Source organism: Benincasa hispida, chromosome 6 (assembly GCF_027475165.1).
Source record: "Benincasa hispida cultivar pf3 chromosome 6, pf3_genome.v1.1, whole genome shotgun sequence".
Classification (NCBI taxonomy): domain Eukaryota; kingdom Viridiplantae; phylum Streptophyta; class Magnoliopsida; order Cucurbitales; family Cucurbitaceae; genus Benincasa; species Benincasa hispida.
The window spans coordinates 7,316,747-7,387,697 of NC_143483.1; the positions used below are offsets into that span (position 1 = coordinate 7,316,747).

A 70,951-nucleotide genomic window follows, 5' to 3' on the forward strand; every position below is an offset into this window, starting at 1 on the left:
TTCATTCGATAAAGATGGTATATCAAAATTGAGCACGTAAACATGCACCACAGGGGAAAAGGAAAGGTATATCAAATAGAAGGTTCATTCAGATAAAGAAGTGTGGGACAGTCTCCCATGATCTGAAGGTTTCATATCAGATGAGTCAGTCACAGGTACCACAATTAATCAAACTCGAGAAGTAACAAACCCTAATTGATACCATCTAAAATTATAATCCATATACTTTATTTCAGTTTCTGAATGGTCGGAAGATTTCCAGGATTGGAATAAATCAATAAAAGCACCTATCTTGGTATTCAAAGAATCAAACATAGATCTCATTTCCTTTCTTGGTCTGAAACCATGAGACACATCTAGGTTACAATAATCGATAAAATTAATTCTCTTCCTTAACAAAAACAATGTTTTTTTTTATCCAAACAGTTTCAGGAGTGGCAACTGAACTGTCAAGGTTATCCCCTAAAACAATTTTTTACTTACCAAACCCATTTCAACAAAAAATAAAATAAAATTAAAATAAAATAAAATAAAAAAATCCAAAAATATGGAAAAGAAGCCTGATGTTGAGTTCTAAAAGAAGAAAAAACTCGTTTCTAAACATCTCAAAAGAACAAAAATACGGGTTATCAGTAACAAAGAGCAGGAATAAGGTCAAACCCCAGGTAAAAAGTGACCCATCCGAAGCCACAGCCGCCGTATGTTCGCGACCACAAGCAATATCCAGCCAGCGAGAATTAATTTCACCTGGGCATCCAAAAAGATCAGGATGAAGCTGCCTAGGAACCCTTAACTGATGATCCTTCCCCTTTCGACCCGTTTGGCCCGATTGATTATAACCCCAAACATAAATTGCACTCTTTCTTGGCAGGCTTACATTCTTGTTCGTCCCAAAGACCTCGTCAATGTCCATTTCTTGCCTCCAAAAATTTCTACCAAATGAAAGAAGAATTACAGAATAATATAACTATTCTCTTGTAATTTCTAAAACTCCAATCCAATCGATTGAGCAAAAATGAAAAATCAGATTCAGAAATTCTCGTTGCAATGAAAAAGGCAGAATCAATTCCGTATGATTGGATTCAGACAGTGAAAAGACGATATGAAAATTTAAAGAAAAGGAGAGAGAAAGAAGAGTACCTGAGGAAAAGGATCGGTAAAGAAAATTCGAAATGGAAAGGAAGTTCGAAGAAAGGAAATAAAATGCTTGAAAGACAACAATCGCCGTTTTCCATTGTTCCGCGAAAGTTGGAGATGTGCCGAGCTGCTGATGGGCCTGGCCCATTTCTTTGCCCTCATTTCGGGCCTCTTGATAATGAATTTTATGACCTTTTTTGGAAATATTTATTAAAATATATCAAAATTTGAGAATATTTACAATTTATCATGATCTAGTCTTTACAAATGTTAAATATCAAGTCTTCTTTAAAAATTTCGATGTCTCATTCTTACAAAAATGTGCATGAAAATATCTATAAAATATTGATGATACTTTTTAGAAAAAAAATATAATGATAAAAAATAAAATTAATAAATATTTGTCACTTTTTAATTAAAATTAAAAAGTCTATATATATATATATATATATATATATATATATATATATATATATATATATATATATTATCAATCTCTTGCAATATAATAAAAATATTGATTTACATTTATGTCGATGTGGAACCTATCAACATATGAAAATATTGATAGAAATGTCTATGTCAACACAAACCTAGTAACAAGTGTATAACTCAAAAAAGAAGGCATCTCTACTAAAAACACGATTCTTCTACTATTTGCCAAGTTGAGCTATGTTCAAGATGGAACCAAACTCATGTAGTTATAAGTAACATTGTTGCGTATAATGTTGCTCTTGATATTATATCTGAAAATAAAGATTCTGAACCAAAATCTGTCAAAAAATGATGACATAGAAAATATTGGCTTCACGTTCAAAACATCAAATTTTTGGACTAATAGTCTGAACACCAGAAGATGTTAAACTTGTGGAATACAAATGAGTATTTGTGAGAAAAATAAATGAAAATAATGAGGTCACAATATATAAAGAAAGACTAGTTGCACGATGTTTTTCACAAAGACCCTGTATTGATTATGAGGAGACATATTATTTAGTGGTGGATGTAATTAAACTAAGATATTTAATTGGCCTGAATGTGTATGAAAGTATGGATATGCATCTTATGGATGTAATCACAACATATTTATATGGGCCTTCTGATAATGATATCTATATGATAATTCCATAAGGATTTAAGGTACCTGAAACATATAAATCAAATTCTTGGTAATTGTATTTAGTAAAGTTACATAGATTACTATATGGATTGAAACTATCAGGACGAATGTGGTACAATCGCCTAAGTGGATATTTGTTGAAAGAAGAACATCAAAACAATCCAATATGTCCATGTGTTTTTGTAAAGAAATCACAACCAGTATTTGCTATTATAACTGTATATGTTGATGACATAAATATAATTGGGACTCCAAAAGAGCTTTCAAAGGCAATAGAATATCTTAAGAAAGAAATTGAGATGACAAATCCCGGAAAAATAAAACTTTACCTTGGCTTGCAATTTGAGAATTCAGCAGATGAGATATTTGTTCATCAGTCAACTTATTCAAGAAAAGTTTTGAAAATATTTTATATGGACAAAGCATATCCATTAAACATTCCAATGGAAGTTCGTTCACTAGATGTGAAGAAAGATATATTTCGACCTCAAGATGATAATGAAGAACTTATTGGTCCTAAAATATCATATCTTAGTTCAATTGGTGCGCTTATGTATCTTGTTAGTGATGCAATACCAGATATTGCATTTTCAGTAAATTTATTAGCAAGACATAATTCTTCTCCAACAAAAAGATATTGGAACCAAATTAAGCATATACTCCATTATCTCCGATGAACGATCGACATGGGTTTGTTTTATTCAAGTAAATCAATTTTTGATTTAGTTGGTTACACAGATTCTTGATATTTATCTGATATGCATAAAGCAAAATCTCAAATAGGTTATTGTTGGGAATGGTGTCTTAAATCTCCTTGTAATCTCGTAGTTTGTAAACTCTGTATAAACATATTGTTATTAATAAAATAAGTGTTATTTTATAAGTATTTACTCAATCCAATAAACTAAGATCCGATGTTATTTTATGTAAATTTAAACAAGTATGTAGAGACATACAGGTGGATCTTGTTTAAATAATAACCTAAATGGTCTGTAGTACATGGATAAGATTAGGTACCTTATCCTGGTGATATTACAGATACGACCCACTTTGTAGGTGTTACAAGTGTCGTTAAGTGCTACAAATGATATGATCCTGATCATTCATGTGGAGACATGCGAGGGGAGGTATCCTATACAAAGAGTTTCCATAAGACCGGAGCATGAAATGATTAGTCTCTTTATATAACACCACTGATAATAGAGACTTACATTTCACTAGAATGACCATAGGTGTCATGACCTGAATCCTGAGTGAGTCGTGAACTCCTACTCATGAAGGCGGTCCTTTGATTTGTATGGGTGAGAGTGGCCAGATTGCCAACTCAACAAGCCTATCACTTTAGGGATTCGTCTGATTGAAGAGCTGGGAACTTAGCTTCATAAGAAGAAATTCACTCCTTCCTCGATGCAAGAGTAAGTAGATAAATTGCTCCTTTAAAGGCTGATTCTAGGTCTTGAACATAGTGGTCACACCCTATCTTGGGAAGAGACGACTCAGCATGGTGGGACTATGACTTATTATTCATTAGAGGAATCAGTGGTACTTAATGAGTTAGATGTAACTATAAGGGAAAAATGATAATTTGGCCTAACTATACTTACGAGCAGTTTGTGAAGGGTCATCACACTATTGATTGGTTATATGAACACAAAAATATATATGTAGTGCGAAGAGTGCAACTGTCGGTCTTTAATGGAGTGTTTGGCAGTTAACGGATGGTGGATATCGTGATTAAAGAGTTTAGTCAGTTATTCACATATCATTGGAGCTTTAAGCTACAGGTCTATAAGGTTCCTTTGGTAGCTTAATGGATTCAAGTTGAGAATAAGTTTTTGGGCTAGTTTGAAATGTTCAAATTAATAAAAGAGAATTTGATTATATATGATATAATTAAATTAATTAAATTATATATAATATAATTGATATAATGTATTTTATACATTATTAGATTGGAGGAATTAATATAAATATGATTTATATTAAATGCCATAAAATAGGAAAAGAACTATGGTTTATATGTTGCATATGATGCAATATTAAAACTATAGGTTATAAATATAATATGATAAGTTAGTTATTGTATTTATTTATACTTTATTAATTATATGATAACAATATTTCTTTTTCTAAATAACTGACCTTAGTGCGTGGTTATATGCGGTTTTATGGTAAGTGTGAGATAAAAAGAAAAAATAGTTTTTCAAATCATTCAATTGTTAAATCGTCTCACATAATTCACGATCGAGTAAAAGGAGTTTTACTACACGATAGTAAGAGACTAAATGATCGAGCGTCGAGTTTACTATACAATAGTACACTTTACTAAGCGATCGAGTATCAAGTCTATACGATAGACCTTCTTCTTCTATACAATTGTTCATCACATACTCGATCCTTTACTTCGTTATTCCTTCTATCCATATTTATAAAAAGCCCACAACTCCTGGATTCTCACATCGAGAATACCAAGGTAATCTCGTGGTTGTGTCAAGTTCTGTTTGAGGATCAAGGATCGAGTTTTACTCGCTGGTGATCGAGGATCTTCCAGTTAATCGTTACGTTCGTGTTGTTTGGATGCGTTGGTGACTAATCGAGGGAAATATATGAAGAAAGAGTTCTTCAAATGTATTGTCACTCAATCCTTTGTATTTGATTTAAGAAGCATGTTGTAATTTAGTCTTTAATGCATAATCTGTTTCTGTATGATTGTAAATGTTTATGTTCTTTCACAATGGAGTTTGGAACGATCAGTTTTTGCTCACTGGTTTTCTAGTTTTAGAGTTCCTTCAATTAGTATCAGAGCCAGGTTATTCTAATTTCCAAATTTGATTATTATATTGAATAACATTTACAATATTGGTGGGTTTTAAGTATTCTACAATGCGTTTAAATGTTAAATGTGGTTGTGGATGTTGTTGTTAAAGGATGTTTACGGGATGATAATCTCTGTTTAAAGTTTTCTTTACAATTCTAAAAGTTAATTTGTAAAGGCTCCTATGTTTTTTGGAATAATTAACAAGTAATCGAGTCTGTGTTCAAGTTTTTGCTTTGTTTGAGTCGTTCGTGATGAAGCTTCAGAAGCATGAAGTTGTTGCTCGCTTCGAGGGAGAAGACGAATCATTGGTCGCATCGTGTAGATTAAGCTAAATGATCGTTTAGATTTGGCTATACGATCGTGTAGAAAAGTTATACTTGATTGTGTAATATTTACTAAACGATCACATAGCTAATGCTATATGATCGAGTAAAGAGTTTACTCGATCGTGTTGCGTTAACTACTTGATCGAGTAGATGCTCGGGGTAAACGATCGCAGAGTATATGATACTTGATGCAGGCGCGCGCGCTAAACGTTCGTGTAGGCCAACATGCTCATCGCATAGTCACTGGCTACATGATCAGTGGTATACAATACTGATGCTTGCTCCTCGATCGTTTAGATGCATAATCGTTGTCTAAATGATCGCATGACATGCGTTACTCGATATGCGTTGCACGATCGTATAGACTTTCATGCTCATCACATAGTCCTTAGCCACGCGATCAACGCTACACGATTGTTTATACTTGATAAGCATTACTCGACGATCTGGAGAAGATGCTACATGATCAAGTGATGAGGCTTCTCCAGGGCAGTTCAAGACCTGATTTGCCTGTTTGAACCGGTTGACTTGATCCTTTTGTAATAGTTAGCTTTTCTTTCCCATTTTTTTAGGCATATTATCTCGGTCCATCAATTTTTATTTAATGTACATGTGATGTATGTTTGTTTATATGTCATAATGTATGACATATAATTTTAAAATCCACCATAGGTTATGCATTTTTTCATGCGTCATCTTTATATTATAAGTGTTATAATATAGTAGTTTACATGATTAAATTACTTAAAGCATGCTCATGCATCATATTTTATAAGAGTTACAATATATGCATGCATCAAAGCATATCCATGCATCATCTTTATATTATAAGTGTTATAGTATAAGGGTGTATGTTAGCATGTATACTTAGTTCATTACTTGTTATATAAAAGTTATATATTAGTAATGAATGAATATTGAGAATGCCACTTAGGTTTATTTATAAAAGTTATAAATGCCTTGTGGATGTCTAGCTTAGCAATGTGGTTGATTTTGATTGTTTCATTCTTTATAAGAGTTATAATTAATGAAATTAGAATTAAAATCAATAACCAAGAGTTGCATGCAAACTTAGGTAAAATCATTTTCTAAAATAGTTTTATAATTTGATTGAGATAGACCTAAGCTCACAAATTGCTAATGAGATTAGAAATTAGATTAATCTTTTAAATCAGTTTAATAGGATTAAATTGATTTCAATAAAAGATTGAATTTGTAACAAATCTATCTATAAGGGACCTTTTGTCTAAGGTAGGTTTTGGCTAGGCTGGGGTATTTAAGCTGATGGAAATGGAACACTCCTACCTAAGAACCTATCTGGAAAGGTGAATTAGATAGATTTGCTACAAGCATGCAATTGTTGATTAATATTTGTTAAAATGTTTAATGAATGTTAATTAAAATTGTTTAACTTTCCAAAGTAAGTGTTACTTTTGGGCAAACTTAAACAGACAATTAATAAAAATAATTTGTCGTATTTTTTAAGTAAATTAAACCTAGGTTGTTAAAATACTCGGTGGGAGGAAAAGATATATATGATATGTCATTTCCACTCACGTTTCTCTCTTAATGTTCACACCGTGAGATTCATGCTTGGCCTCGTGGCGCCCTGGGAGTGTCCCCCTTCGGATGGTGTTTGTATGGGTCAATATCAAGGTGAATGGAGAGAGTATTTATAGTAAGTGGGAGAAAGATATGTGTCAACATGTCCTGCGGTCTCTTTCATTGGTTTGCACCGTGAAACCTTCTTGCATGGCCTCGTGGGAGAATCCCTCTTCGGATGGTTTGTGCAGTTGGTCAATATAAAGACAAACTCCATAAATGGATAGGGTCGCTTTAGTTTTTGCTCCAATCGATTTTTTCCTTCGATTGGCTGCTTGGGACGGAACTCTAGGATCTAAAATGAAGGGTCACACTTATGAAAAATTGTTAAGAAAATTAATGATTTCTTGACCAAATCAATAATGGTTGGTCGTTATAGCAATAAAAGTAGTGTAATGATTAGTTGAGAGTGTCTTAATCCAGTGAAAAGAGAAATTAACTGCCCTTTGGTGGCTTTTGTCCTAAATCACTGAAGTGTCATTGCAAAACTAGATGTTATATGGGGTTCATTTAGATTTTGCTAAACTTATTTGGATTTGTTTTAAAAGAGTTATGCTAAAATCTAACATAGATCAACATGTTTGTTTTTTCAATAAAATGTCAATGTTTGATTTTCCGTTAGTTGCCTTTTCTACTTTGACCGGTTTTAATAATTGAAAGAAATCAGACATGGGGATTTCCATGAGCAGCGAAATGATCGTTCCGAATTTCATTCGTATATGAACATTAACAATTACAATTAAGAAACGGAAACAAAGCGGTCATGCACAATACGAAATTACAGCATGCTTTTATGAAAATCAAGGGAAGAATTCACATACCTTTGAAGACTCATCTTCAAACTTTCTCGATTACCAACGCTCGTTCGGACTCCAAGTCAGCAACATAGCGAACGACCTCCAAAACCCTCGACTATATCGAATTGAGTATGACACCACCACAATGGCTACATTGGTATTCTCGGTGTGAGAATCCAGAAGTGTGGGCTATGTGTGGACTTGGTTAGAGGAAGAGACTGAGGGAACAATCGTGTAAACGATTGAGCAAATGGGAGATGACAAAGGTCTATCGTATAGACGATGCCCAATCGTTTAGAAGAAGCTCCGCGATCGTTTAGCAAAAGCTGCACGATCATTTAGCTATCGGCCAACTGAGTGATCTATCGTGTAGAGACACTCCACGATCGTCTAGTCTCTCTTCAACTGTCGTTTAGTAAATCATATTCACTTGACAGCTACCGTAAGAACTTGCCGAGAATAGAAAATCTCAATCTTACCAAATTTAGGAAAACATTTTTCCTTTTATCTTATGGTTACCATGAAACTACCAATAACCTCCCACTCAATTGGTTATTAGAGAAAAATAGATAATTATCCAATAATTAATATTATCATAAATATATATGATAACCAACTTACCATATTTTATTCATAACCTATAGTTTTAATATTTCATCTCATGAAACATATAAACCATAACTCTTTTTCTATTTCATGGTTCTTAAGGTAAATTTCACTTACATTAATCTTCCACTTGATGTATCTCATACACCACACCGATCATATCATATATAATCGAATTACCTCTTTTCAATTTGAACATTTCAAATCAACACCAAGAACTGATTCTCAACTTGAATCCATTGAGCTAACCAAGGGGACCTTATGGACCTATAGCTCGAAGCTCCCACGGTATGTGAATAACTGACTAAATACTTTAGTCACAGGATCCACCATCCGTTAACAGTCAGACACTCCAATAAAGAATAACAGTTGAACTCTCCTTACTACAGATATATCATGTGTCCATATCAACCAATCAACAGTGTGATAACCTTTCACGTATCGCTCGTAAGTACAACTGGGCCAATAACCGTTATGCCCCTATTATTACATCTAACTTTTTAAGTACCATTGATCTCTCTAATGAACATAAGTCATAATCCTACTATGATTGAGTCCTCTCTTCCAAAGAGAAGTTGTGGCCACTATGTTCAAGCCCTAGAATCAGCCCTTAAGGAAGCAATTTATCTACTTACCCCTGCTTCAGGGAAGGAGTGAATTCCATCTTGTGTAACTGAGTTCTTAGCTCCCAAATCAGACAAGTCCCCAAAAAGGTAGGCATGTTCAGTTGGCAATCTGGCCACTCTCACCCATACTAATCAAAGGACAACCCTCAAAGGCATGAGTTCCCAAAACACTCAGGATCGAGGTCATGTCACCTATGGTCGTTTAGGTGAGATGTAAGTCTCCAGTATCAATGGCATTATATATAGGGACGAATCATCTAGTGGTCCAGTCTTATACAAACTCTTCGTATAGGATACCCCTGCTCGTATGTCTCCAAATGAATGGTCAGGATCTACCAACTATAATAGTTTACAACACTTGCAAACCTCTACAACGTGGGTCGTATCCATAGTGTCACCAGGATCAAGTATCCCTCCTTAATCCTTATACTACAGACCTTTTTAGGTTATCACTTAAGGCATGATCCACTTGTATATCTCATGTACATGCTTAAGTTTACACACAATAACCATGGAGCTTTGTTTATTGGATATGAGTAAATGCCAAATAAAATAACTCTTATATTATTCATAACAATGTGTATAGATTACAAACTACGAGACTCTGGGAGAATTAGGACACCAAACCCAACAATCTCCCACTTGTTCTAATGCCTTGGGAGACTAATGTACAATATAAGATAAATACATGTACAATATATAATAAACTAGGGCATACCCAAGTATCATCTCCCACTTACCCTAGACAAGATGTCGCATGTCCTGCAGACTCAGACTCTCCAGGTGACCCTCGAACACTTAGCCATAGAGCCTTTGTAAATGGATCAGCAACGTTGTGCTCTGACACAATCTTTGTGACTATTACATCACCGTAATGCACAATCTCCCTGATCAAGTGGTATTTTCATTCGATATGCTTGCTTCGACGATGACTCTGAGGCTCCTTCGAATTTTCCACAACCCAGTTGTTATCACAATAAAGAGTGATTGGCAAATCCATATTTGGAACAACTTTCAAATCTGTAAGAAATTTCCTCAGCCAAACAGCCTCCTTAGCTGCTTCACAAGCGGCTCCGTATTTGAATTTCATATTGGAGTCTTCGATGCATCCTTGCTTGATGCTTTGCCACACTACAGCCCCTCCATTCAGAGTGAACACTGACCCTGATGTCTTACGATAATCTCTATCGATCAAAAAATCAGAGTCTGTGTATTATGTAAGGATCAGATTCTTATCTCTATATACGAGCATGTAGTCCCTCGTTCTCCGAAGATACTTGAGGATCTTCTTGACTTCCGTTCAGTGAAAAAATCCTGGATTGGACTGATACTGACTGACAATCCCTACTGTATAGCAAATGTCGGGTCTAGTACACAACATTGCATACATTAAGCTTCCTACAGCTGAAGCATAGGGAATCCGTCTCATCTTCTCAACCTCATAAGGTGTCTTAGGACATTGATCCTTAGACAAAACGATTCCATGCCTGAAGGGTAACAAACCCCTCTTGGAATCCTGTATCCTGTACCTGATCAACATTTCATCGACGTACGATGCCTGAGACAAGGCTAACCTCTTGTTCTTATGATCCCGAATGATCTGGATCCCCAAAACATATTGTGCCTCACCCAAATCTTTCATTTGGAACTGGGCAGCTAGCCACTTCTTAATGTAGTTAGAAACCCTACATCATTCCCAATGAATAAGACATCATCCACATACAGTACTAGGAAAGCTACTGAATTGTTGATGATCTTCTTGTAAACACAAGGCGCATCAACATTCTGATCAAGGCCAAAAGATTTGACCGCAGTGTCGAATCTAATGTTCCATGATATAGATGCTTGTTTCAGTCCATAAATGGACCTATTAAGCTTGCAAACTCTTTGCTCTTGATCTGGAACTACGAACCCCTCTGGTTGATTCATGTAAATGGTCTCCTCGAGATTACCATTAAGAAAGTCAGTCTTGACGTCCATTTTCCATATATCATAATCATAAAATGTGGCTATGGACAGGAGTATCCTGATACACTTGAGCATGACAACAGGTGAGAAAGCTTCCTCATTGTCCACTCCTTCGACATGGGTATAACCCTTTGCCACGAGCCTAGCCTTAAATGTTTGCATATTTTCATCTACACCTCCATTTCGCTTATAGATCCACTTACACCCTATAGGTCTTACCCCATCAAGTGGATCCACGAGCTTCTAGACGTTATTGAAGTACTTTGACTCCATCTCCTGGTTCATGGCTTTAATCTATTCATCCTTGTCAACATCTTCCATTGCTTTCTTAAAAGACAATGGATCCTCGACTTCATCATTAGAAATGACGTTCTAGGCTTCAGTTAAACCTATGTAGCGATCCGGTGGGTTCATAACCCTTCCATTACGTCGAGACAGTATCAACTTTTGAGCAGGTTGACTAGATGCATTGACCTCAACAACTTTTGTTGATATGTCAGTTTGTTCAAAAACTCTTGTTGAACGCTCAATAGTCTCAGTCTTACTAGAAATCTCATGTAAAACAAGCTTATTTCATGGCTTATGATCCCTTATGTGGTCTTCTTCCAAGAAGGTAGCATTTGTAGAAACAAACACTTTGTTCTCACTCAGATCATAGAAGTATCCACTTCTCGTTTCCTTGAGGTAGCCTACAAAGAGGCAAACTTTCGAACGCGGTTCCAACTTCTTCGAGTTAGTCACAAACTCTTGTGTCGGACACTCCCAAATTTTAAAGTGATGTAAACTACCTTTACGGCCTCTTCAAAACTCAAAAGGTGTTTCAGAAACACTTTTTGAGGGAATGTTGTTAAGAATGTAGCATGCAGTCTCCACTGCAAAACCCCAAAACAAGTCTGAAAGATGAGCATAACTCATCATAGATCGAACCATGTTCAACAAGGTTCTGTTTCTCCTTTCTGATACACCATTCTGCTGAGGTGTACCTGGGGTCGAGAGTTGGGATGCAATCCCATGTTTTGTCATATAGTTCTTGAATTGGAGGTCCATATACTCTCCACCACGGTCAAATCGTAGTGTTTTGATATTTTTATCTAACAAGTTTTCAACTTCGGCCTTATACTCCTTGAACTTGTCAAGGCTTTAAACTTATGTTGCAATAGGTAAAGATACCAGTATCTTGAATAATCCTCTATGAAAGAGATGAAATATTCATGCCCACCTCGAGCCCTAACACTCGGACCATAGAGGCTAAATATACAAGCTCCAAGACTTCCTTAGCTCTGTAACTTTTTCCAGTAAAAAGTCGTTTGGTCATCTTGCCTTCCAGGTATGAGTCACACACCGAGAAGGAGTTTTCTTCTAAACTTTTTAGAAGTCCACTTTTCACCAACTGCTCAATACTATTGAGGTTGATGTGACCTAACCTTAGATGCCAAAGATGGGCATTTTCCTTAGGAGAAACCTTTGGTCTTTTAGTTGTTGTCGTTGTAACAAATATTTCAGTATGACACAAGGCTTTTATGACTAATGGCTTTAGTACATATAAGTTACTTTCCATCAAACTAAAACTAATCTCCATTACATTCTTGAAAATAAACACTTATTTTCAGAAAAGAAAACGGTATAACCTTTTTCAATGAGACAAGAAACCAAGATTAAGTTCCTCTTGATATGAGGAACTACGAAAACATTATTCAGTAACAGATAACAATTCTTGTCCAAAAATAACTTTAGCCTGCCTACAGCAACAGCTGAAACAACCTCACCAATACTGACTCGAAGAGTCATCTCTCATTCTAGAAACGTTTGTCAGGAACTAAATCCTTGGTAAGAGGAACTGACGTGATTAGTAGCACCAGAATCTAGAATCCATGCAGAATTATCATTCTCTACAAACACGTCTCCAAGACCAATAAATCAGAATTACTGTCTTTAGATATCCTCTTCTTTTGGAGAGTAGTGGGATCAGTATCAGAACCTAAATAAGCTCCAAGTTTCATGTCAGAGAACACTTCTCTTCCATGAACTTTAACAGAGTCAGCAACATTTGCCTGCCTACAGCAACAACTGAAACAACCTCACCAGTACTGACTCGAAGAGTCATCTCTCCTTCTAGAAACATTTTTCAGGAACTAAATCCTTGGTAAGAGGAACTGACGTGATTAGTAGCACTCGAATCTATAATCCATGCAGAATTATCATTCTCTACCAAACACGTCTCCAAGACCAATAAATCAAAATTACTGTCTTTAGATATTCTCCTCTTTTGGAGAGTAGTGGGATCAGTATCAGAACCTAAATAAGCTCCAAGTTCCATATCAAAGAACACTTCTCTTCCATGAACTTTAACAGAGTCAGCAACATTTGCTTTCTCTTCCTAGAGTTTAACTTAGGAACTAACACTACTGGGTTTGTCATCCATCCCTATCCATCCCTTTGTGCTTGAAAAATAAGAACTGAAGTTCAAACAAATCTTGCAACGAGTCCATGATCTCGAGTGCAATGACCATGTTCTCAACCTTTTTGGCCAAAACATCAGGTATGCTAGCCAAAATGTGAAGTTGGGCCAATGAATTAGCCTTCATCTACACCTCACATGCATTACGAACACTTCGTAGTGCATCAAGGGTTAAGACTTGAGGATATTCCTCAACCATGAAAAATTCGAGGTCGTTTACCACGAAATACGTTTTACAAGACTCTTTCCGCTGTATTTAATTGGTCAAATTAAAGGCTTTAAACGAAAATATAAACACATTGCTGAAAACAGAAAACATTGATCTACGTTAGGTTTTAAGCAAATACTCGTTGAAAAAAACATACAACATCCAATAAGGTTTAGCAAAACTAACAATAACCCCATGTGACATCTAGTTTTGCAATGACGCTTCAAAGGTTTAGGACAAAAACCACCGAAAGGAGGTCAATCATCCCTCCTCTGAATTGAGAAATTCTCAACCAGTCATTAATACCAGAACAACTCTTGCTCCTATAACGACTAGCCATCATTGATTTGGTCAAGAGATCATTAACTTACTTAACAATCTCCCGTAAGTGTGACTCGCCATTTTAGGCCCTAGAGATCCACCCCAAGCAGCCAATCTGAAGGGAAAAAATCCAATTGGGGCAAAACTTAAAGCGACCCTATCCTTTTCTGGAGTTCACCTTGATCTTGACCAACTGTACAAAACCCATCTGAAGGGGGACACTTCCAGGGCATCATGAGCGAGTACAAGATGATCTCACGGATTAAACCAATGATAGAGACCGTAGAACATGTTGACACACACCCTTCACTCACTTACTATAAACACTCTCTCTATCCACCTTGATATTGACTCATGTAAACACCATCCGAAGAGGGATGCTCCCAAGGCACCACAAGGCCAAGCATGAATCTCACGTGAACATTCAGGGAGAAACATGAGTGGAATCATTGACATATCAAATACATATCCTCCTCCCACTGAGTATTTTATAACCTGGGGTTTAGTTTACTTAGAAAAAACAAAGCCAAGAATTTTAACTAAGTGACTTTTTAGGTTTTCCCAAGAGTAACCTTTACCTTGGATAGTTAAACAACTTTTGATCATCATCTATTAAACTCTTTAACGGAGTCTTTGACCATCTGTCGCATGCTTGCAGAAAATCTATCTAATTCACCTTTCCAGGTAGGTTCCCAGGTAGGGGCGTTTCGTTTCCGTCAATTTAAGAACCCTAGCCTAGACAGAACTCGCCTTAGACAAAAGGTCTCTTATAGATAGATTTAATACAATTTTAATCTTTTATGTCAATCAATTTAATCCTATTAAACCAATTTAAAAAGGTTAAACTTAGGTTTCTAATCCCATTAGAACCTTAAACTTAGGTTTATCTCATTCCAATTTTAAAACCCTTTTAAAACATGAGTTCACCTTAAGTTCGCATGCAACTCTTTCTTATCGATTTTAGTTCTAATTTCTATTATAACGCTTATAAAAGAAACAACCAAAACCAATCATAACACAAAGTTACCACATACAGGGCATTCATAATAATTATAAACAACCTAAGTGTCATGCTTCATGCATTGTTCATTCATTGCTACCTTTTTATATAACACTTATACAAAACAGCAATGAACCAAGCAAAACATACTTCCATACACCCTAATACTATAATGCTTATAATATAAAGATGATGCATGAATATGCTTACTACATGCACAAATATAACTCTTATATTTTCATGATGCATGAGCATGTTTTCTTGTAATTTCATCATGCCATATTATAACACTTATAATACATGATGCATGAATAATTGCACAACCTAAGGTGGGTTTCAAAACTATATATCAAACACTTTGCCATATAAACACCATACATCTCATGTATAATAAACAAATGTTGATGAACCGGGAAAAATTGCCTCAAATCCTAAAAAACAAAAGCTAACTATTACAAATGCAAGGAGTTTCTGGTTCAAATAGGCAAACCGGGTCTTGAACCGTCCGGGAGAAGCAACGCGTCTCCACTGATCGTGTACTAAACTTTCAACACGATCGTCTACATGAAAGAGTAAACGTTTTCCTCAATCATTTACCTACACTTCCAGAGCTAAACGATCGTGTACCTTTTACTATGCGATGAAGTATGAGGTATGTGATGGTGCAGCGCGCTTCGTAATGCAAGCCTTATATGATTGTCTAAACGACAACGATGTGGTGAAGCACCATCGTCTAAACGATCGCTGAGCGAGTGCCTTTGTATCGTATACGGGGTGATCTTGTAGTCAGTAACTATGTGATGAGCATGCTAACTACACGATCATTTAGTACACGTCTTTTTCTAAACGATGAGCATCAAATGCTCCCATTCGATCGTCTACCTCCAGCATCTACGTAATCGGGCAACCAACGCTATTCGATAGAGTAAACGATTTACCCCATTATTTAGCATTAGCTAAACGATCGTTTAGTAAATACTACATCATTGTATAGAAAAATCTACACAATCGCTTAGTTAAATCCCAACGATCGTTTACCTGAGGCTATACAACACGACAAACTATTGGTCTTCTTCTTCACTGAGAACCACAACTCTATGCTTCAAAACTTCATCACGAATGACTCGAAAAACTCAAACACTTTGAATTACGTACTCGATTACATGTTAATTATGCCCAAAAACACAGGGGCTCTTACAAATTAACACTTTTGTAATTTAAAGAAAACTTTAAACAAAGGCAATTAACCCGTAAACATTCATCAACTCCATCCACAAACGCATTTAACAATTAAACGTAATGCAGAAAATCCACCATGACTGTAAAAGAAGTTCAAAACATAAGTGAAATTTGGAATATCAGAACAACCTGACTCTGATACCAATTGAAGAAAATTTGACATGAGGAGTAGCGGAATGATCGTTCCAACTTTCATTCTTATATGAACATTAATAATTGCAATCAAGAAACAAAAACAAAGCAGTCATGCACAATATGAAACACAACATGCTTTTAAGAAGATCAAGGGAAGAATTCACATACCTTTGAAGACCCATCTTCAAACTCCCTCGATCATGAATGCTCATTCGGACTCCAAGTCAGCAACACAACAAACGACCTCCAAAAACCTCAACTATGTCGAGTTGAGTATGACACCACCACAATGGCTACCTTGGTATTCTCAGTGTGAGAATCCAGAAGTGTGGGCTCTGTGTGGTCTTAGTTAGAGGAAGCGATCGGAGGAACAATCGTGTAAACGATTGAGCAAGTGGGAGATGACAAAGGTCTATCGTATAGACGATGCCCAATCATTTAGAAGAAGCTTTGCGATCGTTTAGCTATCGACCACCTAAGTGATCTATCATGTAGAGTCACTCCACGATCGTCTAGTCTCTTTTCAACTATCGTTTAGTAAATCATATTCACTTGACAGGTACCGTGAGAACTTGCCGAGAATAGAAAATCTCAATCTTACCAAATTTAGGAAAATATTTTTCCTTTTATCTCACGGTTACCATGAAACTACCAATAACCTTCCACTCGATTGGTCATTAGAGAAAAAGAGATAATTATCCAATAATTAATATCATTATAAATATACATGATAACCAACTTACCATATTATATTTATAACCTATAGTTTTAATATTTCATCTCATGAAACATATAAACCATAACTCTTTTTCTATTTCATGGTTCTTAATGTAAATCTGATTTACATTAATCCTCCACTTGATGTATCTCATACACCATACCGATCATATCATATATAATTGAATTACCTCTTGTCAATTTGAACATTTCAAATCAACACCAATAACTAATTCTCAACTTGAATCCATTGAGCTACCAAGGGGACCTTATGGACTTGTAGCTCGAAGCTCTAACGATACGTGAATAATTGACTAAACTCTTTAATCACGGGATCCACCATCTATTAACTGTCAGGCACTCCACTAAAAACCGACAACTAAACTCTCCTTACTACATATATATTATGTGTCCATATAAACCAATCAACAATGCGATAACCCTTCAGGGAGCACTACGTTCAAGCCTCGGAATCAGCCTTTAAGGGAGCAATCTATCTACTTACTTCTGCTTCGGGGAATGAGTGAATTCTATCTTGTGTAACTGAGTTCCTAGCTCCCAAATCAGACAAGTTCTTAAAAAGATAGGCATGTTGAGTTGGCAATTTGGTCACTCTCACCCATACTAATCAAATGACCGCCGCCCTCAAAGGCATGAGTTCCCAAAACACTCAGGATTGAGGTCATGTCACTTATGGTCGTTTAGGTGAGATGTAAGTCTCTAGTATCAATGACGTTATATACAGAAATGAATCATCTCATGGTCCAATATTATACAAACTCTTTGTATAGGACACCTTCACTCACATGTCTCCACATGAATGGTCAGGATCTACCATCTGTAGTAGTTCACAATACTTGCAAACCTCTACAAAGTGGGTCGTATCCGTAGTTTCACCAAGATCAGGTATCCCTTCTTAATCTTTATACTACAGACCTATTTAGGTTATCACTTAAGGCATGATCCACTTGTATATCTCATATACATGCTTAAGTTTACATACAACAACCATGGAGCTTTGTTTATTGAATATGAGTAAATGTCAGATAAAATAACTCTTATTTTATTCATAACAATGTGTATAAATTACAAACAACGAGACTCCGGGAGAATTAGGACACCATTCCTAACAATTACATGACGTGGAAAGAGTCTATTAAAATATTTTTCGTGGTAAACAGCCTCGAAATAGTCATGTTTGAGGATTGTCCTCAAGTCCCAAACCCTGATGCATCACAAATTTTTCGTAATGCATATGAGGTGTGGATGAAGGCTAATTCAAAGGCTCAACTTCACATTTTGGCTAGCATACCTGATGCATTGGCCAAAAGTTTTTAGAACATGGTCATTGCACGTGAGATCATGGAATCGTTACAAGAATTGTTTGAACGTAAGTTCTCACTTTTTAAGCAAAATGGGATTGATGACAATGAAACCAGTAGTGTCAGTTCCCAAGATAATCTCCAGTTCCTTATTAAATGTCAAGGGACATATAGAGAAAACAATTGTTGCTGACTCTGATGAATTTCATTGACGAGGATTGTCTTCTAAAATGATACTTGGGGTTTATAATATAGGTTTTGATATTGATTCCACTACTCTCCAGAAAAGAAAGAATTCCAAAGACGATAAGTGTGATTTATTTGTCTTGGAGACGTGCTTAGTGGAGAATGATGATTCTGCCTGGATAATTGATTCAGAGGCTACTAACCACATGTATTTTTCTTATCAAGAATTTAGTTCCTAAAAACAATTGGAAGCTGGAGAGTTGACTCTTAGAGTCAGTACTAGTGAGGCCATTTCAGTTGTTGCTGTAGGCAAGCTTAAGTTATTTTTGGACAATAACTTGTAGTTCCTCATATCAAGAGGAACTTAATTTCAGTTTCTTGTTTGATTGAACAAAATTATTCCATCTTCTTCTCTGAGAATAAAGTGTTTATTTTTAAAAGTGCTATGGAGATAGGTTTTGGTTCAATGGAAAATAACTTGTATACACTAAGGTCGTTAGTCATAAAAGCCTTGCTTAATACTGAATTGTTAAAAACAACAACAATTGTAAAAAGATCAAAAGTTTCTCCTAAAGAAAATGTTCATCTTTGGCATCTAAGATTAGATCACATCAATCTCAATAGGATTGGGAAGTTGGTGAAAAGTGGACTTCTAAGTGGTTTAGAAGAAAACTCTTTACCAGTATCTAAATCTTGCCTTGAAGACAAAATGACCAAACGACCTTTTACTGGAAAAGGTTATATAGCCAAGGAAACATTGGAGCTTATACATTCAGACCTCTGTGGTTCGATGAAAGTAAGAGCACGAAGTGGGTGTGAATATTTCATCTCTTTCATAGTTGATTCTAGATTTGGATATCTATACCTAATGCAACATAAGTATGAAGCTCTTAAAAAGTTCTAGGAGTATAAGACTGAAGTTGAAAACTTGTTAGGTAAAAAGATAAAAACACTACGATCTGATCGTGGTGGAAAGTATATGGACTTAGAATTCCCGAACTATATGATAGAACATGAAATCACGTCTCAACTCTTAGCCACAGGTACACCTCAACAGAATGGTGTATTAGAAAGGAGAAACAGAACTCTGTTGGACATCGTTCGGTTTATGATGAGTTATGCTCATCTTCCAACCTTGTTTTGGGGATATACAGTAGAGACTGCAATTTACAACAATGTTCCCTCAAAGAGTATATTTGAAACACCTTTTGAATTATGGAGAGGTCATAAAAGTAGTTTACGCCACTTCAGGATTTGGGGATGTCCAACCTACATGCTTGTGGCTAACCCTAAAAAGTTGGAACCTCATTCGAAAGTATGCCTATTTATAGGTTACCCCGAAGAAACGAAAGGTGGATACTTCTATGATCCAAGTGAAAATAAAGTGTTTATATCGACAAATACTACCTTCTTGGAAGAAGACCACATAAGGGATCATAAGTCACAAAGTAAACTTATTTTAAATGAGATTTCTAATGAGACTATTGAGACTTCAACAAGAGTTGTTGAACAGGCCGATAGATCAACAAGAGTTATTGATGTCAGTTTATCTAGTCAACCATCTCAAGAGTTGAGATTGCCTCGACGTAGTAGGAGGGTTGCGAACCCACCTATACGCTACATGGGTTTAATAGAAGCCCAAAACATCATATCTGATGATGGAGTTGAGGATCCATTGTCTTATAAGCAAGCGATGGAAGATGTTGACAAAGATGAATGGATTAAAGCCATGAATCAAGAAACAGAGTCTATGAACTTCAATTCTGTCTGGGAGCTTGTAGATCAACCTGATGGGGTAAAACCTATAGGTTGTTAATGGATCTACAAGTGGAAAAGAAGTGTAGATAGAAAGGTACAAATCTTTAAGGTTAGACTTGTGGCAAAGGGTTATACCCAAGTTGAAGGAGTGGACTATGAAGAAACTTTCTCACCTGTTGTCATGTTAAAGTCTATCAGGATTCTCCTATCCATAGCCACATATTATGACTATGAAACATGGCAAATAGACGTCAAGACTATCTTTTTAAATGGTAATCTTGAAGAGACCATTTACATGGTTCAACCAGAAGAGTTCATTGAACAATATCAAGGGCAAAAAGTTTGCAAGCTTAATCGGTCCATTTATGAACTGAAACAAGCATCTAGATCTTGGACTATAAGATTTGATACTACAATCAAATCTTATGGCTTTGATCAGAATGTTGATGAGCTTTATGTTTACAAGAAAATCATCAACAGCTCAGTAGCTTTCCTTGTGTTGTATGTGGATGATATCCTACTCATTGGGAATGATGTAGGTTTTCTGACTAACGTTAAGAATTGACTAGCCGCCCAATTCCAAATGAAATATTTAGGAGAGGCGCAATTTGTTTTAGGGATCCAGATCATAAGGGATCGTAAGAACAAAAGGTTGGTCTGTCTCAGGCATCATACATTGACAAGATGCTTGTCAAATATTCAATGCAGAATTCCAAGAAGAGTTTATTACCTTTCAGGCATGGAATTGTTTTCTCTAAGGAACTGTGTCCTAATACATCTCAAGAGGTTGAGGAAATTAGACGAATTCCCTATGCATCGACTGTTGGTATCCTTATGTATGCAATGTTATGTACCAGACCTGACATTTACTATGCAGTCGGGATTGTCAGTTGATATCAGTCCAATCCAGGATTAGATCACTAGACGACGGTCAAAATGATCCTCGAGTATTTTCAAAGAACAAAGGACTATATGCTCGTGTATGGAGATAAGGATATGTTCCTTACAGGATACACAAATTCTGACTTTCAGACTGATAGAGATTCTCTGAAATCCACATCAGGGTCAGTTCACTCTAAATGGAGAAGTTATAGTATGGCAAAACATCAAGCAAGGATACATTGCGGACTCCACTATGGAAGCCGAATACCACAAGCAGCATAAAAGGTTGTTTGGCTTAAGAAGTTCCTTACTGATTTAGAAGTTATTCCAAATATGTCTTTTCTGATTACTCTTTATTGTGATAACAGTGATGCTGTGGCAAATTCTAAGGAACCTCGGAGTCACTGAAGAGGCAAGCACATAGAACAGAAATATCAATTGATCCAGTAGATTGTGCATCGCATTGATGTGATTGTCACAAAGATCGCATTGGAGTACAATGTTACTGATCCGTTTACAAAGGCTCTCACGGCTAAAGTGTTCGAGGGTCATCTAGAAAGTCTGGGCCCATGGGATATGCGGCACCTTGTCTAAGGAAAGTGAGAGATGTTACTGGGGTATAGTGTATACCCTAGTTTACTGGATTTTCTATTGTCTTTTTATTGTACATTAGTCTCCCTAGGCTTTAGAACAAGTAGGAGATTGTTGGGAATGGTGTCCTAAATCTCCTTGTAATCTCGTAGTTTGTAAACTCTGTATAAACGTATTGTTATAAATAAAATAAGTATTATTTTATAAGCATTTACTCAATCCAATAAACTAATATCCAAAGTTATTTTATGTAAATTTAGACAAGTATGTAGAGACATACAAATGGAACTTGTTTAAATAATAATCTAAATGGTCTGTAATAGATTGATAAGGTTGGGTACCTTATCCTAGTGACACAACGGATACAACTCGTTTTGTAGGTGTTACAAGTGTTGTAAATGTTGGAGTTTGTGCCCTAAAGTCTCGTGTCCAATAGTTTGTCTTGTGATGTATAATATAAATGATATTTACTTCACTAGTTGACTTTGCACATTTAGATGTTTTTTATTTTACCACAAACCAATAAACTTAATATCCCTAGTTATCTGTATGTAACTAAAGCATGTATGTGGTGACATATAATGGATCATGTCTTGAGTGATAACCAAAATGGTCTGTAGTATATGGATATAGGAGGGAAACCTTATCCTGGTAACGCTACGGATGCGACACGCTTTGTGGAATGGCCACAAGTGTTGTGACTTGTCACAGATAGTATGATCCTAATCATTCGTGTAGGGGACATACGAGTGGGGGCGTCCTGTACAAAAAGTTTGTATAAGACCTGACCACGAAGTGTTAACGTCTCGTTATATAACACCGCTCATGACTAAGACTTCACTTCACTAGGATGACCATAGGTAACATGACCTCAATCTTGAGTGAGTTGAGAACTCTTGCCATTGAAGGCGATCCTTTGATCTACATGGGTGCGAGTGGCCAGAATGCCGACTCAAACCTATCATTTTAGAATTTGTCTGATTTGGGAGTTGGGAACTCAGCTTCACAAGATGGAGTTCACTCCTTCCCCAGAGTAGGGGTAAGTAGATAGATTGCTCTCTTGAGGGCTGATCCCGGGACTTGAACGATGTGGCGCCACACATCTTCTCATGGCCCGAGAGGTGTTCACACATAGTAGAACTATGTTGTATTGTCATTAGATGGATCAATGGTACTAGAAGAGGAAGATGTAATTACAGGGGCAAAATGGTAAATTGGCCTGCTGTAATTACGAGCATCTGTGAAGGGTCATCGTACTGATGATTGGTTATATCCAATGGACATAGAAATATATCTATGGCAAGAAGAGTTTAACTGTCGGTCTTTAGTGGAATGTCTAACAGTTAACGGATGGTGGATATCGTGACTAAAGAGTTTAATCAGTTATTCATGTACCGTTGGAGCTTCGAGCCATAGGTTCATAAGGTCCTCTTGGTAGCTTGGATACAAGTTGAGAGTCAGTTTTTGGGTCAATTTGAAATATTCAAATTAACAAGAGGGAGTTCGATTATATATGATATAATTGAACGAGTTAATTAAATATGATATAATTAACTTTATGTATGAGATGCATTAATTTGGAGGAAATTGGATATAAATATGATTTATATCTAGTAGAGAAAAATATTATAATTAATATATGATATTAATTTATATGTTATGAATATGATAAGATCACATTCATTAGATGGTTATAAAGGAAATGGGAAGGTGCCTCTTCTGTTCTAAATAACGGATGAGTGCATTATAAATAGCAGATGGTGTGTTGATCTTGGAGTGCGCGGACATTGTGAAAAGATAGTGTCACCGTTTAGAAAATCAGTGTCTATACGATAGTGACTGCACGATCGCTTACATATATGATATTGCTAAGCGATTGCATACCGATTACACCGTCGCGCGCTATTATCTAAACGACCGTTTACCTTTTTCCTAAGCGATCGTTTAGCTCCTGGTATTTACTAGATGATCGCTTAGTTTTTCCTACGCGATCGTTCAGACGATTGCTCACCCTTTTCCTACACGATCGTTTACCTTTTCCTACATGATCGTTTAGACGATCGCTTACTTTTCCTACACGATCGTATACTTCATCTAAATGATCAAGCATCTTATCTATGCGATAGACGACCACATCTCCCACTTGCTTGATCGTTGTGTACGATCTCTCTTCCTTCTTCCCTCTACCAATCCGAACAAATCCCACACTTTGGATTCTCACTCCAAGAATACTGAGGGCTCTGAGTGGTGTTGTCTTCTTTGTTTCCTTCTGACCGAGTGGTGATTGTTTGAGGTAGAAGGTTGGGCTTCAGACTCGCTGTGAAGAAGAAATCTTCATCTGGTATGATTTCTTGATCTCTTTAGCATCATGAAAGTATATTTGAATGTATATGCGGTAATTCTGTCAAATGAATTGGAAAGATCTACTTTCGCTCGTAGGTACTCTTGAATAAGAGTTCCTTCAGTAAAATGCTACAAATAATTTAATCCTGATCATTCATATGGAGATATGCGAGTGGGGGTATCCTATAAAAGAGTTTGTATAAGACTTGACCACAAAATAATTAGTCTCTTTGTATGACATCATTGATAATAGAGACTTACATTTCACTAGAATGACCATAGGTGACATGACCTGAATCCTGAGTGAGTTGTGAACTCCTATTCATAAAGACGATCCTTTGATTTGTATGGGTGAGAGTGGCCAGATTTCCAACTCAACAAGCCTACCATTTTGAGGATTCGTCTGATTGGGGAGCTGGAAACTCAGCTTCATAAGACGAAATTCACTCCTTCCCCGATGTAGGGGTAAGTAGATAAATTGCTTCCTTAAGGGCTGATTCTAGGTCTTGAACATAGTGGCTACACCCTCTCTTGGGAAGAGAGGATTCATTCATAGTGGGACTATGACTTATTGTTCATTAGAGGAATTAGTGGTACTTAAGGAATTAGATGTAACTATAGGGAAAAACGGTAATTTGACCCAACTGTACTTACAAGCAGTTTGTGAAGAGTCGTCGTACTGTTGATTGGTTATATGGACACAAAAATATGTCTATAGTGCGAAGAGTGCAACTATCGTTCTTTAGTGGAGTGCCCGGTAGTTAACTAATGGTGAATATCGTGATTAAAGAGTTTATTCAATTATTCACGTACCGTTGGAACTTCAAGCTATAGGTTCATAAGGTCCTCTTGGTAGCTCAATGGATTCAAGTTGAAAATCAGTTTTTGGGTTAGTTTGAAATGATCAAATTAATAAGAGTGAATTTGATTATATATGGTATAATTAAATTAATTCAATTATATATGATATAATTGATATAATGTATTTTATCCATGATTAGATTGGAGAAATTAATATAAATATGATTTATATTAAATGCCATAAAATAAGAAAAGAACTATGGTTTATATGATGCATATAATGCAATATTAAAACTATAAGTTGTAAATATAATATGATAAGTTAGTTATTGTATTTATTTATAATTTATTAATTATATGATAATTAATATTTCTTTTTCTAAATAACCGACCTTAGTGGGTGGTTATACATGGTTTATAGTAACTGTGAGATAAAAAGAAAAGAAAAAATAGTTTTTCAAATCATTCAGTTGTTGAATCGTCTCACATAATTCATGATCGAGTAAAAGGAGTTTTACTATATGATAGTTTTACAAAGACTAAACGATCGAACGTCAAGTTTACTATACGATAATACACTTTACTAAACGATCGAGTATCAAGTTTATACGATAGACCTTCTTCTTCTATACGATTGTTCATCGCATACTCGATCGTCTACTTGATCGTTTACTTCTTCCTTCCCTTCATTCATACAGAGGCCACAACTCATGGATTCTCACACCGAGAATACCAAGGTAATCTTGTGGTTATGTCAAGTTTTGTTCGAGGATCGAGGATCGAGTTTTACTCGCTGGTGATCAAGGATTTTCCAGTTGATCGTTGCGTTCGTGCTGTTTGGACGCATTGGTGACTGATCGAGGGAAATACGTGAAGAAAGAGTTCTTCAAAGGTGTTGTCACTCGATCCTTCGTATTTGATTTAAGAAGCATACTGTAATTTAGTCTTTAATGCATAATCTATTTATGTATGATTGTAAATGTTTACGTTCTTTCACAATGGAGCTTGGAACGATCCATTTTCGCTCATTGGTCCTCTAGTTTTAGAGTTTCTTCAGTTATCTGTTCACATGCGGAGGAACTGTTATATCATGATAATCGATGAAACAAACCATATCGACCATTTACTCAGATCTTGCTAAAATTGTTGTCATTCATAAGACTAGTCGAGGATGTATATAGCTAAGATCAATAACTCAACATATTCGTGAAATATGTGGCTTGTCTTCTAATAAAAATCTTCCAACAATATTATATGAAGACAACACAACATGCATATCCCAAATCCAATGAGGATATATTAAAGGAGATGGAACAAAACATATTTTACTAAAGCTTTTCTATACTCGTGATCTTGAAGTGTAACGACTCGACCCCCTAGGACTTAAGTTAGACTGTTACTAAATACATGCATGCATGGAACTCAAAACGACACTCGGTTATGATGAAGCAAATGCTAATTAAATAAGGTAAGTTCAAAAGACTTTCATTAAATTCAAATACTAAATCAATTGTAGGGTACCCATAAATCATAAAAGATAATAAATAAGTCTAAAAAACGATTCTTAAAAGTAAGTTTTAAACATCAAAACTAAAAATTAAGAGAAACATGAAAAGAACTCTAAATCTCATGATACAGAAGTATAAAAACTAGTCCCAGTAGCTCGATCACGAATTTTGTTTGTCCATCGCCAGTGCATCTCTACCCTTACCTGAAACAACAACATGAGAAAGAATGAATATAAAATACTCAGTAAGTAACCCCACTATTGGAGTCAGATTGGGCATCTATGTCCTCTAGATGCCCATCTCTGGTGAAACATATAAACTGCTCTAGTCCTCATGGGACACATATGCAAATAAAACAAGAAGGAGACTGAGTCCTATCCTACTGTAATTAAGTATGCCCACTACCTCTGATGAAACCCGAAGGAGACACAAACTGGTGAATCCCGAAGGAGACACAAATTGGTGAATCCCGAAGGAAACACAAACTGGTGAATCCTGAAGGAAACACAAAATCTAATGGGCATTTAACTAATCGGTAAGGACATTTGCATAGTCTCAACATCATAATCATCGTTGTCGAATCTATGACATACATATAAACCTCGACATCATGGCTCTACAACATACACATATACCTCAACATCATGGTTCTACAACATACATGTGTACCTCAACATCATCGATCAAATACAACCATATGGAAGCACATACTATCTCATACTAGCATTCAAGTGTCTATGTGCATAAATAAATAATTCAGATCTCGTAACAGAACATATTTTAATCATGTTATACTATCAATCTTTCATGCTGTTATTCTGCCATAACCTTCATTTAACATGCTAGTATACATCTAATGTCTAGCCCGTGGGCAGTTCCAGTAGTAAGATTACTTACCTTAATATTAGATTGAATAAAAAAACAATTGAATCTTTGTGAAATTCTTGAATTCTTAATCAAGTCTAAACATAAACCAAGCTTTAAAATCGATAGTTAAAGCCAAAATCCAAACACCTAAATATTACAAAATATTTCCAGATAACCTTACTTAAGGTGTGGTCCAATTCGAATTCACCTTCCAAACCTCCAATTTTAAGCCCAAATAATTAGCAAACCAAACTCTTCTTCATCTTGAATGAAATTCTTGAATCAACCCCCTAATCATAATTTGAAATTAGGCTTACATGATTAAAACTTGAATCAAATACATACTTCACTACCAATGTCTCAAATAAATTATCCATATGTAACTTCTTCAAAAAAAATCACTTCCAAATGACTTTACCAAAATTTCTCAACAACCAAAATTAATCCACAAGAGGGTCATCAAAGCATAAAATTTACCAAAACTCGCTAAAACAAACTCCAACTTCACTGAACAACACCTCAATACCTTCACAAACTTGAATCCAAAGTTGAAACACAATGGGTATCAACCAATTGATGCCAAAAGTAAACGAGTATTTAAGAATCAACCGAAAACAAACCCAAACGGCAAAAATATTACCCAAATCAATAGATCCAGTGATGGCAAAAGCGAACGACGCTTGAGCAATGGTGGACGGAGGTCATGAAGAAGAAACTGACGCGGCGGCTTTAGGCGGCGTCAGACGGGCTCACGAACGTGAGGAAGAAAAGGGGGGTGGGGTTTGACTTTTTATAAAATAATAATAATAAAACAAAAGAAGGAAATAAATATAATTATATTTAATTCCTTTCCGTTTTATACTATTAAGTTCCTTTCCGTTTCAAAAGGAAATTAATTTCTGCCATTAATTTTCAATTTGAATAATTTCACGTCAACAATTAAATTCCCGCACTTACACTTGAAGTCCAAAATTTAAAAAATTCCCTCCAACTAATAACAATTACTGAATTCCAAATAATAAAGTTACTGAAATTACATTATTACTAAAAAATGTGCGGGGTGTTACATTCTTCCCTCCTCAAAGAACTTTCGTCCCCGAAAGTTCATTCTTGAAAAAAAAAAAAAAACTTCGGGGGTGTTACATTCTTTCCTCCTCAAAGAACTTTCATCCTCGAAAGTTCATTCTTGAAAAAGTTCCGGGTACTGAGCCTTCATCTCATCCTATCGCTCCCAGGTAGTCTCCTTGAACTGGTGATTCTACCATAAAACTTTCACAAAAGCAATTTCCCAGCGGCATAATGTTTTTACCTTTCTGGCGAGGATCTCTATAGGCTTCTCCTCGTAGCTCAGTCGTTATTCAACTGTAAGGGCTCATAGTCAACTACATGGGACAGGTCTATCACATACTTCCTTAGCATCGAAACATGGAAGACATTATGAGCTGAAGACAGTGTTGGGGGCAATGCCAAACGGTGAGCTACGGGGCCAACTCGCTCCAAGACCTCAAAAGGTCCAATGAATCTCGGACTCAACTTCCCCTTCTTGCCAAACCTTAGAATACCTTTCATTGATGCCACTTTTAAGAACACTTCCACACCAGTCTCAAATTCCAGTTCCTTACGTCTTACATCGGCATAGCTTTACTATCTACTCTGAGCTGTTTGCATACGAGCTCTGATTTTCTATATTGCCTCATTCCTGGTCTGCACTAGTTCAGGACCTAGCAACTTCCTCTCACCAACCTCACCTCGGCATACTGGAGACTTGCAACTCTTTCCACATAGGGCCTCAAATGGCAATGTGTCAATGGTAGTCTGATAGCTATTATTATATGCGAATTCTATTAAATGCAGGTGAGAGTCCCAACTTCCTGAAAACTCTAGTGCACAAGCGCACAACATATCTTCCAATATCTAGTTCAAATGTTCTATTTGACCATCAGTCTATGGGTGAAAAATTGTACCAAAATCCAATCAAGTACCCAATGCTAACTGAAGACTCTTAAAAAAAACTAGCTGTAAAAACGAAGGTCATCATTTTTACAACAATACTATATTAATTAGCACTCTTATTATTTTTTTCTTTGTTAACTTAGCTAAATGCTAATTCTAATTTTATGGCCGGGACTTAAATTTTATCAAAAGTATGTGAACTAAAACGAAACTAAACATTTCCTCAATTCATCGTTCTTATTGTCTACCCTTACACTTATAGTAGGGCTTTGCTTGTATAATACATTTTAAAAGATTCTTATTTAATAGATTTTGAAATATTTATGAAAGATTGTAGATATTACTTCCACCTTTAAAATTATTCATTTGTTATCTATTTTTTTAATCAATGGTTTAAAAAATTAAGCCAAAATTTAAAAACTCAAAAAAGTAGTTTTTGATTTTTTTTTTTTTTTTTTTTTTTAAATTTGACTAAGAATTCAACCATTGTACTTAATAATTATTGTCATAAATGGAAAGAAAATAGACTTTATTTTTTTTAAAAAAATAAAATAGTTACCAAATGTGCCTTAGTGAGATCGATGTTTAAAATATCGATGTCGACGGAAATACCGATCTTTTAATTCTACGGAAATTTTGATAAAAATATTGGTAAATTTTCGATTTCAATAGATATTTCTAAAAAAATTTTAAAAATTCTTTAAATTAGTAAATAAATATTTTATGATTTTTAAATAAGTTTACATTTCTATTGCTTGTATTATATTTACATGAATGATATTTTATTTTATTTTATTTTTTAATTATATTGATTCACCCGGGAGGATAGTTTTGTAACTCTATGGAAGAAATAGGGTAATAAAGAAGAAAGCTAAATACGGCAGACTAATTTTTAATTACTTTTCATTCTTCTCTACGAAAGAGAGAAGCTTTTGTACCTCTAAAGCTTCAAGGCAGGTCTTCGAATCAAGCCTTCCTCAAATTTCATCTCTATCCGTTGCATGAAAGGTGAGACGAATTAGGTCACATAAACAGCTTCAATGTGATAATTTCTTGTTAAAATTCATAATTTCCTGCTTGATTCCTCTTTTTTTTTCAAGCAAAAGCGAGCATTTCTCCTTTCTATATTGACTTCTGCCGCGAACGTGGGAAAAAACGCATGAAAACTCTTTTTTTCGATTCCTTTTCCTTCAATGGAAAATGGGTTTTTTTCTTTTCTTTTCTTTCGAACATTTGTGGAACCGGTTCTGTTTAACCAATTAGTTTTCGTGTTTATGGGTTTTTAGATCTGTGATTGTTTTTAGAATTTGACTTTGAAGGAATCCGAAAATGGAAATTTGTGACCTCCCTTGTGAAAATTTGCTTTCCTTACTATTTGGTGAAGCTTGATCGAGAAGTTTGGCAGTAAAATATGGTCTCTGTGTGATCTAGTATTTATGTTTAGCGGCCAAATATATGGGCCTTCATGATTAATAAACACATTACTTTTTGAAGTTTGATTGTACATTACGTTTCGAAGTTTGATTGTGAAACTGCCATAACTTCTTGTTGCATCATCCATTTCCCATACTTCCACGACCTGAAATTTTAGATTGATTTTGACTTGGGTGGTTGCTTCTTGCTTTTAGGTTTTCTATAGCCATGAATTGGATACAAAGGAAGATCTACCTTTACAATGTCACGTTTGGGCTGTACATGTTGGATTGGTGGGAGCGTATCCTCTTCAGTATGCTCTCTATTCTCTATCCTATCCCCCCATTTCCTAAGGGATCTGTGGTCTGTTTTATCATTTTCAAGCAAGCGTAGTACCCATTTAGATTTAAGTTTCGGATTTGAAGGGATCATACCAGTATCATTGTACAGGCAAATAGTTAGTGGTATTTACTGTTTTTTGTTGGCATTTAGATTTTTGGGGGCTTTTGGCCCACTGAGTGAAGTTAATAAGTTTAGAATTAATATGCTGGAATTAGTAAATTTGTGTATGGAGTGTAGAACTGTAAGATGGAAATTCTCGATAATTGTAAAAAGTAGATTGAAAATGGAAGATAAAGTTACTCGATAAATGTGATAAGTAGAAAAAGATGGGAAAAATGGAGTTACTTGATAAATGTGGAAGTTCAAGTTGGTGGGCTGAATGGCCCCTTAATATGGATTTTCCATTATTCAAGTTATGTCCTGTCATGTGGATATGGTTGTTAAGTGGTTATATGTTGTCTAATCTTAATCGTGGTTGTTAGGTATGTCTGTGTCTTATGTTAACTAGATTTAGGATTTTGTCTAGTTAGAAGTTGAATTTCATTGTTTTTGCTGTGAGATTGAATCTAGTTCGTGCAATTCTTACTGTTTGTTAACCTCTTGAATTCTTCACATATTATTGTAGATACGTTGGTGGTTGTGCTGATGTGGTTCATGTTTTACAATGGATCACGATACGTAAATGATTTGTGCAAGAGGTATTGTGTACACATTTACTACCATTTCCTTTTCAGAATTGGAAAATAAAATATTTATAACAATTTATTGCACATGTTGTAGTAGAAATTTGATGACAAACCACCAAAGAAAATATGGTACCACTAGTTTCACACTAGTTTCATTTGTAGTCTGGCAAAAACAGCAGTCACATATTTGTTCTTCTTTCTGATTTAATAATAACAATATTTTTTAGACCATTAATTTTTAAGAATGGAACATACAAGGGGGAGAAATCTAACTCCGCAGGAGTGAAAAATTCACATTTATAAGTGTGGAACATATATGGGGAGAATCTAACTCCAAAGGAGTCAAAATAATACAACATCTCAAAGTAATAGAGGGATGAGGATAGTTGGAGAACTCTTTGGAGAAGAAGCTCCAAGAGAATAATAGCAAAACAATGTCGCCCCAAATCTTTATAGGGTTCGTTTCCTTCGAACTTTGAACTTATCCTATAACGATCTCCTATTCATTTCTAACCAAACTTCTGAATAAATAGCCTTACAGTTTCTGAAGATTTATGTTTTTTCAATCCAACACAAGTAAAAGAACTTCATCTTGGAGCAAAATATGCTATAACTGTCGGTAGTTTTTTAGTTGGAAAAACATACTTGAGAGGGGGGTAGTTGGAAACTGAAGCAGGAATCTCAATCTCCTCTCCTATTGAAAAGGATATTGAATCTTAGGATGTATTCAGGAGTGCTTATCGAGCAATGGCTTTTAGAATGAATGGAAAATTATTTGGATGTTTGGTTCTATACTTTGCGATGCTTTCTTTTAAAACATGAAAACTTTTAGTAGACGGTTGCCAAAGACACTCTCAAGGGCAGCCTTCATCACATATTGAATTGTCATTTGTTATTCTTACAGAACACTCTCGAGGATATCATTTATTATGCTTTTACTTATGCAAATCTTTAGATCCTCTGTGTGTCATTAACAGTGACAGACTGACAGTAATGGTCATTGGCAACATCAAACACTTTATGGCATTGATTTTGAAATGGTAAAACCACTTTTTGTCATGTTCAAAAAAATCACTAGTCAATCAATTAATGATTAAAAGCATATTTCTGAATGAATTTGAACCTAACAAAAACGATTAACCATTTAACAATCACTCACAAACAACATTTAGCACGTTTTGAATATGTATTTTAATTTTGCCATTTTTTCTTTCTTTTTATCTTTGGATAAGCAGCTATTGCAATTGATTACTGTTCTACCTCGTTAGATTCCATTGTTAACCTTTGCTTTCTTAATTATGTATCTTCCTCCAATCACCTGCATCTCAGGCATCTGTGGCAAGGCAAGGTGTAGCCGTGTAGGACCATTGTGCCCAATGGGATAGGTTCAAGGCTGTCAGTAATTTGGGTGGAATTTTGCATTATTATCAATCTAGTAAAGCGATATGATGTGCTATGTGTATGTAGTATTCCCTTTTTGCTTTTAGACAAGCTTCTCTGTTTCTTAAATTTATTGAACAAACTTTTCTGATATTGAGATAACCTGTTTGTATTACACTTGCTTGAAATCTGTTTTGAAACTGATTTTCGTATTTGAATGAAATGCTCTGATGAGTTATCAGGCACACTGGTTGTGTAATTGTTGTTATATTTGGCTGATTGTTATCTGGTGAGATTTATGTAGTAAATACACTGCTTCTTTTCTTGTCTTTGTTAGATTTGTCACTATAATTCTGAATGCTCTCTTGTTCGCGATACTTTAAATCAGAATTAGATGATGAATCCAAACATATTTTACCCTCTTGAATATGAATAGAAGGCAGATGCAACTATTAAAGCAAACCATATGGAGTAGATACCAATTGATTATCTTTCTGAAGACAAAACTTTCCCGTGGAAACCATTGTTGGATGATACATAGATGAAACACGAATAATTGAATAGTCAAAGTTTCGACAAATGTAGAAGAAATGCATGTGCAATTGGATAGTTGAAGTTTTAGCGTCGGAGGAGCGTACAAATAATTGATAGTTAAAGTTCGTAACAATTTCAAGTTTCTCAGATATAGAAACTAATTAGATCCGTGAGAGGGATCTTAAAATGGTCAAAATTGCTTTTCATTCATAAATAATTCTTCTAACAACCAATAAAGTTCCCTTCAATTATCACCCAAAAACATAATAATAATCATAATAATAATAAATAAATTATATCTATCTTTGTAATTTAAAACCAAACACTCAGAAAAGAATGTCCACACCTCATTCATAATCTGAAGAAAGACCTAGTAAACCTGCACTTGCTTAGTTTCAATGCTACATAAAGCAAAATTAAAATTCAGATTTTTTTTTTACTATCTTAATGTCACAGATGACTTGAAACAAGATATTGAGAATGAAAATACCAAAATGAAATCTGACAAAAGAGAATAGTTAATGTCGCCTAAAAGATAAAAGAAGAGAAGTCTCCAATTAATAAAATCAAAATCTTTATTATGAATTAAAAGTTATCAAAACAAGAACACAATTCCTCTGTGTATAGAGAATTGGAAAGCAAACTAATCCTAATTCTAATTAATCAGAGAAACTAATCCCAATCCTAATAAATCAAGAAAATTAATCCTAATCAATTAAGGAAACTAATCCTAAACCTAATCAACTAAGATTTGACCAAGATACTCTAATTTATCCTAATTCTACTATATCATTAGTCGATATATTACATTGAAACCAAAAACAGATCAAAAGGATATTTAAATTACTTCTCAAAAAAGAAAAAAGAAAAAGCCCGACTAAACTCAATATGATTAACTGAATCGAGCCGCCAAAGCGAGCATGACAGGAGGTTTGTGATTCAATTTTCTCTACCCATCGTACTAAAAATAAATAAATAAAACAAACCCATCACGTTTCAAATAACTTTAAAATTACAAATAATAACACCCTTAAACTTCATGCAGATAAGAAAGCATTGTTTTTTTGGTGTACTCTCAAACACAACCCATTCGCTTTACTAAGGATTGTCTGAAGAATTAACTTCCCAGAATTGGATTATAAAAATAATAGTAATTATTATTATCGTGAAGGAGAGATTATAGAAAAAAAATCTTTGAAAATGAGGAAAATTGGATTAGAAAAAGGTTACTAATAATTAACTAATAACACCCTCAAATTCTTAGCTTACATCTTCTCCTTTCAGAAGAAGAGATGATTTAAGGGTGAGCAACTTTCACTTCCAGGAAAGAAAAGAAAGAAAGAAAGAAAACAGGTAGATACACCAAACATGGAATGGAAAGGTTTCTCAATCATTCACAACATCTATTTTTCTTCCCCTATAAGATGATATTTTGGTGAAACATCAGTTTCAGCTGTATAATTTAGAAATAATCTTTGAAAATGAGGAAAATAAAGAGAGAAATAGAGAGGGAGAGGAATCAGATGAATCCAACCTTGGTTATACTTTCATTCATAATATTTACTATGGTTGAAAACTCTTATCCTGCAATATTCACAAATGACCATGTTCCTGTTGGTTATGCACAAGGTGCTGCTGCTGGCTTCGTCCGCGACATGCACATCAAGTCGTTTCATCGAATGCCATTACCTAAGACATTAAAATAGTGGTATGAAATAAAAGTAAATGAAACCCATCCAAACATGTTAGGCTGTTTCCTTTCCAGTTACAAATCACATAATCTAATTTACTGTGAATCAAGCTCATCAGTAAAACCAGAACTCAGAAAACAAATGCTACTCTGCAGAATTCGACCATATTAAACTCCTTAGGCTTAGGGGACCAGGTTTAATTTTTTCAACTAGGTTTTCTAGGATCCGAACCTTTTGTTTCATAACAAATCAAATTTAGAACTCAAGGACACAGTTGTACAACCTATAGAACAGATCCTGTTCAAGTAAAGTCGTCACAAACAAATCAAATTAACAATTATGTTGATGGAAAGATTGATTAAGCTCTAGCGTTTATCTTCAAGTGTTCAAGGCCAACATAAGCCTGCCTAGGCTGGAGAGGTTCAGAAATCTTCATGTGTAAGAGGATGAAAAATTTTGATCCTCTAAGCCCATGGGTGATCATCATATCAATGGCCCTTGGAACGCAAAGAGATTACTATGAGTTCATAAACCTATATAAGAAAGAATCTCCAGGCTTCCGGATGGTTTTTCTAACCATAGGTTTAATGACAAGTAAAAGAAGTGTCTCCAGAAACTAATCATTTACTTCAGCTTTTGATTTTGTCCACATTTTACAAATCAGTTCAGATTCGGTTGAAAATCATATTCAAAGTAAAAACGATCAGTACACTGTAAAACATTTTTAAAAACCTGTTAATGGTACTCAACATTCCACTAGTTTTCTGACCGTCAATTATCATAGCCAAGTGGCAGTCATAAGTTTCACACTGGATCAGGCGGAGTTCTTCAAGGTACATCATAAGTAAATAAAGGGTTGCATAATAATTTACAGAAGATTATTCACTCTACACCAATTTTAATCATATTCAAAGCCCCTTTTCCTTTTAGTAAAATCACCAGTTGTTGTACCATGCAATCTTAATCGATTAATTCTGGTACTATTTTAGTTAAGCAACAAACTTAAAACGCAGAAGAGCATCTAAGGATCATGTTTCATCTGAAGGTCATTTCCCAATGCTTCACCAGTGAAGGAGATGGGGAAGGAACACTAGTTATTACACTAAGAATTACCGACCCTACCAACTGAAGATCACAAAAATGGTGCAGTGCTACACATTTATTAGTTTAATTATATAAAACTTCAAATATTACCACGTAAATGTGTCATCTTATTCTAAAAAGCATAAATATTGATATCAAAATGTGATCAACTATCCCCCAAAGGGCACCTCGTTGGCAAAGGCAGGGTCTCTTGATACACCTACCCAGAGGTCACACATTTGAACCTTCAGATAGAAAAGTCCTTCCTAGGTGTCTCCTGGGTTTAAATCTGGTAGCTTCCCCCGGATTAGTGGGGGTGGGGCCCCCAATATCAGGTTTTCAATTAAAACAAAAAAAAAATGAGATCGGACTTACCCCATTCAAAAGATAAGATGATGTGTTCTCTTAAACTACTGATATTTTAGAAGTTTTACGATAGGAGATATTCTAACATAACTTAATCTAACAGCTCCAGATATATATAAACGGATCATACTAAACCATCTACATTATTCCAAAAGGACAGCAATGATTATAGACTCTTTTCGAGATGCTCTTCATGGGCTACCTCTTCAGAAAAAGGAGGTCATATAGGCCTCTTTTAACAAAGCCTTCCTTTGGTTAACATGGTTCAAGTTCAAGCAAACCGACACATCTTTCCAAGGAAAAAGCTACTGATTTAAATTCTTTTTTTTTTAACACCTTACTTACATTGCTCTCACTTGGGGTAAATTCTCCCCATTTTTCAGGACTCTAGCCTTCCTTCTCTCTCTACTTATTGTCAATATCTTTTGTAAATCATATGGGCACCTGTGCCCCTTATCAATGAAATGAAGGTTACTTGTTTCTCCCTAAATAAAAAATAAAAAAAAAAATAAAAGGTCCTTATGCCCAATTCATGTTTAAATAACAATTATTTTTGCTTAAAATCATTAGTTTGAAATCATAAATAATAGGAACGCTAATTTTATGACAAAACTTAAATTTCATAACTTCCAAAACATAAAAAGATCCAAACATCAATCCGAGTCAGACTAGAAGACAACCAATAGGGTTGCTTTGAGACAATGATTGAACAAGTTTATTTGATACGAAGGAGGAAAGGAACCATACCTTGCCACAAACTGGACAGTTATCACTTCTCTCCATCCACTCATAGATACATCCAAGGTGAAAATGATGAGAGCATTTTGTCACTATCTTGGGATTCTCCGAAGTATATTCTGTAAGGGAAAAGAACATTAAATGAGCAGAATGAAAATTTGGCATGTTAAAAATTGTGCCGATCAGTAACTTGTTTATCACCCAGAAGCTCAACAAACAAGAATATAAAGGGCCAAACCAAAACCATATATTGAAGATCCATGATAAACTGAAGCTAATTAAATAAATCAACCTTCAAGACACGTTGGACAGACATCCTCATCTTCAGAGGATGTATAAGCATATCCAAGTCCAGTCGTAGATTTAGTTGAAGGGAACTTTAGAGATGATTTGCCAAGATTTTCTTTAGATTCCTCAAGACAAGCAGACCCGTTCCATTTGCCTGCTGAGCCCAACGAATCTGAATCTGTATCCACATCACTTCTTAAAGGTTCTGACTCTTCATGTAAATGGCTTGACCCCTTCTCTCGCCTAGAAATTAATCCATCCCGCTGCAAACGGATATATCTGGGGTCGGCATCATAAGGCAATGGCCTTGGAGGTGAGCGGTACATTTCAGATAAAGAGTTATCTGTTGATGCTGTGGAATTCATAGATGTTGTCCCTTGAATTGAAGAAGAGACAGAATGCACTTCTCCTCTTCGAAAAATCAATGTGTACTAGAGGAAGTAATAGGGAAAACAGATTAATATAAATATCTTGAGAATAAAGTCACAAACTACAGCTGAACACTTGTGACTGCTTGAAACAAATTATACATGTTTTTTCCATAAATATATTATGATCAATAATGGATTATGGGCTCTATATATAAATTTACCCATGCTAATGGGCATTATAAAGCAATCAAGATTATATCGGTAGGAAATACGGAAAGACAAATTAAAACAAACACACAATAATATGACATATACAAGGAAGTAGCATAATTCAAGACATTTCCCTCCTAATATTTGTAGTTCCAATTTTTTATCATCTTTCACGAAAAATAAATTTTGTTGACTCTAGACTCTAATACTAATTACTATGTAAATAAGAAATCCTCGTAAAACAAAACCAATAACAGAAATTTTTTCTTCAACTTTGCGATGACAAAATATTAGAGTATATTTATTCATAAATACTTCTATTTTCCTCCTTGATAGTGACATATCGCAAAATAACATGATATATATTGCAACAAAAATAGGGCTTACTGCACTTAAGAAGCTCTGAATGAAGCAACTAAGACAGGTGCAATTCCTATATACTGAACTATTAGGATTAACATAGTCTTCAAAATCCTCCACGCTCAAACAGCAGCAAACAGCACCCATCGTGCGAAACTCCTACCAATCTTTTTATTATTCTCGATTATCCAACCCAGCAGATTCCCAATCTTTTTATTATTCTCGATTATCCAACCCAGCAGATTCCCAATCTTTTTATTATTCTCGATTATCCAATCCAACAGATTCCCAAGTCAACAGATAGACCAATTTAGCTATTCACTTGCATTCAAATGGAGAGATCTTGGCCAATGATTATGCAGGAAAATGGAGACGAGAGTACATAAGCTCGCAGAAGTACTATTGCCTCCACGAACCAGTACCCTCCCTCTTCAAATCGAATAAAGTGGATTTTTTAAACTGGGACTTTCACCTGTAAAATTAGCAGCCTCTGTTCAGTAAAGTTAATGACATGAGGATCCAAAGGGATTATCCTCAAAGCAACTGTGATGAATGCTAATGTCATCACCTAGAACACAAGTCAAACAACAATTCTTACTAAATCATATATATTAAACCAACAACCGTCATTATTTAAAGGAACACGAATCTGTCGGCAGCAATCCAAAACCACCACAACAGTCACAACAATGAAAGAAAAAAATTATCGAAACAGCCAAAAATAAATCGAAGTGTTAATCAAATGCCATAGTCTTCGGTCAAAATAACCCACCCATCTCACCAAATTGACCTTTTCTTTTTCTGGGTCACCTCTGAAAACACGGATTCTTTCCTTAGGTGATGAGATGCCATTACAAATATCAATAGCCAACCAAGCTGATCATCATCATCCAGGACATACACGAATCGTCCAATGTACCCATTGAAGAATAAGGAATACGGAAGAACAAAAAAGCAAGCTATTCAAATTATACGACAACACCATTAGAAAAAACTCAAGAAATAGACGATCGGGACAGGGATACGCATAAATCATGAAAAGAATCAGAAACCCAATACAGAAAAAACAAAAATATGGGGCGATCATAAAAGGGGGTTGCCGGGGACATAGAGAATAGTTGGGGAAAAAGAGAAAGTACCTTGAGAGAAGAGTAAAGTGGAGGGAGAAGAGAAGAGAAGACCGAAAGAGAATTACGATCTTCGATAGTGGGTGGAGGACAGAGAAACCTGGAAGTCGGAAAAATTGGGGAGGAATGAGAGAATATGCGGAAATTACTATATACATGCGCCTTTTGGTAAAAATCACGCACACAGATATTGGAATTTCAAGCTAAATCAAGCTTGAGCATTTTAAGGGGAATTTTTTGGATTGGAAAATTGAAGGCGATGAATTGAAAGCTATGAATTGAATTTCGCGAAATTAAAGCCGCCTTCTTCCCTCAATATCTCTCGATTTCTTCTTCCTCTCTCGCTCGCTGCCGGTGCCCCTCTTTGATGGTAGGTGGATAGATAAAATGCTCTAATTTAATCTCCACTCGCTTCTACCTAGTACTATTACAATTTCCTACTAATTTCAAAGAAATCACGTTACAAAACTAACACTAGGGATATTTAAATAACTCGAATAATTCGGACTATCTTACCTAAAATATAAGTATTATATTGGGTTAGTTTTGTTCTTGGATTGGGTTGAATTGAATTTTTCTATTTTTATTGAGTTGGATTGGGTTTTGAGTTGGCTAAAGAAAGATTTGGATTGACCCAATCCAACCCGAATTTTGTATATATATATATATATTCTTATTTGTTTAAAGTTTAATTTCTTTGTATTGATTAAATTTTTAATTTTTAATATTTTTCTTTTAAAATTGTTATGATATTTTTCTTTGTTTAAAGTTTACAATAAATATCATGGATATTTGGTATTTAGCATATTAATTTTATGAGATTTTAGTTATTAGTTATGTGTTATATATAAATTTATATATTTTTCATTAAAAATAAACAAAAGTTATAACCCGACAACCCAACCCGAAATTTAAGGGTTGGGTTGGAAAATTTGGGTTATTTGGTTGACAATCAAATCGACTCGGATTTTCGAGTTGGTCTAAAAAATACACTCAACCCAACCCATGTACACCCCTAACTAACACTCCCCTTCAAAACTCGTTACAATAATTTTTCTCTTATCATCTCGTTTGAGATCAATTATCGAAATTCAGTTAAAAAATAATTTTTTTCAACTTATTATTTAAAGATTTGTCGATACATCTCGTCAGAATTACACACTCGAGATGTACTAATTGAAAAAAATATCAAATTTTGCGAAACATGGGTTAAGATTTGGGATCAATATTAATCCACATTCCATTGAAATTGCTCAAATATATCGAATTTTGGTGTTAATTATACCCGTGTTTCACCGAGAAAGCTCAAATATATAGAATCTTGTTAATTCGTCGAGAATAACATCGAGATCCACATGATTACACGAATTTCTAAATTGATTTACTGATTATCTTTTCAAATTTCTCCAAATTATATACTATTTGGTAGTGTAGTTTTAAAATTTCGAAATGATTTGGGAAAATCATATAATATTTGGAAAAATTAGCTAGGAAATTCTAGCTAGATGTACCGATAAGGCCCAAAATAATCTATAAGTTAAAAAGGTTATTTTTTAAAACAAAATCTCGATGGTTGATCTCGAGCGAGATAGATTGAGAAAAAATATTCTAACGAGTATTTAAAAAGCATGTTAGTTTTGTAAGATGAAAACTTAAATGTGTTATTTCTGACAATTTTCCTAATTTAACCTTTTAAGTTATTTTTTGGTTTCAATCCTAATTTCCTTCATATGGTTTCACTTGGTGTTTCAATTTTTTTTTCTTTATTTGCAAAACAACTTTGATAGGTTTTTATCACTAAATTTATTGATAAAAAATTGTGTATATGCTTATGTGCAACTTAAATGAATAAATCTGAAATTTTTTTATCATTAAATATATTTATAGAAAATTATGTGTGTACTTATATGCGACTTAAATGAACAAATCTAAACAGATATGGGAAGTAAATTTGGAAGTTCGGAAGAATAAGAAATTGAGGATGGACAGTTGAAATTTTTAATGAAGAATATGACAATCGATATAATTTATAGATGTGTGTATTTTATTTTTATCGACACGTTTGTATTTTTTCATGTATATGTACAGAATATTTTTATCTATAGGTTTATAAGAAAATATTTTTCATATAAATTTTTAGCATGTACAAAATATTTTTTAATTTTATGATTTAAATTAATACTATTATTAATTTGAAATTTTAATCACACGCCGAATATAAATTGCCCATTAAAAAGTATACATTTACGTGAAGGGAATAGAACAAGAAAATTATAAAAATATTAATTATAAAAATAAAGAAATAAAGAAATACATACAAACTTTTACATTTCTTAAAATAAGTGCGAATTAATTTGTTTGTTTGTTTTTCTCTGCGACTTTTAGCTTCAATTTTGTCTTCATATTTTCTTTACACAATCGTTTGTTTATATATATATATATATATATATATTCTCTTTAGGGCAGGTTTACAGCAATTATTTTAATTTGATAGTGACATTAATATAATTTTTTTTATTAATCATACGCATATCTTTATTTATTTTTTCACTGATTTTTTTCCCTAATTTTTAAATTGCATGATAGAATTAATTTGATGTTTTGCATGAGTGTGATGCTAGGTATTAACTTAAATTGGTCGTTTGATGTTAAATCATTGAATCACACAAATCTTTATTGCTTTTTAATCTTCACCGTTGATTTTTGTTTTTCAAGATCTAAAGACCTAATTTAAAATTTGGTTGTTACCCGCTTCTCTCTTAATTTAAATTCATCTTTTTCTCCAAACTTTCAGCAATAATTTTTATTATTTTCAATGGAAAACCTGGGTGCAGCAAGAAATTACTACATGACAATTCATTTTTTAAAAAATCTTAAAGTTTTATTTAATTTAATTTAATTTTTTTGTTGCATGTAGAGAAAGGGGAAGATAAAACTTAGGTTGCACCTAAGTATTGCTCATTTTCAATCTTCCATAATTCACTAAGCTTCCATTATTGCTATCTCTAAGCTCCAATTTTATTTTTTTCATATAATTCTTGAGAGAGATTTATGGCCCGTTTGAATTGACTTTCTAAGTGTTTATAAACATTTTTTTTTTGGCACTTATAAACACTTATTTAAATACTTAGAAAGTCAATCCAAACACACCCTTATTATTGTTGAGAGTTTCAAACTTATAAATCCACTACATTGTGAGAGTTGCAAGTGTGTTCTTCATTATTTCCAAACTTTTGTAAGAGTTGTTCTTAATCCCGAAAAAATAGTTTTTGTCATGGTTTGATCCTCAATCGTAGAAAGAATTAGGTTTGTTCTTACGTCCGAAAAAACGATGTAGCAATTCGACTCTAAACCGTGGAAAGAGTCATGTTTGAGTGACATACTCGAGAGTAGCTTGAGAAGTGGACGTAGGCTAGGTTGTGTTAAACCATTATAAAATCACGATGTCAATTTCTCTATCTTTCCTAATTTATTTCTGCAATTGATTCTTGGTATTATAGTTTAATTGCATAAAACGAATTGAAATATTTTCTTTTGAAGTTAATTGCTCATATTTATTTATTTTGACTGACAGTTTTTAAATTTTCATATTCATTACCAATCTTATTGTTAAAATCGATATGGTATTATAAAGTATTATCGCGAATTTATTATATAATTCAAGATGAATTTATTGCATGAATTCCTTGTTTAAATTAAAGTATGTTAATTTGTTTAATTGAGCTCATATTTAAAAAAAAAAGTTTTTATTAGTTTAAGGAAACTCAGTTCACCCCTCTAGGGTTATTGATCCTACAAATTATGCATTTAAATTATTAACAAGTCATTTTTATTCAATAAAATAATCAAAACAATTGGATCAATATAACCGTCCAATTATTTAACTTTTCACAATAAAAGCTAAAGTCATCCCATCCATCCCAACAACATGAATTAATTATATGATCAAACTTATCCAAAACACAAAACCAACCTTTATGTCCAATCCCAACTCTCAATTTTCCTCAAATCCATCACTTTCACCTCACAATTATTGATTTTTACCAGAAAATAAGCAGAATAATTTACGCAAAAACAACAATCAATTCTAAATGTTGAAATATTTCAAGGAGAATTTTGCTTTGGAGGTGAGGAGATCTCAGGCAGGTCAGGTAACGGCAGCGACAGGGCTACGCCGCCCGCTGCCGGCTGCAGCCGGTGCAAGAGAGGCTGGTGGTGGTGCAGCCTGTGTGGTGGCAGAACAGAAAAATGTGGCCTCCTCAAAGGAAGCAGAGTTTGTGGATGAAACTGGTTTGGTTTTTCACTTGTGTTTGGAGTTTCATTTGGTGCATTATTTTCATTCTTTTTTGGTGGGAATAGTGGAAAGCCAGGGAGAGGTGGAAGAGGTGGGAGTGGTGGCAATGGAGGCAATGGAGGCAATGGAAGAAGTCCAGGAAGCAATGGAAGAGGAGGAAGGTTCTCGTAAATCCGAGGAACGTTCGGGTTTTGGATCGGAGATGGCAAACTCGGGTAGTCGAATGTCGGGGGTGCGGCGAGGACTTGTTTCGTGTCATCATATGTGTTGGAATTTTGTGGCCTTTGCTTGCAAAGGTTTGGTTGTTTTAGAGGCTTGAAAGTGAAGAAGCCAGCTGAGAATGTGTGTGTGCCTTGTTTTTTTGACTTAAGTTGAAGGGAAGATGATTTTGCTGTTGCAGCCACTGCACAATATGGTTCACTACTTTTAATTAATTCCACATAACATTCCTCAATCTTCTTCACATGTTTGCTCACTGGAACTGGCAAATTCACCTTGAATTCCCCTCTTTTGTCTGTCTTTACTTCTTCCCTAAAACTCGGCCTCGATCCTTCATTTCCACATTTAACAACAACCGTTGCACCTACAGAGTATATATCAACTGTTATGAAATCGAAAACGAAGAAAACAAAAAACATAAACAATAGAGAAAATCGACACTGAAATTTACGTACTTCACTAATAGTGTGTTAACTACATCCACAAACAGAAAGAGAGAGCAATTTAATTATTAAAGAGGAATATCATATTTCAAAAGTGTTTATTAGTGCACTCCTCTGAATCTTAGGACCAAAATCGTAAATAATAAAATACCAATACAACTTAGATTTCAGAAACATTGCATTAGACCCCAACTTTACAGCAAGACCCGCGTTTGGTCATCCAAAACTCTAGATAATAGATTCAAGACATTTCAATATCAATATCAACATATACGTCTTAACTAGTCGAGTCATGAAACCCCACGGATTTAAGTTTTCCAACACGAGACGTCGTAAAAGTACCTGAAATGAAGTGACTGGTCTTTGAAAACTTCTCTTGAAAGCACGTGTCGCAGAAAACGGTACCGACGACGACGGCCGAAGGGAGCTTCCTATGATGCCTGGCTTCTGAAAGATCAAAGAAACTCAAATTGAGAAGAAGTAAAATGATAAGCCAAACCATTTTGGATCCCATTGTTCTTTTTTTTTTTCAGCTTGAGGTAAAGGAAATGAGAAAGAAATAGAAATTTATAGCATAAAAAGTAAAAAGAAAAAACCCCACAGAGCTTCATAATGTGATTCATGAAAAAACCAGTGAACTGCAAACCAAAACAGCAATGAATGTAGGTTCATTATCCCACCAACCAAAAGAAAATCACCATTAAGGCAGAGAATTAAGGTTGGAATATTTGAGAGATAATTGGTAATTTGGGTACTCATTTTTTTTCTCTTGTTTTTTCATGATTGCATTTAATTTCAGTTTGGTTCTTTATTGGTGTGGAAATAGGCAAATTTGGGGCAGTTGGGTCAGTGTTAGTTCACGAGATGGAGCACAAAAAAGCACTTCAACTGTGCCAGTTCATCATAATCCAACATTAATAAATGGTATAAAGAACATAAAAATTCATTCTCATTGTATATCTATGCAATGTGTTTTTTTTAAAACTCCAAATTAGCTGGTTTGGATGTGATAAATTGATAATTTAGTGGACCTATTTCAGCAAACTTTTGTTTTAAGTAGGTTTTTGTTTTGAAACTATAATATTGAATAAAAAAATAAAGATGCTAATTTACATTAAAAAGGAAAAAAAAGGTTAATAATGAATTTTGATCTCAAGAAAAATTAATACTCGTACACGAATCACCACCATTAAATACAATGATATATTAGAATTCGATAAATGATCTCGTTTGTTATAATTGGTCAATCCTACTACCTCCATGGGTGCATTCTGGGGGGGGGGGGAATTCTCATCCTAAAACTTTCATTGATGTCTAATTTTATTCGTTTTCAACAAAAGAGCACTCTATTGATGATCTATTAGACACTTATTTAAGGGTTGTTCCTTCTGGCTAGGCAAACTTCTGCATGGTCATTTAAAGGTCTTGGCTAATGACTCAAAAAATAGATAATTGAAACTTATCTCTAACTCTGCTAACATTGATTTTCCTAATATTTATTGTTGGTCTTATATTCAATATCGTCGTTGTAACACACCAAAACAATGTTTTGCCCTTAGAATGTCCAATAAACTATTGTGGGAAATAACAAAGCTACCATTAAGTTTGAGTGACATTGCATTATAATCACAGACTCATCTATCTATTGTTCAATTGATTTTATATCTAAAAAAAATACTAGTTAAGTTTGTATCTAAGAAAAATATTAGTTAAGTTTAGATATTTATTTGGACATTAAAACTTCATCTAGATCATTATCAAATTGTTGTATTTGAAAATCATTATAGTTATCATTATCAAATTGTGAGCGAAAGTAAACCTAAAACGTTGATGTGTCCATACGAAAAAAAAAATGAAAATCAATGAGAACAAGTTTGATTATTATTTTTTCTTTGATAACTAAAACTACATAAGGTATAACTTATCCGTTATCAAACATATCATTAAGAAAAATTATAAGGATCGAGGAAAATATGATAAAATTATGTGTATTTTTTTTAGTTTAGCAAAAATTTTAACCTATTGATCGATGATATGTTTTATGTTAATTGAGTTATTCTTGTATTGGTATGAAATTGTGTGTGCACTTAATATCGACAATAATAGACTGAAATTAATCGTACATAATTTAATTTTTTAAGAAGATATATAATTTGATATTTTAAAGGTTACGTTACAAAACAAAAGGTTATTCCCAAATAAAAGCATTTATTCTTAAGCCCACTATGTTTTCATGCTTTTCTCAGACATTTTATTTTTTAAAATTTTACTTTAAAATTACGTATAGGAAAAACTAAGAGTCCATTTGGATCGATTTAAAATAAAGATATTTTTTTAAAGAACTCATTTTTATTTAAATACTCTCACTACAAGAATTTTGGACTTTAATGTCGGTTGACAACCGACATTAAAGATAGTGTTATAAAAGGTCTTTAATGTCGGTTTTAAACTGACATTGTACACTCTCTTTAATGTCAAAACAAGTTGGACCAGACGATGACCCAAATCTATAGATTGAAAACCATCGGAACAAGCTAGATAGGAAGAACGCTCACGACGACGAAAAACCTCCGAAAGAACGTTCACGACGACGAAAAACCTCCGAAAGAACGTCCACAACGACGAAAAACCACCAGAAAGAACGCCCACGACGAAAAACCACCAGAAAGAACGCCCACGACGATGAAAAACCACCGAAAGAACGCCCACGACGATGACCAACCACTGGAAGAATGCCCACAACGATAGATATCCAAGCAACGTTGGTGACGACGAAGATCGAAAGTGATTCGCATGGCTAAACTAAGGAGAAGAGAGGGTTTGGGTTTGGTAAGAGAGAAGGAAAGGAGAGAGAAGATTTGATATGAAATAAAAAAAATATGTTTTTTAATAAAGTAAAAAAAAATGAGAGGCCTTTAATGTCGGATTTAAACCGACATTGTAGCCCATCTTCAATGTCGGTTAAAACCGACATTAAAGATCCATTTTTTTTAAACCAACATTATACATCTGTTTTCACTTTTTTCAACCGACATTAAAGCTCAAAATTCTTGTAGTGTTGATAAAAACTTATTAGAATACATTTGAAAAAGTTATTTTGAGTGCTTGTCAAATACTCTAATTTCTTCTCAAATGACTTATTTTTTTAAATTAAATGCTTGAAAATCAAACACACATAAATATGATAGGTGATATGCCCAATTATTATTATTAATAATTAAAAAAAAAAAAAAGATTGAAAACTTTAAATTTTCAATATTTAATTGAAACACGCTTTTTTTCCCTAAAGTAAAAACACACGGATCTATATTGCAATTGAATTTCTTACCTCTTATAAACACTCTTAGACTTTGAAGGTAAAGGCTCATGTTGAGCGAAACTCAATAAATATATGTGTGTTAAGATATAAAACTCAAAATTAATTTAATACTAAAATTGATATTTTTTAAATATAATTTTTTATGTCATTAAAATCGGTTTTGGATGATTAAAACATATTATCAAGTGATTTTGAAAATGACAAAACTATTTCTAATCATTTGAAAATACTCTCAAACATGCATTAAACTATGTTTTGATTTCCCATCTCTAAGAAAGAATACGATAGTAGTCCTCCAGGAAAGCATATAATAAAGAAAGCAGTAATATTCAAAAGCATTTGCCATAGAAAATCTTATCTTTTTCTTCCTCATTCTGATTTTTGTTTTCGTATCACGGATCTTGGTTCGCGTTTTATGGCATTTCCACTATCAAAAAAATCTATTTGTTAGAATCAGCTCCTAGTTCTTTAGTAGCAGTCGGCTAAGGTTCAATGCTTTTTCTTCTGTCTTATCTTTCGGTTGGGCTTTGAATGTTATTGCAATTGATTTTCTTATTTCTTATATGTCGGGCCGAGAAGTCATAAACATTACTTTGACTTCCAAGCTAAAAATAAATAACTTCTCATTTGTCTATATCATATTGGCATCATTTCCCTTCTATAATAGATTATTGCTACATTTTTAATATTTGATTTAGAGTTTCATTTGATAGAGTTAAGACAATTTCCCCTAATAAAGGTGGTTTGAGCTATACGACATTTTTAGTTACACCAATAATTAGTATAGAGAAATATAATATACACTGAAGAGGACTTGAGTATCCTTAAAAGAATGAGATAATCGCTCCTGCTTGAGTATTCTTAAAAATAACAAAATAACCACTCTTCAAATTAATTGTTTACGTGTTTGTTTCTCAATATTTACTCTAAATTTTTATATTATCTATAATTTATCTAACATACATAAATATAGCTAGGTTTCGTTTTAATTTAGCCCATAATCTTTCTATTCTTATTTATTATTATTATTAGAATGCAAACAACAAAACAAAATACATAATTACATCATAATGCACTAATAAAGTAACTAATGGATATGATCAAATAAGTGAACTTGAATCCCTGTATCCTTAGAGGAATTTGAACCATAAACTTTTTAGGAGATTCAACGTACAGATTTATTAAGTTGAATTGGTAATAATTATCTAAAAAATTAGATTATATGTGGATTTAGATTCAAGGTTCAAAATATCGATGTCGGTAAAAATATTGAGGTTCCAGTTTTATAAAAATATTGATGGAAATATTAATATTGATTGAAATTTTGGAAAACTTTAAAGAAATTGATGAAAATTGTTATAATTAGTTAATGAAACTTGGATTGTGACTTAAGTAAACAATATTTGACCATTTTTAATCCTCATTTCTATAGAGTAACACGATATTTAGAGGTATGGTGTAAATATTTGCGTAAATATTGATGCAATAGCAGAAATTTAATAAACACAAGGAAAAATAATTACAAAATAATATCAAATTTTATTTTATTTGTTTTCTAAGTTTTTTTTTTTTTTAGAAATGAAAACTTTGGATGGTAAAAGAAGCAAAACTCAGGTCAATCCAATTTTAAGGTGAAATGAGGAGAAGATTCAATGGAAAAAGATTTGAATGAAATTAAAATAAATATATGTTGTTTTGTCCATTTTGGTTTCTTAGAAATGAAAACTTTGGATAAAAAAATAAAAAATAAAAATTTACATCAATCCAATTTTGAGGTGAAATGATATGAAAAATTAGTGGAAAAATATTTGAATGAAGTTAAAAATAAACATATGTTATTATTTTTTTTTCTCAATTTTAGTTTATTGAAAACGAAAGTTTTGGATGGTAAAAAAATAAAATTTACATCAAGATTTTGAGGTGAAATTATACATTGATGTGTGAAACTATACCAGTTTTTCTAAATAAAATTGATTCTATCTTGAATTTTTCTCTGTGTTTTTAAAAATTTGCAATTACACACATATTTGCTTTATTCTTTTTTTTCATTCTTAAAACATAAACGAATTCTTACAAAATAAACATATACTAAACACAAATTTTGAACACTCAGTTACATAACATATATATTTTTTCATTCTCAAACCCCAAATAAATGAAAACTTTTCACGACTACTTGTCCCTCAATCACGAACACTAAAGAAGCTTAAAAATTGAATAACTTTTTGTTTTTTCTTATTAAAAAATGTAACATATTTTCACCACACACAACTTGAACACCCAATTGCACAACAATTTTATTTACATCTCCAAAGACATGTCATATTCCAATAAAATGAACATTTTCTCTAATCCCCAGCCTTCAATTTTTAACCCTCAATAAATTTTAACTCAACCATAAAAATGTTAGGAAAATTCTTATAAATAGAAAAATCCCAAAAATATTTTCACTCTATAGCAAAAAATTCCAATTCCAAATGTACAAAGCACTTTTAGAATTTTTTGCTATAAAGTGTAAATATTTTTAAATATTTTTATAGTTAAAAAGACTCTGGTGTTAATTAAAAAATTAAATTTTTCTCTTGTTTTTTTGCTCATTTGTGAAATATGAATTTTAATTTTATGGTTAATGATTTTGTTTTATATTTATGCAAAAGTTTGAATTTTCACATCTCACACCAATACGATGAGATGATTTTTTTTTTTTTTTTTTGTGCAAACTCATATTTTTGCAAACAATTTTTATGGTTTGTTTTTATGGTTAAGTTTAGTTTGCCACTTATAAATAAAATAATAATATCCACAAAAATATTTATGCACATGCAAAAAAAAAAAAAGATTTTTTTTAAATAATGTTTTTTTAATATATAATGACAAAAATAGGGTTTGAGGGAAAGTATTCCCAAAAATAGGTTTTTAAATCGTGTACCGGGTACACGAGTCCCTGTCCATCTGGCACGCATAGTCTGTCGTGGTAGTCATGTAGGGTTGACTGAGGTAATCGTGTACCCGGTACACGACTTCCTCTCCATTAAATCGCCGTCTGCCCCTTCTTCTTCCCACCGAGAGCTTTCTGCCTTCTGCCTTCCGAACTCCATTTGCTCGATTTTGCTTTCTGCCTTCCGAAAATTCCGAAATCTTGCTTTTTTTGTTGCGTTTCTCCGTCCAAAATTCCGAAATCTTCCTCATTTTGTTCTGTCATGTGCATCCAAACGCCTCCATTTGCTTGAAATCGTTCGTTCATCTGTCCATATAAAAGTTGCGTTTCTCCATTTTCTCTAAACGCCTCCATCCGTACAAAATTGTTCGAGATCATCCTCCATTTGTTCATCCTTCCAAAATCGTCCGAACGCTTCTGTGGTAAAATTATTTCTCTAGTTGTTTTCCAATATATAATCATCCGAACTTAGATCTTATAATTTTTTTTATTTGTTTGGGTTGATTTAAACTTAGAAATATATGAATTTGTTGGGCTGATCTTATATGTATATGTTTATCAATCTTAAATCTTAGATCTTATATTTTTTTTATTTGTTTCGGCTGATTTAAACTTAGAAATATATGTATGTTAAACTTAGAAATATATGTATTTGTTAGGCTGATGTTATATGTATTTGTTGGGTTGGTATATGTTTATAAATCTTAGGTTTTATATTTTTTTATTTGTTTGGGCTGATTTAAACTTAGAAATATATGTATTTGTTGGGCTGATCTTCTATGTATATATTTATAAATCTAAAATCTTAGATCTTATATTTTTTTTATTTGTTTGGGCTGATTAAAATATATAGTTTATGAATCTTAGATTTGGGCTGATTTAAATGTATAATATTTAGATCTTATATGTTAAATTTAGAAATTGAATTTTGTTGGGTTGACATATTAACATATGTTTTATCAACTATAACAGTTGAAAAAATCATAATAAATATGTCGATGCGTCTTGAAAATTTAGTTATTCTTGAACCTGGAAATGATGGAGATAGTGACATTGACGTTGAAGTTGATGAATTATTTGAAACGACAATAGTGGGGAACATGATCTTGAGTTGGTACCGTAAAAAATGTTCACCTAAATAGATTAGAAAATGACAAATTCAACGTGTGAACTAGAGTCTACTTTGGAAGAAATGAATATAGGTGTAGATAACTGTAGTCTAATACAAAAAGGAATGTTGTTTAATACCAAAGAAGATTTACAGCTTGCTGTAAAAAAATATTATGTGACAGAACACTACGAAATTGTTGTAGTAGAATCAAATCAGGATCTTTGGTATGTTAAATATAAATCATGGAGTGACAGTTGTGCTTGAACGTTACGGGCATGTCGGCGTAAAACTCATGGGATGTTCGAAATCACCAAACTTCAAGGAGAACACTCATGTTTATTTTCAGAATTGACATAGGATCATTAATAAATTGATTCAAATTTCATGAGTATTGAAATTCAAAATTTAGATAGAGCTGATTCTGGAGTACCCGTGGCCCTACTCCAAGAAGCCATTACAAAACAATATGGCTATAATGTCAATTATAGACGAGTGTGGCAATGTCACACCCCGTCCCAGACTACTCTCTAAGCCTAGGAAAGGATATGACTGCAGCAGTTATCAACTCTTTTGTTGACACTTACTGCCTAATAAATCTAGCAGAAATCTCTGATACCAACATGTAACTCGTACACAGCGGATGCCTCTTAGGAAAAATTTATTAGTTTTAAAAACACAACATATTTAGAGTGATTACATTACTACAAGTCCCGATTCCCAAAACCTTAGTCCCTATATGAACAACTGTAACATGTGTACAATATTTATAGTAACCACCTAACAGACGGGTTACGCTATCTTTATCCCTTAGTGGCAGAGCAGACGCAGAGCTATCTCTTGAGAATTTGACTGCTACCTGGGGGAAAGGAAAACATTTGAAAACGGGGTGAGCTTGCTAGCCCAGTGAGTGACTTGAGAAAGATTATCATGCAAAAGTCTCAATGAAGAGATTAAACTGAAATATAAATTTCTACATTAACCTTGTACTGCAGTTGGTAACGCTAAAATGCGTTCCGTGTTGTGCATGCATGATAATGTGCTACAAGCTCATGTTGCCATAAACTTGTAATGCTATTTTTATATCTTACAGCATATGAACAAATATGAATATGAATGAATGAACAAGTATACGCATTAAAAATATAAACTTGGTGACAAAGATGGAATATTATGTTGTGTTATTGCTCATGCACACTTTATGCAATACTATTTCTAAATATGCGTTGTTAACTATATGCTTGTAGTATGCGATAGAGGAATGCGTGTCACAAGTTTCCTTGCGCTGAAACCAAGTATAATTCCAACGCAAGTTTCTCAGAATAATCTGAGGTCGAACACAGGGATTGTTTTCGTTAATGCATTATTTTCTTGATATATGCGACCGGTTTTACAATTAATAAAAGATTTAGTTTGTACATGAATTTAAATTGCGATAAACATAAATTGCGTTGATAAAATAAAAGTGCGATAAAAGTAAAGTCCTAAACTAACATGATACAAGATACAAGATTCATGATACATGATACTGAGTTTGAGACTAACTATGAAGTTATACAAAGGATCGTAGTATGCGATGACAAGTCTTTATAGATGAATCAGAGATAGAAAGGATAACTAGTAAAAACATCGAAAGTTTGTTAATTATGTTAAAGATATAACTAAGGTTCCGCTTTCCCTTGGCGTACACCTCTCGGTGATCGGCCGTGTTCCCATATCTCTATAGTGAAACAGGGATGAACGTGATGAACACAAGGTTGCTTCCATCTCTGGAAGTACTTCTCGCTTTAGTTAACTCATTTTTCCAACCCTCTCTTGATAGGCGGAATGACATCTTCACTTCTGCTCTCACAAGTGAAGATGCCGTCTAGCATGCTTTAGCTAAACATAATTATTTCCTTAACACGGATTAATTTACTTGCTTAATTATTATTAATTACCCAGGGGATTAAGAAAACATCATGGAGAAAGTGAATTATGGATGAACGGAAATAGACAGAGAGATGATAACGGAAATGATCATAACAATTAATACTAAGATTAAGCGCCCGATACATGGTACGAATGATAGAGTAAAGAAGATGAGTACAAGTGATGAAAAAGAGATAGAAACAAATACAGAAAAGTGTCAACGTCTTGACACAGATCTGGACGGAGGTTTTGCTTGCCGGCGTGTGGAATGGATGAAGAGGAGAGCTTCCCTCTCAGGCTTGCTCTTCTGGTAGAAGTGACCTTCGTATAGAGCTTCAACGACGGGGATTGAAAGGATTCCTTGCCCGGAGACTCACCTCTCGGCCTTGTCTCTTGATTCTTCCCGAATCTTCTCTGGAAATCACTTCAGACCAGTCTCTCTCTCAGATCAGTATACACGTTTCTATGTATTTCTGAATATACAAGTATCAGGTTTTCCTGTATCGAGTATATTTCTTCAATGGAATTGCAGAAGCTATTTATAGGCAAAGCTTTGACTCTTTGCATTGTGGTCCCCACTTTATTGTTAAGGAAGTTCCTGAAATGGTGGAGTGAATATTCCTTCTGTTACGCAATCAATCCCGTCAGAAATGCACAACTGATAGCTGTACACACGTCTGAATCTTCCGCCATTGCGTTGCTCTTTACAACTTCAATCATTTGCCTGCATGCAGTGTTGTTTTTTATTACCGCATGCGGTTGAAATTGTGTTGATCGCAAAGCTCTTGATCGATTGTCGCATGCGCCGTCATTATATTGATCGTCTCTTCATTATTGATTGACGGGCGCAATGCGACGTAGATGCGTTGTTTATTTTATCTTTGAGCCATAAACGCATGCGATGACTTGATTTCTTGCAACACATAATTGAAACATTCTATTATACCATCGCAATGGTGTCAGTAGGTGTATTGATGACAATTTATAATTCTCGCATTTCTTAGCAATTTCCATACTATTGGTGCAACTTTTCTTTCTTTTAGCCGCAATATCCAAATAAAACAGTATAAATAACTTGTATTTCTACAAGTTATCAGCAGTATAAACATTTTCCAAGCATAAAGCATATAAAGTTGTTTTTATCATAAAACATTAAAATTGTTCCTTAGTTGAGAATAACCCTGTTGTGGTTAAATCCCAATGTCAACTGCTACTCAAGAGAGAACCCTTTTGCTCAATCTCTGACTGCTAGTCAAGAGAGAACCTTTTGCTTAATCCCTGACTTTAACTACCTACGTGCACTGGCCATACTAAGTATCATAATATCTAAGGTACTTCTGCTCAGATACCTTCTCTAGTCCTTTAGTATCCAGCTACTCGGATACCTTCTAATTGTCCTTCGGTATCAAGTTGGTCGGATACCTTCTCGAATGTCCTTCGGTATCACGTTTCAAGTAAAACTAGTCATAAAATGACTTTCTCTTTAAAGCAGGTAAAACATAACGCATAGAAAACATATCTTTAAAGATACTAACGCATGCTTGGTGTATTTAAACACACATAAATACTTTTTCAATAAACTTTTATACATGGCATGCGTTTAAAACATAACTCATGGTTTGCTTGGAAATTGTTTTGTAAAACTAGCTAGTATGAGAATAATATTTCTTGAAAACATGGTTTCTTTAAAACATTGTAAATATTTAGTCAAATATTTTAGTCACTCACCTTAGTCATTTAGAAACCTCTCTCTCCAGAAGTTCCTTGGTTACCTTAGGCTCCCTTTTGAACCCTAAGATTCAGATTCAATTTAAAGCTCAGATTACTCATAGTTCTAAGCCTTATCTTAAGATACTTCCTTTTGTAAACATGCTCTACAATGTCTCAGGAAGCTTACCTTAAAATATTAGCTCAGAAGTCCTCGTGGTTTGGCCGTAATAATCAAATCCTCAAGATTGGCCTAAGCTTAACCGATAGCTTGATCCTTCTGTCTTTTCCTCACTTTCCAGCCCGATTCCTTGAAGCTTCTTCTCCGGCAACCCTACCCTGAAAACTAGACTCCCGGAGCTTTCATGTGGCTTTGGAATCACTCCAAACGCACAGTATGCTGGGAGATATCCTCGTCCCAAGTTGATGCTATTTCCAGACTTCACTATCCAACTACGTCTCCTCTCAAAGCTTTATGACCAACGTATGGTTTTGCTACCAACGCATGCTTCTTTCATCAACGCATAGTTTCCTCACAATCAACCTTCATACACTCTTCTTAATGTTCTTTGAATCATGATCTGAAGATAAGTCCTTGGCCCTATTTATAGGCATCCAAAATCTCTCCAAGGTCGACACCTCCTACTTGGCCGCATGTCCAAGTGTCTTTTCCCTACACTATCAACGCAATGTTCATGCTATCGCAATCTAAGGTGTCCTCCTCTTCCTTAATCCAAGTTTGAAAAAATTTAGATTAGGACCTCATAAAATAAGAGAAAATGTTCCTTAGAAATAAGTACATTCTTTGCATATTACACCTATCGCATGTATCTTAAAGATAAGATAATGTGGCAAAGAACACTAAAAAGTATTGTTTGTGACATTGAGTGTATAGCTTGATCGCATTTTTCATTTAGTTGTTTAGAAAGAGTTAGTAAAAATCCTTCTCAACCCTCCTATCGCATAACTGTTATCTAACTCGCACTACTTCATTTTAAACATAATTCCCATCGCATTTTTAGGTTTAAGTTAGCTTACTCAATCACCTCTTTGAACATTTTAACTCCCGCTATGATCATATTTTTAGTTTCGTCACACAATTAGAAAGCAATCCCTGCAATCGACCCTGGACTCACAATGAACTTTGGTCAAATTTGCACTTGGGTTTGATTAAAGAAAACTGAGCATTAAATCTCATAAGCATTATTATTTCATCGCACGTATAGAATGCATCAACAATCAATATGGTTTTTTCTCTAGGTTACTAGGAGCAGTCCTTTTTGCCTAACTAACATATTGCTTCCATTGGGATTAACTTATAAATATGTGTCAAATATTAAAAGTTAATCACAAAGCATTAGAATCACATAACAAAATTATTGGGCATTAATCAACAATTAAAATCATGCAATTCATAAATATAAATTCAGATTAAAACCCATAGACAAGTTGTAAACATCAAGAAATTGAAATCTCACAAAATTACATCGAGTTCCTCTTAATCTCTAAGCTAAGAAATCAAAATCTTACCTTCCCATGGAGGATGAGAAGCTACAATCCGGCATTACTCAATAAGTTACTAAATAAATGCCCAAAATACAAAGTGGAAGAGAAAAGAAAGGGGAAATTCAACTGGATGTCGAAGGTGGGCGAATCATTCTGACCCAAAGGGAAAAAACATATATATAGGGGTTAGTCGCAGCGTTGCAACACTGCCTTGCATACACATTCGTCATAATGTTCGTAGCGTTGCAACGCTAACCTGTTTCGCCCAAAATAGACAGCTTTTGTCTTATAGCGTTGCATAACGCTCCGTTTGGGGGTATTTTCACATCCTTTTGAAGTCTGATTGCTCAAATTAGCTCCCAATTGCTCCAAATTAACCCCAAATAGCTCGTAACAATTGATTCTACCTCCAAGATGCTTAGTACCTACAAAGTCATCAAATAAATGCATTAAACATTGTAACGACCTAGAATTAAGAAGAGAAAAATAGCACATTTTTTGTGCTATCAAATACTCCCAACTTATTTCTTGATCATCCTCGAACAAGATAGAATCACACATTCACACAAAAAATTATGCTTTCTCCATCACAAAGGTCGTTACTTTAGTCTCAACTGTCTATCAGGATGAGATTTGCGATAAAAAAAAAATATAATCATATTACAATCAATCAATGAAGCACGTTTTAAAAATGATTCTAAACTTTTCATGCATGAATGAGTCAAAAGCCCTACTAATTAAGCTCGCAAAACCCATAATGGTTTTATAGGGCCCTCAATTTATTTTCCCCCTACACTGGCTCGAAGGTTCAAGAGCTAAGCTTCCGAGACTCAACTTTGTAATAACACATTTAAGGAAACCAAACTTTTATTTTATTTTTTTTAATTATATATATATATATATAGAAACCTTACCCAGACACATCACCTTTGTTTTGGCTTGCCGACACAGGTGTCATGTGAGTCATTCAACTACGAGCAATGTCTCATAATAAGGTGTCGAAGCTTATTCATTCCTCGAGGTACTTTAGCTCAGAGGGAAACTACGGGTGTCATAACCGCCCCCGGTTAATCATAACCCAAGAAAGAGGAGTAACCCCCTTAAAAAATAACATACAAACTTGCTTTTACTTTACAATATGCTCTGCCTTTCGCACACTTGCTTTTTACACACTTTACACTTGGCTTTTACAATATAAAACAAGAGTTTGGTAAAAACTTAGCCATGCATACTAGGTTGAGCTTTCAGTCATTTAACACGTATCATCTAGGCCTTTCGGGGTGACAACAAAAATATAAGCCCCATATTACGACTCTAAAGCATGCAAGTCCTAATTTCGTTGGACAAGGGACTTAAAGATGCATGAGAGAAAAGAAATTTGTTTAAAACGCGCTAAAAATCATGATCATGCTCTTTAAACGTAGTTACATGCAAATCTAATCACAAAAAGGATGCGTCATCAACTACTTCATCATAACAAACCAAGCAAGAGAGTAAGCAAACAAATTAAGCACACAGACATCATCCGAGCACAGTGCTCAAGGACCCCTAACAACCACCACATATCCACCCCCAACTTAAAATAATACATTGCCTCTAATGTATTTTTAAATAAAGCTCAATAAAATAAAATAGTCACGAGAACAGAAAACCTTCCCTAATGACGTTTCTGTACATGAGATGATGGTAAGAGGGTTGCGTTAAATTGATCTTCTCTTCTTTAGGGCAGAAGGAAAGATCCTACAAAAAAAAAACAAAATAAAGAAAAACTACAAAAGAAAACCTACAAAAAAAAAAAAAAAAAGTTAGCCCACTAAAAAGAAAGAAAATAACAAAGAAAAAAAAAGAAGATAAAACCGAGGGCACAAGTAGAAAGAAAAGACTAGCCTTAGTCAGAATTTAGAGAGTATGGATCTCTCTGAAGACCTCTCTGGAAACCGATGCTAGCATAGTAGAGACGGTTCTCTTCAGCGATGAAGTTCACCATCATTTCCATACGCCTCGCCCGATGAGCAATCTCCTGATTCACTCTTAGCGACTTAATGGCCACCCTAAGCGCTTCAATGGACATCCTCAACACCTGCTTCGCGTAGGACTCCCTTGCTACTGGAACATCGTTCTGATCCTGGGGACTAGCACGGGGAATTTCCTCTGTCGCAAGAGCCTGCTCATCCTTTCTGTCATCCTCGTCATCGTCCTTATTTGGCTGATATACTTCTCCTCTACGAAAAGCGGCAACTGAAGACCTGCATATGGGACCACAACGCCCCATCCTCTCTTCATCCTCTAGAATCTCCACCCCGGGCCTCCGACACAGCTTCGTAATTAGGTTCGGGTGTCCTAGACTACTAGTGGTGGAACAACGTCCACAACGACAGATCAAAGCCTTAATGATTTGTCTAAAATTAATGGACATCCCCTGGATAAAACAGTAAAAGAGTTTAGCTCGATCCTTCATGACATCGGTAAGGTGCAACACTGACATCAACCTGAAACACACGAATGCGTGCCAGATCTGGCCAGAGATTGACATATCCGTACTCCTAAATCTTACTGCCACTCCCCTGGACTTGGCCCGCTGAACTCTTGAACCACACAAGGTCTGAATCACCTCCTCCTTTGGAAACTGACGGGAGCATAATCCACCATACTCATCATTGAAGTCACGTAGACCGTAGACCTTTTTGATATGAAACGATGAAAAGAGGACTCTAATACCCCTAACCAACGTGAAGTCCCTATTCTTGTCGATGTTGGCATAGAATTCCCTAACTAGGGGGACAACCGCCTCGCTAGGACGGCTGGGCAAAGACTCCTACCCTCTCTCTTTAATCTCATTAATGATGTGTGGATAGTAATTAGCCTCCAGGGTTAAGGCTCTCTCTATGATATGCTTCCTAGAAAACATTATATAATGGCATCTATCTAAGGCCTCATGAGAACTAAACTTGGGGTGCCCAAAAACTGGCTCGAGGTTCTGTTCAGCCCCACTGGAACTGGCCTTACTTCTCCCTACTCTCCTAGAACCCATTCTAAAGATTTTCAAAAATAGTGAACACACAAAATTTGGTATCCTAGACACTCTCACAACTCCTCTCCTCAATTCCAACTCATAAACCACCCCAACTCTCAACACTTCAACCAAAATTCAACCTGCACGCAGAAAAATCCCATCAATTCTTATACATATTCAATATCCACAATATCTAAATCTTTCTATCATACAAAATCAAGCAAGAATTTATGTAAAAATCAATAAATCTCCTATCATTCGCCAACAATATGCAATAACAAGCAAGGAATGGAAAAAAACTTACCCTCGAAGTGGAGAAATCTGAAAATACCAAGGTTTTGCTAGATTTTCACTTTTTTAGAAAAAAACCCACAGAAATGGCTATAAATCTAGAGAAAATCATGGGGATTTGGACAAGATTGAAGGGAAAAACATGTTTAGAAAGCAAAATGATGAAGAAGTAGAGAGGAAACAAAGGTGGGGTGCTCAGAGTTGAGAGGAAAATGAAGGAGAAGGTGGAGCGGCGCGGGCTAAATAGCGTTATAACACTATTATGCCTCGCAGCATTGTGACGTTGTGACCTAATTTTCGAATTTTTCCCCTAAAATTAACGAAAAGGAAAAACTTTGCCCCCAAAAAGAAATAAAATAAATAAATATAAATCTACCCTAAAAAAAAGGAAAAAATTCAAAACATGGTTGTCTCTAGGAAGCGCAAATTTTTAACGTCAATTGCTCGACGTGACCTTTCCCCTGTCAAGGTACAAAGAAATTCTCGTATTTCTCTGGTCCTTTCTTGGATGAGTCAATATAGTCTGGTGAGACTATAAGGTTTCTCATGATCTAAAGAGAACTAGACAGGTCGAATTTTGGTTTTTTAGAATACAACAAAAAGGTAAAAAGAAATAATCGAAAGACTCAAGTGACCCAAAAGAGTCGAAACAAATAAAAGACTCAACAGACTCTGAGGACTAGGGGAACAAAACTTGAATATACCAGAAGTTAGAACAGGACGAGGTCATTTGATCTCTAAAAAACAAGCTCGTATTTTATCTTTGTTACCTTTTCTTAATAATGAGAAACAATTTGAAAGAAGCGAGTTGACCGCTAGAACTATTGGTCTTAGAACTAGGAATAAATAGGCTTACTCTTTAATTGAATTAAAATTCTAATCCAAACTCAACTGCAAATCGATGCTTTGTTCGAAAAATCCGAAAATCTAGATTTGATTGTCGTGTCGTAAGAAAAAAAAAAGAATAGTGGAAGAAGAATAATTTGTTTTTTTATTGAACATATTTGCTCATTTTGACAACTTTATCATATTATCATATTTTATCATATTAATTTCTACACTACCTTGTCGGAGTTCATTCTCTAGAGAACTCCATTTTAAGTCCACAACGGCAAAAAAGGGAAGGACTTTTCCCTCTGAGGGTAGGAAAATCATGATGAGGATAGCGGACCCAAAGCTATGGAACTTGGGAGTGTGTCTTTTGTCGAAATAGAATGGCCTTATCTTTTGATTTTTTCTTTTTCATTAATAGGTTGAAGGCGAGGGTTCTGTTATAAATTAAATATAGTATATCCAATCCAAATCAACATATCTTTTTGTTTTACGCCCCATAATTTCATGTCTTTTTGTTATACATGTATTTACTAAATAATAGATTGAATTATGGGATTCTTTGAGATTTCATTTAATAATAATAATAATAAAAAAGAAATCGAAGATTAGTCTTGTTCCTATACAATTCTAATGTATGTGAATACGAATCCATTTTCCTTTTCCTACGTAATCAATCTTCTCATATACGATTAACTTCTAATAGGGACCGTTTTGAGCGAATATATTTCTATGGATAAATAGAACATCTTGTCAAAATGCTTGCTAATTATTTTTCGGCTATCTTACAGGTCTTCAAGGATCATTTCATGCATTATGTTCGTAGTAGTGGGACATATATAGTAAAAGTTAAGTGTGAAATTTGAATGAGATAGAATATTTCAAATTAGTAATTGAATTTACTAATTGAGGTTACAAAAAATCGAAGCCAGAACGGATATATTTTGCTTTAAGACGAAAAATTAGATCAAAGTTGACTATGTAAAATTGATTTTGTATCATCCAAATTCCCTTTGTGTATATGCTTCCCAGAAACGTATAGTACTCTGTTTCATTAGAAAAATCGGGCGTAATCATCTAAACCCAGTACGGTATTCTTTTGAATCCTAACTATGATGCTACCAATACTTGTGGTAATTCACATATGGCACATATGTCTTTCTCCCATCAATTAGTACTTGTTGAAGAAATAAAAGTTCCCATATTCTTTTTGGTGAAAATGTGAAAAAAAAATAAGAGAGATTCCGTTTGGAATAAAATTAAGTTATATTATTTGTTCTCTCTTTCATAGGCTTGCGAAGTGAATACCAAAAAGAGGCACTTACAACTCTTGCAAGAGGATGGAAAGCCTGAAGAATATATTAAGCACGGATGTATATGTATATGCCTAATGCGATCCCTGCTCCCAAAGCATATAATATAAAAGCTCTAAGCTCCATAATATACTTACTAGGATGGTGGTGTTGCACGCTGTGTTAGGGTAAGAGCAGGTGCGTGACAGGCCTTAAAATGCATCCGTCAGACATTGTAGTTAGTTGGACTTGCTTTCCCTAAGCTATTTTTGGAATCGTTTTCTTATCGCTAACGATCGACATTCTTTTCTTCCTCATTCAGTTAGATTGATTATTCAGTAAGAGAGGGGTTTGAAAATGCTTGACTGGTTGGTTATATAATACACTCGACCATATTCTATATTCATGACTTGCTCAAACAAGAGAAAAAAACAAACATAAAATTCTTTAGAGATATTACAATATGTTCCCTATGGTAACTGGGTTCATGAATTGTGGTCAATAAATAGTACGAGCTGCAAGGTATATTGGTCAGGGTTTCATGATTACTTTATCCCATGCAACTCGTTTGCCTATAACTATTCAATATCCTTACGAAAAATTAATCGCATCGGAGCATTTCCACGGTCGAATCCATTTTGAATTTGATAAATGCATTGCTTGTGAAGTATGTGTTCGTGTATGTCCTATAGATCTCCCCGTTGTTGATTGGAAATTGGAAACAAATATTCAAAAGAAACAATTTCTTAATTACAATATTAATTTCGGGATCTGTATATTTTTTGGTAACTACGTTGAATATTGTCCAACAAATTGTTTATCAATGACCGAAGAATATAGATGTCCAGTCAACTGTTGCGCCTCAACACATTTCAGGGAGAACCAGCTAGCTCTGGGTTTGAGTGGCATTTCACCCCTAACCACAACTCATCCGTTGATTCTTCAACACCAGTCAGTTCGGACCTTCACTTAGTTTCACCTAAGCTTCATCCTGGTCATGGATAGATCACCCAGGTTTGGGTCTATAAGCAGTGACAATTGCCCCACGAAGACTCACTTTTGCTACGACTCCGGTGGGTTCCCTTAACAAAGCCACTGCCTATGAGTCGCCGGCTCATTCTCAACAGGCACGCAATCAGAGTCCTAGGAGCCAGATTATCCCTTTCTTGCAATAGATCCTGTGCGAAAAGTGTTACTAAATTTATACCGTCAACTAGTTCATATATGATTACAAGTCGAACAAAATCAAAATACTTTTTCTTAATAGGTATGATCCACTGGACATAAATCCAATTTTTCAATTTTTTTATTTCTTAGAATTTTTTTTTACTCTTCCTATGAATTAATAAATTAGGCAATATACTTTTGTACAAAATAACAAAGAATGAGTGAATCTTCATAAATTTTTCATTGTAAATGGGAAATACTTATACAAATAAAAATAAAAAAAAAATGGAGGGGAGGGGAGGGAGGGAGATAAAAAAGATGCAGGGTCATTTGTCTTCTTGGCTAGTCAAACATGGACTGGTTCATAGATTTTTGGGTTTCGATTACCAAGAAATAGAGACTTTACAAATAAAGCCCGAGGAATGGCATTCCATTGCAGTCATTTTATATGTATATGGTTACAATTATCTACGTTCCCAATGTATTTATGATGTAGCACCAAGCGGACTATTAGCTAGTGTTTATCATTTTACGAAACCATCACAAGGGTTTATGTACAAAGAAAGGGAAAATCCTTATGGGTTGTATCCGAAGACATGGAAAGGGATGTTTTTATGTCAACAACAAAAGCCCAAGCTCATGGAATTATTGATATTGTAGCGATTGAATAAAAAATAGCAGGGATTTCACGCAAAAATCCGAAATTTGAGATTTTATCTTTCTTTTTACTGGGGGTTAATATAATATTTTCTATCACTCTATCACCTAGATCTCGTCAGACTTAGGCTCGGCATTCTCCTCATCCTCACAAACTAGCAAACCCGGAGTGACGTCCCCATCATCATTGGAGTAGTAGCACTCCGCAAGGAACTCGGCCTCTAAGGTACGGATGATGGGCTGGTCTGGTGTGCTTTCTAGTCTCTGTGAGGCATCAGTTAACTGGGCAACATGGGTGATCAATCCTTGCAGTCGGGCTTGAAGATCCTGTTGAGACTAAAGAGTACTATTAGCAAGTTCATAAATTGAAAACTTCAATGTCATACCTGAGCACGAATCTCTAGAAAGTGGTTCCTGCTCCTCCACCGTGTCAACACGGAATACCTCATGCCTCTGGGCCTTTGGAAAATCAAAGGAATGGTCTGAAAACGACTTGTCCAGCCTTCTAAATGAAGTTGCAAACTGAGCAACAAGGTCACTTAGGCCTTTCAAGTCAGTTCTAACCTCTACCTCGGGGCGAAGACTCTTCTGCTGGATGTGCTTGAACCTTTGCTGCCTACGGAGTTTGTCCTACTCAATCTTGAAAGATCTATCATCAAGCTCCATAACCAAATCCTCTAAAGACATATCTGACCCTGAAGACTGTGCATGAGTCGACTGGTGTGGTGTTGTGAAATCTTGGTCGCCAAAGCTCTATTGCCATCTTGAGTATCCATGGTCAAAGGACTCCCTCCATCAAGAATGGTGAGGCTCGTAGTCCCAAGGACCATAATACCCCTCCTTTGCAAATCCACATGGTGTTGGCATCCATTGCAACCTCGGGCATGCTTGCGTGGGATGCCCCTCAAGTAGGCAACTCCCGCACATCTCTACTTGCTGCGATCTCTTTTTCACCAAGTGGCCAACCAAGAAAGTCAACTCGGTAAGCTCGCGGCAAAGGCCACTTACCTTATCATCAAAATTTGCATCTTGACCTGTGGACGTCGAAGATTGATTCGGAAATCCTATCATGCTTAACTATTATAAAAAGAAAACAAATCAAAGCAAAAGAAACTTTAACTAAAAACTAACTAAGAAAAACTAATTGGCTTCCTTGGCAACTGCGCCAATTTGGTGGGCGTCGAGTTTATCGTCGCTTGTAAACCCGCACTTACGCAAATAATATTTATAAATCACTGAACTAACTACTTATACTAACTGGTAGTACAAACGATAAGTCCGAGGTCGAACCTCAGGAAAGCATGGAAGATTAGTTCATCAAAGCTCGTTTTCAGTTAAAGAGATAAATTGGGGAGTTTGGTGTGGATTGATAATTGAGATTGCATGAAAATAAAATGCGAGAAAAGTAAAGATAGAAGCGCAATGAATCAGGATGTCTTAGCTTAGAGGAATGGACTCACCCAATGTAATTTAGATTATTGAACTAATTTATGATTTAAACTTCTTGTTTATGCTTAGCCCAATTGATTGGAATCCCAACTAACGGTTCTAATTATCTACTTAATCAAAATACACAGAAAAAGAATTTGCTCCATACAAATTAACAAATCGCACTAAGTTCTAGGGATTACGTTAAAATGAGTGTTTAACTTCCATGCTCTAATTAAACAATCAATATGGTTTTTCTCTAGGTTGCTAGGAGCTGTCCGTTTTACCTAACTGATCTATTGCTTCCAATGGGATTAACTTTTAAATGTGTGTCAAATAATACAAGGTAATCATAAAGCATTTTAAGCACACAACAAAATTATTGGGCGTCAATCAACAATTAAAACCATGCAATTCATAAATATAAATTCAGATTAAAACCTAGAGACAAGTTTGGATACAACAATAAATTGAAATCTCACAAAATCACATCGAGTTCCTCTGAATCCCTAAGCTAAGAAACCAAAATCCCTTAGGTCGAACCTCTGTGGAACTTCTTAGAAGATGAAGCAACATTTGTTTCACCCTTCTGTTCCTTACTTTTCATCAAGGATTGGAAGGTCTGTAACTCATTGAGTAGAGTAGTCAGGTTGTAGTCAATCTTATTCAAAATAGCATTACTACGGAAATGAAGGAAACTTCCGAGCAAAGATTCCAAGATGAAGCTAACCTAACTGGCTTCATCGATGCTTGAACCATTCATCTCCGCCACGTTGAAGTGGACCATCATGTTGAGAACATGTTCTCAAACAGATGCCCCTTCTTGCGTACGGGCATTGAAGATGTGTTTCAGAGTGTCATGCCTGAGTTGTGCGGATGGTTGTCTGAACATTCCCCTTGGGAACTCCATGATCTCACGGGCTGTGAGCATGGGCTCATGCTTTTTGGCCAAGACTTCGTTAAGACTTGCCAAGATAAACGCTCATACCTTAAGAAGCTTGGGAACTTAGCTATAGAAGATGAAATTCACTCCTTCCCCGAAGTAGGGAGATAAATTGCTCCCTTAAGGGTTGATTCTGGGTCTTGAACAATGTGGCGCCACACTATCTCTTGGCCCGAGAGGGGTTTAGCCATAGTGGGACTATGATTTATTGTTCATTAGAGGGATCAGTGGTATTTAAGGAGTTAGATGTAATTATAGGGGAAAAACGGTAATTTGGCCTAGCTATACATACAAGCAATTTGTAAAGAGTTATCGTACTGTTGATTGGTTATATCCAATGGACACGAAAATATATCTGTAGTGAATAGTGTAGTTGTCGGTTTTTAGTGGAGTGTCTGACAGTTAACAGATAATGGATAATGTGACTAAAGAGTTTAATCAGTTATTCACATACCGTTTGAGCTTTAAGCTACAGGTCCATAAGGTCCCCTTGGTAGCCCAATGGATTTAAGTTGAGAATCAGTTTTTTGGATTAATTTGAAATGTTCAAATTAATAAGAGGGAATTTGATTATATATGATAATTAATTCAATTGTATATGATATAATTGATATAATGTATTTGATACATTATTGTTTGATTGGAGGAACTGATGTTTGAATATGATTCAAATATATTTTCTATGAATAAGATTCATAGTTATTAAATTTAATATAAATATGATTTATATTAAATGCCACAAAATAAAAAAAAAATAACTGTAGTATATATATTGTATATGATGCAATACTAATACTATAGGTTATAAATATAATATGATAAGTTAGTTATCATATTTTTTTATACTTATTAATTATTTGATAATTAAAATTCTTTTTCTCAATAACCACTCTTAGTAGTTAGTTATACGGTTTTATGGCAAATTGGGATAAATATAATTGTTTTAATCATTCCATAGATGTGTGAACATAAACAACTAACATGATAAGAAATCGAGTAAGAGAGTCTTACTATACGATCATTTGAGAGCCTAAACGATCGAGTAGGAAGTCTATGCAATAGACTATTTTTTTTACACGATAGTGTTGTTGCCCATACGATCATCTTCCTCCTAAACTCTAATCCTTCCCTCTAACCAAAATAATCTAGAGCCCACCACTCCTGGATTCTCACACCGAGAATACCAAGGTAATCTAGTGGTAGTGTTCGGTTAGTTCAAGGATCGATTTACTACTTGTTCGAGAGAGATCGAGTTGTTCACTGTGTTCGTAAGCGAGTTTGATCGAGGGATATACTTGAAGAAAGGTTCTTCAAAGGTAATTTTTTATCCTTAGTTTTTTATTTTCAAAGCATGTTGTACTTTAAGTTTTGTGCATAATGTGTTATGCATGACTGTAAATGTATGAGTTCATTCACAATGGGATTTGGACGATCTGCTTATGTTCAATGGTCCTCTATAATTAGAGTTCCTTCAAGGGAGACACCCACGATGCCATGAGGCGATGCATGTAACTTTATTTAACCTAATGAGAGAGATTGAGGGATGTGTTATCACACGTCCCATTTCCACTTACTATAAATACTCTCTCCATTCACCTTATTATTGACATATCCAAATGTCACCCTTAGGGGGACACCCATGATGCCTCGAGACCGAGTGTATATCTCATGGTGTGAATTTACAGGGAGAAAGGAGTAGAGGATAAAATAAAGTATCATATACCACATTTTCCTCCCACTAAGTGTTTTACCTAGGGTTAATTAAATTAAGAAAAACTCGGCTACTGATTTTAACTAAGTGAACGTTTAATTTGCTCAAAAACAACTATTGTCTTTGATGATTAAACAATTTTGATTGAAGTCTCATTAAACTATTTAATAGACTTTAATCAAACTTGCATGCATGTAACAAATCTATCTAATTCACCTTTCCAGGTAGGTTCCCAAGTAGGGGTGCGACATTTCTGTCAACTTAAGTACCCCAGACTAGACAGAACTCGCCTTAGACAAAAGGTCCCTTATAGATACATTTACATATTTAATCTTTTATTAAGAATCAATTTAATCCTATTAAACCAATTAAAAGATTAAACTAAGATTTCTAATCTCATTAGAAATGTGATCTTAGGTCTATCTCAATCATATTTAAAAAAAAAAATCAAACAATTAAAATGATTTTAATTCTAATTTCATTTAGTTATAACGATTATACATAAATGAAACAATTAAAACATCCATTGCATATTTGACATACTTCGGTTAATCATAATAATTATAAATTAACCTAAGGTAGTGCCATACTTCATGCAATCTCTATTCATTACTGACATATATAACAATTATATAATAAAGTAATGAATCAAACTATAACATACATCCATACATTCATTCAACCATATATTATAACAATCATAATATAAATGATGCATGGATATGCTATAAATGCTTATACATATACTATATGATGCATGAGTATGCTATATAATTTAAATCATACATATACATATATTATTACAATAATAATATAAAATGATGCATGAATATAAATGCATTACCTATGGTGGGTTTTTAAACTATATGACATATAAGAAAAAACATACATCATATGTATACTTAAAAACTAATTGTTAATAGACCGGGATAGGACATCTAAAAGGAACTTAAAAGCTAATTATTACAAGAATAAAAGTCATCCGATTCGAAACAAGTGAACCAGACCTTGAACCGCTCGAATCGAACCGCCCATCATAGAACTCTCTGCAGTGATCGTGTAGCTAACATTATAGTAAAAGTTGAACTAATTCGCTACACGATCTTGTAGCAAAGGCTACACAATCTGATAGAGATGCTTTCTTCCTCACCGATGCAGTGCTTTGAAAAACCTCTTTGAAGCTTACCGAGAACAACACAAGCGACTCAAAACTTTAAATACATACTCTATTGCATAAATATGCCCAAAACAGAGGCCTTTACAAACCAAATTTGTAAAAGAATAAAACCTTAAAACTAAGTATCCTATTCCGAAACATCCATCAATAAAAGCACATTCATCACAAAACCATTCATCGTAGAATGCCAAATATTAAAACCCACCATTATTGTAAAAATTAATTCAATAAGAAAAATGGAATTTGGGATCAGTAAACCAACAACCTATATCTGGTACCAATTGAAGGATCTCATTAAAGAGAACCTTGAGCAGAAGCGAGATTGTTCCCATTTTCATTTTTCATAAAATGTAATTTTTACAAAAAAAGAAAGAACAAATGTATACATTTATTTAAATTACAGCATGCTTAATTTAAAAAAAAAAAAAAATTAAAGGTTTCAGAAACCCTTACCTTTGAAAACCTTATTTAAGATTCCCTCGAACTGACAACGAGCACTACCACAATGGTGTCCTTGGTGTTCTCTATTCTCAGGTAGAGAACCCAAGAGTGGTGGGCTTTGACTATTTTGGAAGAGTGAGGGAATGATTTTAGAGAAGAGAGTAGCGAAAGGAATTTTTCATAAACTTACATGTTCTCTATTCAATAACGTATATCTTTCTCATTTCCTTTCAACCCATGATCTAGGAGACTCTCTCCTATAAAAAATCCATAAAACTTCAACTACCCACTTACTTAGGTGGAGAGAAAAAAAGGGAGGAGTTGTAACTCCCTCCTTAATTCAAATAAATTAATTTTAATATATAAATAATAAAATTAATTTATATAAAATAAATATTTAATATATATAAACATTATAACTAACTTATCATAATATATATATTAAACTACATGTTATATCAAATATAACTTATAAGCTATAGTTTAAATATTGTATTATATACAATATAACCTATAGTTTCGTTTATCTCTCATATGACATTTAATATAAATCACATTTATATTAAATTTAACAACCATGAATCCAATTCATATAATTAATATTTGAATCTCATTCGAATATTTATTTTCTCTTTCAAATGCTAAATGTATCAAATACAATATAATAATTATGTCAT

General features: G+C 34.5%; 4 protein-coding genes across 4 annotated transcripts in view; 1 reads left to right on the forward strand and 3 right to left on the reverse strand.

Annotated features, from left to right (window-relative positions):
• LOC120080067 (Regulator of chromosome condensation (RCC1) family protein) overlaps window positions 1-1,277 on the reverse strand; it is a 4,756-nt gene extending 3,479 nt beyond the window's left edge. Inside the window, exons 1-2 of the mRNA XM_039034622.2 lie at window positions 1,141-1,277; window positions 661-932 (exon numbers count right to left, since the gene is read on the reverse strand). Of these exons, the coding sequence (XP_038890550.1) occupies window positions 661-932; window positions 1,141-1,235 (367 nt within the window). The 5' untranslated portion in view covers window positions 1,236-1,277. The remainder of the gene's footprint in view (window positions 1-660; window positions 933-1,140) is intronic.
• A 28,882-nt stretch (window positions 1,278-30,159) lies between these two features.
• LOC120079682 (transmembrane protein, putative (DUF3317)) lies at window positions 30,160-33,369 on the forward strand. Its single transcript, XM_039033984.2, has 4 exons — window positions 30,160-30,297; window positions 30,918-31,015; window positions 31,670-31,742; window positions 33,060-33,369. The coding sequence occupies exons 2-4, from the start codon at window positions 30,931-30,933 to the stop codon at window positions 33,082-33,084; spliced, it is 183 nt and encodes a 60-aa protein (XP_038889912.1). The 5' UTR covers window positions 30,160-30,297; window positions 30,918-30,930; the 3' UTR covers window positions 33,085-33,369.
• Window positions 33,370-35,013: 1,644 nt separating this feature from the next.
• LOC120079681 (RING/U-box superfamily protein) lies at window positions 35,014-40,340 on the reverse strand. Its single transcript, XM_039033983.2, has 5 exons — window positions 39,891-40,340; window positions 38,779-39,223; window positions 37,815-38,241; window positions 37,532-37,641; window positions 35,014-35,333 (listed from the first exon to the last, which is right to left on the reverse strand). The coding sequence occupies exons 2-5, from the start codon at window positions 38,896-38,898 to the stop codon at window positions 35,307-35,309; spliced, it is 684 nt and encodes a 227-aa protein (XP_038889911.1). The 5' UTR covers window positions 38,899-39,223; window positions 39,891-40,340; the 3' UTR covers window positions 35,014-35,306.
• A 3,395-nt stretch (window positions 40,341-43,735) lies between these two features.
• On the reverse strand, window positions 43,736-45,428 carry LOC120079540 (uncharacterized). Its single transcript, XM_039033755.2, has 2 exons — window positions 45,177-45,428; window positions 43,736-44,755 (listed from the first exon to the last, which is right to left on the reverse strand). Exons 1-2 carry the CDS (start codon window positions 45,346-45,348, stop codon window positions 43,983-43,985), a joined length of 945 nt encoding a protein of 314 aa, XP_038889683.1. The 5' UTR covers window positions 45,349-45,428; the 3' UTR covers window positions 43,736-43,982.
• Between the last annotated feature and the right edge of the window lie 25,523 nt (window positions 45,429-70,951).

Bases quoted from the DNA above. Each gene is read 5' to 3' on its own strand.
- LOC120079540 (XM_039033755.2), bottom strand. From the start codon at position 45,348: ATGGGATCCAAAATGGTTTGGCTTATCATTTTACTTCTTCTCAATTTG. The intron at 44,756-45,176 runs GTACTTTTACGA...TATACTCTGTAG, and splicing joins GACCAGTCACTTCATTTCAG to GTGCAACGGTTGTTGTTAAA.
- LOC120079681 (XM_039033983.2), bottom strand. From the start codon at position 38,898: ATGGGTGCTGTTTGCTGCTGTTTGAGCGTGGAGGATTTTGAAGACTAT. The intron at 38,242-38,778 runs GTAAGCCCTATT...TACTTCCTCTAG, and splicing joins TTCAGAGCTTCTTAAGTGCA to TACACATTGATTTTTCGAAG. The intron at 35,334-37,531 runs GTATGGTTCCTT...TTAATGTCTTAG, and splicing joins ACTGTCCAGTTTGTGGCAAG to GTAATGGCATTCGATGAAAC.
- LOC120079682 (XM_039033984.2), top strand. From the start codon at position 30,931: ATGAATTGGATACAAAGGAAGATCTACCTTTACAATGTCACGTTTGGG. The intron at 31,016-31,669 runs GTATGCTCTCTA...ATATTATTGTAG, and splicing joins GTGGGAGCGTATCCTCTTCA to ATACGTTGGTGGTTGTGCTG. The intron at 31,743-33,059 runs GTATTGTGTACA...CCTGCATCTCAG, and splicing joins GTAAATGATTTGTGCAAGAG to GCATCTGTGGCAAGGCAAGG.